At 37.8% G+C, this 72,089-nt stretch overlaps 1 protein-coding gene across 1 annotated transcript; it reads right to left on the bottom strand.

Annotated features, from left to right (window-relative positions):
* Positions 1–40,078: 40,078 nt before the first annotated feature.
* SLC6A15 (solute carrier family 6 member 15) lies at positions 40,079–71,483 on the bottom strand. Its single transcript, XM_032221557.1, has 11 exons — positions 71,195–71,483; positions 68,623–68,780; positions 64,877–65,003; positions 60,709–60,890; positions 54,473–54,583; positions 50,644–50,885; positions 50,347–50,536; positions 49,005–49,197; positions 44,534–44,693; positions 42,471–42,633; positions 40,079–41,264 (listed from the first exon to the last, which is right to left on the bottom strand). Exons 1-11 carry the CDS (start codon positions 71,481–71,483, stop codon positions 40,893–40,895), a joined length of 2,187 nt encoding a protein of 728 aa, XP_032077448.1. The 3' UTR covers positions 40,079–40,892.
* Positions 71,484–72,089: the final 606 nt, after the last annotated feature.

Below are 72,089 nucleotides of genomic sequence, written 5' to 3'. Positions count from 1 at the left end.
ATAGTAATTTCGAAAAATCCTTTCTTAGTGAGCACATAGAAGCCAAGAGGAACAATATGTGGCAAATTTGAAAGTTTGTAGGCTTTGCGGTGCTGGAGATTTCATGATGATGCATGAATGGTATTTTGCTTTATATATATAGATAATTGTTGCTGAGTTTATTCAATTTTCAAACTGAAAATGTATTCAATTTACCTAAAAATAGGTGAGAATGTTCTAACAACTTATCTTTTCCCACAAATATTTATATCTGTATATATGTCTAATCATCTATATTTATCTAATTAAATGTATATACTTTAACAGTTGTTGGATCATTTTAAATGCTTTCTCTCTATTTTTACTAATATTAATGCCAGAAAATTCAAGCAGAGAATGATTTATGCAAGACCCCCTGATATATACATAATAAATACATCAGGAATCTTGGTGCTCTCTGAGTTTGCTTGTTTTCTTGCAGATGTTTATTACCTTAGGTAACATCATCAGTGCTTCAACCCTAAGCTACAAATATTTTCTTTTATTGATAATGAATATATAGTTGGATAAGCATAGCATATATTTGTGTATTATGTTTCATTAATATAAATATTTATGGTTATATGGAAATTTGTTAACTTTTGTTTGTTTATTAAATTTGTTTGCCACCCATCTCACCATAATTTCTCTACTGCCCAATCTCATGATTCTGGGCACTAAACAAGAATCTCAAAAGAAATCTTACAATATGGAATGGCATCTTTCTCACAATCATAAAAGGAACAATTAAAAAGGACCTTCCTCGTTCCTATATTAGTAAAAATGAAGATGTTAGGATATATGCAGGCAATCTCAAAATTTAATCTTTCTTTTGATGTTAGAAATATGTATTATTAGGTTAATTAAAGTAAACTTTCAATAAATAAACCCAGAAGTATTTTTCAAAATAGGAAATAAAGTATTTTCTACTCCTTTCTAAATAGTGTAGTCCATTCCACTTTAAATAAGTGTATAGTATATAAGAAGGGACACGGTGGGTCAGTCAATCAGAAAGATCAGCAGTTTGGCAGTTCGAATCCCTAGTACCGCCTAACGGAGTGAGTTCCCATTACTTGTCCCAGCTTCTGCCAACCTAGCAGTTCGAAAGCACGTAAAAATGCAAGTATAAAAATAGGGAAGGTGGGAAGGTAACGATGTTCCGTGTTCTTTTGGCATTTAGTCATGCTGACCACATGACCACGGAGACATCTTTGGACAATGCTAGCTCTTCAGCTTTGAAATGGAAATGAGCACCACCCTCTAGAGTCAGGAACATCTAGCACATATCTGCGAGGGAACCTTTACCGTTATAGTATATAAGTGTATAATTGAAGTAAATATATTTCTCCTTTTAAACAATCATTAGGATTTCCTCTGCAGCTCCAAGAAATAAGATCTAAATTCTTCAAAATTAGAATTTTCCAACTACGAGGGGGCAGATAGATCTGAACACTATTTTCTTGTTTAATATTGTTATACTTTTAAGTCAAAAATCAAATCAATTTCTTCAAATTTGCATTAAGGACTCTTTATTTGCAACCACATGCAAACAATGTATCTGTACCTTTCTATTAGTTCCTGATGAATGACTTCAAAACTATGGCAGTCTTCTAGGATAAATAACACCTGTAAATTCCTAGTACAGGAAACTTAATATTAAATTATTTGGTAGTATTTTATTAGGAATAAAATGTGCATAGGAAAAGGAAAGGCTCCTGTAGGTAATTTGCTTTAGAATTGAAAAGTCCATACAGTGGAGTTATAATAAAACATCTGTAATGTTGCATTTAAACAGGGTTAAGCAGTTTATGATCGCAGCCCATTTGCAAATCTCCAAATCCTTTAAAAAAAATGAAACATAGCATGGCTTCTTACCAATTGTTTCTTGGCTTACTGATGCAGGGGTAGCAGCTGCTTACTTGAAAGGGCCTGTAAATACAAACTAGCCAAAAAGAAGCCCTCTTAGTGCAAATCATAAGATTTCCAACAGATTTTCAGATGGGCAAATTCTATGAGCATTTGCAAGGATTAGGATTGCATGGGGTAGTTCCTACAAGAGCTTCTTACAGTAGATAATTTAACCCATCCTTTCCTCTACTATTGAATATAGATGTAAATTCATCTGAATATTGGAAAGAAATAAATGTGTCCAAATGGAGTGTAATTGATTTGATCTAGACTTCAAAAATATCTGAATAATCTCTTGCAAACAGGAAAAAAAAATAAGGATTTTCCCCCTGTATGTTTATGCTGCCATCTAGTGGAATTTGTATTTTTTACAGCCTTTATCTGCTGGTACAGATAATTTCTTGTGTATTTTTATTATTATTATTATTTGTATTGAAAATATTAAAATCTACAAAAGTAAATTTTGAAAAAAAATTACAAAATGTGTGAATACAATTAAAATAATTTAAGCCCTAAATAGCATAATCTATTAATATATAAGTATGGGAAAATTTAGGGGGAAGTGGCAAAAAGTGGGGAAGATAGTGAAATTTTCATAGTGGTCTAGTTATCTGCAGTACAAAAATAGTACTCCTATATTTATACAGATTGCTATAAAACAAATTGTAAATAGCATATTGAACTTAGAATTAACAGAATTATTTTCTTTAACCTGTTCTTTCCATTGATAACAAGTCAAAAAATAAGTTTACAGATTTCATTAAGACAATCTTTGAAGTATGGTTCACACATGTCCTTCCAGAAATGAGTAATGAGTGCAGGCACAATATTTCCAAAGATCTTTTTAAATAGGAAGGTTCCAAATTTCTAGGATGCAATTTAACATCATGGTGACACCTTTACACTACATTTCTTCTGAAGAGCTACCTTAGTCATAGCATTGATGTCTACCTCCAAACAAACGAAGAACAAAAATAATCAAACCACATGCACAAATACACCAAAATATAGTCAATACACTAATATACTAAAACAAATTTGGAATTAAACTGGTTTTGAGATAATAACAGCATTCTCTTGAAATCTGAGGCCATTGGTTTTGTAATGCAGAGTTATCTTATCATTTTCTGCAAGCCCATTCCTCTGATCTTAACAATTGTGTTATCCTTTCATTTAGTATTGAGTTCTAACAAAATGGGATTAGTTGACACATAACTACTATATTCCATGGGAAGATATTCTGCAAAGATCACTCTTAGCATCTGCATAAGCAAACTCTGCAAAAACAATTGTTTTCTATTATCACCAGCAGTAAAGAACAGCTGCAGCATTATTAAATCAGAAGAGGACAAACATGGGAAATAGGCATAGGGTTTTGTAATTTAAGAGTTCATCTCTGAGTATTCCATGGATGTACTTAGATAAATGCAAATGTCTACTACTATATAGTACATAATTCTTCATCCACATCAAAGTGAGCTCCTCCAATTGTTATTTTTACACAGAAATATTTTTTGAGCAAGCAATGCAGCTCATCAATGAGCTCTCCATAGAACAGTGGAAAATAGAAGATACCATCACTCACAAAACGGTGCCTTGCAACTCTGCTTTCTGATTGTTTAGAAATGCTGGCCAGCTATAAAAACCTGGTATTAGACATCACTTTTTCTAGAAAACTGATATTTTCTGGGGTTTATACTACTAATAGGGAGAGATAGGGTGGCTAATGAATATGAACAAACAAGCAAGGAAGGAAGCAAATAAATAAATAAATAAATAAAGAATGAATGAATGAATGAATGAATGAATGAGTAAATTATCTAATTTATCTCTTGAAAAGGTCACTGTTTTGTTCTCCCCAAAAAAATGCAACTAAAAATGTACGGTATATATTGAGGAAAATGTATATACTGACAGACCTAACAGAGATGGCAAACTTGTCCAATTAGAGAAAGTTGAACAATTACATTTATCACTGACTGGAAACTGCTTATGTACTTGCTGAAAAAAGAGAAAAATGAACTTTTATGGGATTGAAGATTAGAAATCATAGCTTTTGGAATTAAATAAATTATGATGTAACCTTAGAAGGAGAAAGTAAAATATAAACGCACTTAGAACCACTCTCAAAAATATATCTTTTTCTTCTTCTTTTCTATTTTTTCTTTCTACTTTTTTCCCTTATTCACTATTCTATCTTATTTCATTTGTTTCTTTTATATTATTTGTATTGTTTTTATCTTCAATTAAAATTTTTATTATATACATATATGTGTGTGTTTTTAAATTCACAGAATGTTCAAAATATGGAGGGATCTGTACACCTTCTCCAGCCATTATTCTTTCAGCGGGGAGCTTGATTAAGCATAAGCACTACAAAGCCCTAGTTCACAGGGAGAGCTAGACTACAATTTAAATTAATGTATCTGCCACTCAGATTTCCAGACTGAATGTAGGAGAGGCCAGAGTGGAATTCTAGCTCTTTATGCATTCAAACAAATATCTGAAAAGCTTAAGGTGAGTTGATATTAATTGCAGTTGCCCATTGAATAGGCAGCAATACTGACATATTCAATAGGCATTGAAACAGTGTTTCTCAACCTTGGCAACTTGAAGATGTCCGGACTTCAACTCCCAGAATTCCCCAGCCAGCAGATGCTGGTTGGGGAATTCTGGGAGTTGAAGTCCGGACATCTTCAAGTTGCCAAGGTTGAGAAACACTGCATTGAAAGCTGTGTGTTGCTGTTATCGCAGCTGTCAGACACACAGTCATTAAAAAAAAAAAAAAACAGAATCCTTCTTTTAGCTTCCTTCTGCTTTTTTTTCAAATGATCTTTGACTGAAAAGTAAGGGAAAACTTGGCAAAATTATTTACTTCTTGGAAGCTGTAATGATCACATGAAAATACAATATCCTTTGCTTCTTTTCCTTCCTACTAATAAGTAATTTTCTATCATATAAAGAAGAAGGAAGTGTATCTAATACATCTCTGTGAGAAATACATTGGAAGATTTGAGGGCAATATGATGTAATTACCCACTCAGAATCAAAACCTTGAAGGGAATTGTGGAATTGATTTGAAGCATCAAATTGAATCTGGAACTTTCAAATAAATAACCACATTTTTGCAGTTCACTTACCTTGATTCAGACTGAAAAGGATTGATAGGATTGTGTTCTACTTCAAAATTTAAAAAACCAAAACCCTTGGTATGATCAGAAGAATGCATAAAACACCTGTTGGTAGCTTCTGAAACCAAACATGACATTTTCCAGCAACATGCATAGAGCATCTATAATACAAGCTCTGCAATTCATTGAAAAGATGCAGTTCTAGTTGAAAACACTACAAGTATCAATTTGCAAATTATTTGTAAAGGAAACCTCTATTATAATTCAAATCAGAATTCAAAGGAATGAATAATAAAACATTTCATCTTTCACACACTTCAAAGTTTAGTTCTCATTTAAATTGAAATTAATTTTGCTGAAGCAAATTTTGCATTCTTTTGACAATTCTGCGAATTAGAGAGAAAGTGAAGGTAGCACTGATGATGTTACCTAGTTGGGTAATAAAATGACTGCAAGCAAACAATCAGGCTCAAAGAGCACCAAGGACTTCACATGTAAGCAGATACCTTATGAATTCGTTATCTTTCCCCAACATTGTTACCCCATTGACTAGTTATAGAATTGCACACTTGTAGAATGTTGCATTGATCTTATTTGTCATATCTGAAGTAAGGTTCTATAGTTTATCATTTTACGGAGTATTTGTCAGATGTTTGATTCTTATCCTGACCTGACAATTTGTTTAAAGGAAGCGTTGCCCTCTCTGTTTTACTGTCTAATCAAATATGTTGCAATAGTCATTTTCTGTAATCAGCTGGGCTAAGATGCCATTCTTTCTAGTCAGAAGCAGCTGTGCACTTATTGTGATTAAGCAAGTGCCTTTCTTTGAAATGGGAGAATCGGACATTTTCAGGCTGAAAAGGCACAGATTGTAATCTCAGATGAAAAATAATAAATCATCACTAACAAATGCAATCAAAGAAAACACTACATGAAAAAAAACCCTCCACTATTCTTTTCCTGAACCTGCTGTTAGAACTTGAACAGATACAGCCTTGTCAAAATGGATGTATTTGTGAAAGTGACAAACTATTTCTCAAATTTGGGATTAGCTACCTTTTGGTCATATTTTAATGTTTATGTGCAAGTTACATTTAGATAGAGCATTTGTTTTCTCCAAAACAACTGCTGCTGATATGCTTACTCCATCATTAGCCTACAGTTAAAGGAATCAAGTGAATCACCCAGTAGAAATAAAATCTTAAGCAATGAAACCATTGTACAGAAAAAATAATTTGCTTCTATGGTAATGTATAAATTGGGCTGGCTTTGCAAATTTACAATTTGGTCTATCTCTCATTCCATAGTCTTCAACTCTATTACCTCTCAGAAAATAAAGCAGATTTTTACAAAAGGAAGTCATATTTGTTTCCTTTAAAAACCAATATTAATATTTCTATTAAATAAAAACATCTTCTTGGTAAAATAATATTCATCTAGCTCTTCAATTTCCAATGAATTAAAAATGAGCTCTTCCTTTTAATCATTAATAGACAATTCATGATTGCTTTGGTCATTCTTTCAAATCTATTTTTTTACCAGATTCCTCAATCCCTTCAACAATGGTGGAACTTCTAATAGCCTGCTTTCATCGGAAAAGTTGGGATACATTCAGTGATATATCTGCCTTGAAAATAGGCAAAATTGAATCACATAGCACAAACATAAGTAGTGGAAATGTTTTATGACATTTTGTATTATGTCATAAACTATTTCGTGATAATTTTATGCCATAAAATGTTTTATAACATTTACCAAATTTCAGCTCCATGTGTCTCACGGGGTCCCAGATTTGGATGCATTCCATAAGTTAGCCTCTTTGAGGTACTTTGGTTGAAAGAGTTTTGCCGTATGGTGCACTGTTTCACCCAGTTAAAGTTACAAGAATCAAAATGTTAATAGTATATAGATGAACAATCCAATTTGAGCTCCTGGTGAAACCTTTTGAGTTGCCAATATATGTTTTATATATTTAGACGGCTCTTTTTAACCACTCCATAGTTTGCTCACAATGCTAACAAATCCAATGGACAGTCTTATGGCACCTGGAAGACAATTATACTCATGTTAATGAATATATAAAGTACTGTGTATAATGGCATAAACTTTCATAAAAAAATCTTCCATAATGCCCTTTGATATATTTGTTTGATTTGCTGATATATTAATGGCTGAACAAAGTAATATGTATTCAGAATACACAGGGAATAAAGCTCTCAAGTGGTTCCAAAAGTTCTTTACTTAGTATATTGGGAAACCCACAACTGGTCACAATAGAAATGTGTGGACCAGACTATGATCCTGCTCAAAAGAAGGCTGTTAAATATATTCATAAAACAACAGCTATAAATATTTTCAGAGAAAATACATGCATTCATGATGCAATTATGGATTTTTATGGACAAGCATGCCTACAGTTTATTTCTTGCATACAATTTGTTTCTTATAATATGCAAAATTTAGCTTTCCAGATAAAATTCCATCTTTTACAATATGAAGAGGGATTTTATATTTGTTTATTTAACTATAAAAATTTAAAGAAAAGAAAAGAAAGAGAGAAAAAGAATAAAAGTCAGAGAGAGAGAGAGAGAGAACAGGACAAGAGAGTGAATAAATAGAAGAAAGAAAATAAAAATAAGAAAAAAGAAAATATATAAAACATCAGGTTTTTACCTTCTTTACAAGCAGTTACAAATAAATGTATTGTTTATTCTTCCTCTTTAAAGTTCTCATAGCTCTTCTTCCCATATTTTCCCTTTATAATAAATCAAATCCATAAATCATCAGTTCATTTTTGTTCTGTTATCATCAAACAATCCATAACAAAATTTTAGTAACTAATAAATATAATTGTTGTTTTCTCCCTAATCAAACAAATCAAGTTTTATACTTTCACAGCAAACATTTCTCCAAGATTTCAGAATGTTCCCACAAGAGAGGCTATTAGTTTTAATAGAATATTTAATTTAGCTTAATTTACGTTATTCCTGGTGTAACAACCAAAATTATTTTCTAGTTTTGCTATTACAGTGTATGGTTGAGCAAAACAGGAAATATATTTTTACTTCAAATAAATATTCTTGGGAAGTCATTTTATTACCCAATGCCCAACAGCTGCTTATAAAGTTACAACAAATACTTGATGGACCCTAATGTGTCACAAATAAAAACTTATAGCAGGAGACATATTGGGGACAACTTTCATGTTTTAAGAGCTAGATATATGCTTATAAAGCTTATTATTCATCAGTCTACACTCTTCCCTTACAATGGATTTTGAATTACAGTTCTTATTGCTGAAATATTAGACCTAATTTTGAGACACCCTTCTGTCTTTTTAACACCTGCTTTGTCTAATATATTACCGTACTATGGATTTTGGACTCTTAAAAATTTTTATGACTGTCTATTTTTATATTGCCTGGAATAATGCAATGACAAACATTTACACTATTTCCAAAAAAAACACTTGGATGTGTCTACAAAGTCACTAAGTGTCAAAGTCAACTTAAAACATACTTTCTGCTATTATAATTATTTACTTTGTGTTAGTGAAATGCCTTTCATTTCAGGCAGTTCTTGGAATATGGTGATAATAGGGAGATGTCAGTAAATTCCCTCCACCTTTTTTAAGACCCTGTAATCCCTATTTGGGTCAAAATCTACATAATTATTTCCAATTTTAACCAAATTGTAGGTTCCCTAATCAAACTTCCATTGTGTTATGATTGATGTAAATGATTTGGGGATGAGGTTCTTTGTTTGTTTGCTTGCTTGTTTGTTGGTTGGTTGGTTGGTTGGTTGGTTGGTTGGTTTGTGTTTGTTTGTTTGTTTGCATCCCACATTTATTATTTTTACAAATAACTCAGTGGCAAAGCTATCCAACACATTCTTCTATCTCCTATTTCTCCCCCAACAATTACCTTGTGAGTTGAGTTGGGTTGAGCAAAAATGAGTGGCCCAGGGTCATCCAGCTGGTTTCCATAACTAAGGCAGGATCTCCTGGTCTCCCACTTTCTATCCAAATGCCTCAACCTCTAGACCAAACTAGTTTGACTCATTTGTAATTCAATGTGGCAGATAATGAGTAGCAATGTATTTTTTGGATTATACTCCATAATTGGATTACATCTTAACTTGGACTGTTGTATTAGGAATTAAGGAAATTATCAAAATTATCAAAAAAGATAAGACCTATATCAAACATATAGATGTTGATATGCCAGATGTTGAAATTGACTTTAGAGAAAGCTAGGAATAGGAGACATTACTGCTGATGTACACTGGATAATTGAGGAAATCAAGGAATACAAAAAATAAGTTAATTTGTATTTCATCTATTATATTCAGATATATAATATTTGTACCATTAACAGTAAAAAAAAAACTAGCAACCAAGAAGTCATGAAATATGTCACAGACCAGCACTTGGAACAACATATGGTAGACTAAAGTGACTGAGAAAAGTTGTTGGTTCTGGGCTACATCATGGATATATTTTTAAAAAAAATTAGGGAAGGTAGATGACTTAGCATTAAACCAAGAGCACATAAGAAAAAAGGAAAATACTAGAAAGTACTTATAAAGTGTCATGTACTTGTCTTAAAGAGATCATAAAATAGGAAAAGCAGATGCTGCAAGATATGTTGAGGTTAACATTAAGAGTTACTGAAGAGGATATTAAGTGAACTGGAGGATCAATCCACCTGCCAAGTCCAAAAATTCCAGCCCTAGAAAAGAAGGAAGATCAGGAGGAAAAACCTGGAGTAGCTTGTGAAAATGTAGAAAGAATTTGATGATTTGGGCATGGAGGTTTAGAAGATGACAGTGGAAGTTTCTGAGTTAAAGGCTTTGTTGGCTGCAAGACAGGGATTATCATACTTTGGGATGTTATGGTAAGACCTAGCTAGCTGGAGAGATCTATAATGCTAGGGGAAAGTGGAATGAAAGAAAAGGAGCAGATGACAATCAGCAGCAAGGTGTATAACTGTAATTACAGCAGTGCTGATTGTACCTTTGTAAGGCTTGAAAGACCAGTTTAAGGACAGATTGCCATGGAGAAAATCTGTCCATGTGGTCGCTAAAAATTCACAGCAACCTGATTGCTCACAATGAATGAAGTGACCAGTTATTGAATTTTATTTTTACGTGTATTTTATTGTAAGATGCCCATTTTACAACAGAGTTGGGTTGGCCAACTCTATAAATTTGATTGAATAATCTACAGAAGTTTGAATGGTAGGCTGAAAAAAATAAGATGGAAAACATGTAGACTGAATAGGCAAGATGTAAAGAAAAGTATAGGATGGGACAGACATAGTTTGATACTACATATGAAAGGTGTCTAACTGCCTTGTTAATCCTAAATTAACCATGAATCAGCAGTGCCATGCAGTTGCTAAAAAAACAGTTTTATTTTTGCATACATTAACAGGAACATAGAATCTAGTCATTCCTCAATGGTGTTCTGTTCTGTCAGATCATATTTGGAGTATTAGGTCCTATTCTGGGCAACATACTTTAAAAAACCCTGCAACCAATTGGAAGAACTTCAGAGAAGGGCTACCAAGACAATGAATTGTCTGGAAATTAAATACCATAATTAATATGAAAAGAATGTCAATATGTTTAACCTACATAAAAGATTGAGCAATCTTCAGATATGAAAGGTTGTCACACAAAAGCGGGAATGGAATTCTTATCATTTGTTCCAGAGGGTAGGATAAGAATGAATGAGTTAATAATATTTTAAAAAAACAGGTTCAAACTACGGTAGATATCAGAAACAATTCCCTGACTACATGAGCTGTCAGTGAGTCTATTTGTTGCTAAGAATCAACCCCAAATTAATGATTAATCATCTTCATTATTTATAAAACAAGAATGTATGTTTGTTTTTATTATCATTGAAATCAGTGGTATCCGAATGTCAATTGTAGTTGAACTGTGTTTTTATATTCTGAGAAATTATAAATACTTTACTGATTTACCATCAGAGGCCAAATGGGAATCATAAGACTCATAAATGATCCCTTTTTAAAAAGGCATTAAAACAGCAAGAATATTAATGCTATGGTGCCTAAAAGCATGCTGATTAATTAATATTTCCTATGATTACGAGAATATATACATGACTAAAATTCCAATAAACTGTGAAAATGGCCATTGATCACAATACCACTCTAGCATTCAGTGCTAGAATTTTCATTAAAAGCTTATAAATAGTTTGCATCTGTTCTTTGCTCTTTTAGAAATGTGTAGTTTTTTGAACAAATAAGATGATATTTACTGTCATTTCAAAGCTGTAATTTGCCTACTGACAGAAGTATACTAATCAGAGGGCATCAAACTCAAGGCCCACAGGCTGGATCTAGCCTGTGGGGTGCTGAAATTCTGGCCCACAGGGTGAGCCTGGAAATATCAAAGGACCGGCCCATGATGCCTCTGCTGGCCAAAATAGGCTGTGCAGCACATTTTCAGCCTCCAAAGCTGCAGCACTCTGCCAGTCAAAAATGGGTCATGAGGAAGCCCCGCAAGGCCCCTGTGTGGCCCATTTTCAGCCTCCCTGGCCTCCGGCAGCACTCTCCTGGCCAAAAATGGGCTGCACGGGGGCCTCACAAGGACCTCATGAGGCTTCCGTGCAACCTGTTTTTGGCTGGCAGACTGCTGCAAGAGGCCATGAAGGCTCAAAATGAGGTACGGGAGGGGCACCTGTCCCCCCCATTCTCCATTTTGGCCAGGAAAGTATTGCAGGAGGCATCCATCCCGTCTCCCCCCGTCTTATTAAATTTTAGGAGTTTCAAACCATTTCAACTATCTGAATTTTGCTGCTCCTAGGAATGCCGATATTTCAAACATGATTAGGGGTAAATGCTTTGATCCTTAACTTCTCTTATTAAACTTCTCCGAACTTCTCTTATTAAAACAGTCTATAATTATTCAGGCTTCAGTGTGAGTCTGGGAAATAAATGTAATCACTTTAAGAAATGAATTAACTTTAAATTGTTAAGCATCTTTTCTAGACACTGAAGACCAGATATCTCCAAAGATAAAGGCAAATGATATCGTGGGCTTGTTCCAATTATCTCACAACAAAAATACTTTTGAGCAGATGAGGAAGCTGAAGTCATTTGAGGCTTAAGTCCATATTATTTCTATCTTTAAATAAATGATGTAAGAACTACATTAAAACATGGACAAATCATCATTGAAGCCTGAGTGAGTCTGAAAATCCCACTAGACAAATTTGAATTAATTGTTAAAAATGTCAGCTTTGATCAATGATAGCACTGGCCCATCTTTTCTTCAAGTCCATAGAGATTATGTAAGCAAGTGATTTTTTTTCCAGGAATGTTCACAGCATAAATATTTAACAAAATGCTGAATTAACTATAACTCAGATTATTCTGATCACTAGAATCGTAGTCTCTCTTGTGTGTCTCATGAATAGCTATAATTGAAAGACTTCAGCACAGCATTTTAGTAGGCTGAATATTTGGGTGTCTCGAGTGGGCTAAAAAGAACAAAACAAAGCTATCTTTTAATATGAAACTCATTAAATCTTCAGCATGTTGATTAATCTTGCTGGGTACTTAAGATATTGGTAGCTATTAAACAGGTTATTGAGGCAGAGTAAGACTCAGCTTTAGGGACGGATTAATCTGTGCCATACTTTTCTTTTTTTCCTTTTTCTTTTTTGCAATGTTAAATATTAAAGGAATTCACAATAGCATGGCTATAAGAGCCCAACGGTACTACATCGTGAAAATTACTGACAAAGATATGCAGAAATACCGTCTATACATTTCTTTAACGAAATTGTTTATTATAAATTATTGTCAATTAGGGACATTCCTTGAAAACTAAGGGGAAGGTTAACCATGGAAAATAAACAATTGAAAATCAATTTGTAAATTTGGAAGAACAAATTAATGTACAATAATGTATATGCATATAATGTGACTGAATTTTATATTAGTTACCTGAATTATGTTCCAAATCTTTTTGAATCAGTAGAAACAACAATAGAAGACAACAAAAACAGTTCTGTAGAACAGCGAATAAAGTATTTAAAATAATGGATTCACATAGCAAAAATAAATTTATTTTGAAAAATTATTGAGGATATACTATTTTCTGTTATCAGAAAACATATTCTATGTATTACATTAATATATAAAAATATTATTTTTATACTGTTTTCTAAATATTCTTCCTCATGACTGCTTTCTCCCAATACTCCTCTATAAACTAAAAAAAAACACACCACTTTCCTGTTCCAGGATTTAACCTAAATCTATGACATAAAAATAAACATGTTCAATCATAATTTGTTCTGTCTTGTAATATTTCTTTAAAAAAATAAAATATATATAAATAGAATTTATGTATGTACATGTATGTACATATGTATGTATCAGGGGTGGGTTCCTGCCAGTTCTAACCTCTTCTATAGAACAGGTTTCACAAATCTACCGTGCCATTTAGAACCGGTTCCAGCTCGCTCCCCCTGCCCGTCCGCACCACGCTTGCACCGCCCGCCACTCACTGATTGGCTGGCTCACCAATTGCCCCACCTGCCTCTAAGAGTCCTATCTAAACCTTAAAGTCTTAAAGCTGTCAAGTTTGAACACCGCTGGGTTTTTTTCTAAAGGGTTAGGAGTGCAAGGGTCTTGTAACTTGATAGCTTTAAAACTTGCGTGCTTCAAATGCCAGAGTTTCTGAGCAAACATTTTGGTTGCTAAGCAAGAGCATTGTTAAGTGAGTTTCACCACATTTTACAAGTTGCCCATGCCCACCCAGTTACATGACTGCCAAGCCACTTCCACTCAGTCACATGGCTGGCAAGCCACTCCTACCTGGTCACATGGCCAGCAAGCCACTCCCACAAAGCAGGCCACACCTACAGAAGAGGTTCTAAAAAATTTTTGAAACCCACCACTGATATGTATGCACGTATGTACGTACACTATATTGCCAAAAGTATTCACTCACCTGCCTTTACTCGCATATGAACTTACTGTGACATCCCATTCCTAATCCATAGGGTTCAATATGACAGCTTTGCAGCTATAATAGCTTCAACTCTTCTGGGAAGGCTGTCCACAAGGTTTAGGAGTGTGTTTATGGGAATTTTTGACCATTCTTCCAGAAGCACATTTGTGAGGTCACACACTGATGTTGGACGAGTTTACGTGGCCTACCGCTTCGTGGCTGAGTTGCTGTCGTTCCTAAACACTTCCATATTTTTATAATACAACTGATAGTTGACTGTGGAATATTTAGGAGCGAGGAAATTTCATGACTGGATTTGTTACACAGGTGGCATCCTATCACAGTTCCAAGCTGGAATTCACTAAGCTTCTGAGAGCGATCAATTCTTTCACAAATGTTTGTAACAACAATCCTAGGTACTTTATTTTATACACCTGTGGCCATGTAAGTGATTGGAACACCTGATTCTGATTATTTGGATGGGTGAGCTAATACTTTTGGCAATATAGTGTATGTATTGATTAATTGATTTACAGAAGAAACAGAATCATGAGCATAAATTCTTCAGGGCATTATCCAGCTATTACACATATATTTCTCTGTTTACTATAGATGCTTTCCCCATGAAAATAACTGCACCTTTGATCATATCAAAATGGCATATACTGTAATGGGCATAGTAAGCAATATAGACAGAAATATGTTTGTCTTTATATTTCTGTGTATAAAGGCAGAAAGAGTTGGATTGAAAAATATTTTTCCAAAGTAAAGAAGAATTGTACACAAATCTGCATGGTGTATTTGGCCAATAAATTCAACATAGGTCATCCATACATCCAGCAATGGTTTTTGGCTAATTCTTTTATAAAAAAAAAAACCTCCCATCATTTGTTTTATTTTCCAAATGAAACATGATTATTTTTAATAAATTGTTGTTTTGAAGACAAGTTTAAGTATTTAGAAACAGAAAATAGCATTTGTACAAATGGGCTGACCAGATGTTTCTCAAACTTGGCCACTTTAAGATGAGTAGACTACAACTCCCAGCGAGGTTGGATGGGGAATTCTGGACATTGAAGTCCACCTACTTAAAAGCTGCAATGTTGAGAAACTCTGGGTTAAACTGAAGCAATTACAGTACAGTTTATCCCCCCCCCCCGAATGCATTCATATACAATTGTATCCAGTTCTCTCTGCTGAGAGTGGTTTAAATGGCTCATGGATAAACAATTAAACAAATTCTTTATTTATCTTCAACAATGCAATCCCTCTTAAAAATAGGAATACATTAAATCTTCAATGAATACTATCAGTTTTTGCCAGATGATAGGAATGAAGACACATTTGCAGTGTGATCTTCTACCACAAAGACTTGCTCTGCGTTCATAATTTCTTATTAAATACTGGCAATATAATTCTGTGTGTAAATTATTTCTGAATTCCAATGTATGTTTTGTGGAACCTTTTTTAGAAGTTTAATCTGAAACTAACCATTTTAAATAAATGAAGCTAATGGATCAATATTTGATATTGCATAAAATATCAACATGTCTTATGTCTTCTTTTTTAATATGACATTTTTATTGTTTTATACATTTTTTGCTGTACACTGCCCAGTCACTTTTTTTATCATATATGCATATGTATCTATGTATGTGTGTGTATGTATGTATGTATGTATGTGTGTGTGTGTGTGTGTGTATGTATGTATATATGTATATACACACACATACACATGCCTATCGCATGAAAAAATGATTCTAGGTTATGTAGCATCTTGTGAGCCATATAGCAATAGCAATAGCAGTTAGACTTATATACCGCTTCATAGGGCTTTCAGCCCTCTCTAAGCGGTTTACAGAGTCAGCATATCGCCCCCACAGTCTGGGTCCTCATTTCACCCACCTCGGAAGGATGGAAGGCTGAGTCAACCCTGAGCCGGTGAGATTTGAACCGCTGAACTGCAGATAACAGTCAGCTGCAGTACTGCACCCTAACCACTGCGCCACCTCGGCTCTTATAAATTGGATCAGTAAATAAATATTCTACAGGTAGTCCTCAATTTTTTCATTTAGTGACCATTCAAAACAGTGGCAGTATGCAGGCAGTATGCAGGCAGTATGCCCCAGTATGGGTGTACCAGTGCCTGCCGATAGCACTGGGTACCATTCTAGTACGATGCTCGGGGGGGGGGCTCCTTACCTGTATTTGAGCTCTTCGGTGCTTCCGCACATGCACACAGAGCATATGGCACCTGTGCAATGCTCTGCTGAACAGCTAGAGTGTCGTGGAGGTGTTGTGGAGGTAAGGATGCATCCGTGTGTTACGCATGTGTGAACGTGTGCTGCGCATGTGCATGTGGGGGATGCCGAGCCTCATTGAACCATACCGGTTGCAACGGGATTCGGAACCCACCACTGGTTCAAAGTTACAAAAGCCCTGAAAAAAGTGACTTGTGACCATTTTTCACACTTACAATTATTGCAACATTTCCATGGTCACATGATCAAAATTCTGATGTTTGGCAACTGACTCATATTTCTGCGGTTGCAGTGTCCCAGGGTCATCAGATTTCTGACCTAATGACAAGCAAAATCATTGGGGAAGCCAGATTCATCTAACAACCATGTTACTAACTTAACAACTGCAGTGATTCACTTAACAACTGTGGCAAGAAAGGTCATAAAATGGGACAAAATTCACTTAACAAATATTTCACTTAGCAACAGAAATTTTGGGCTCAATTGTGGTTGTAAGTCAAGCACTACCTATACTCTAAAACATAAACAAAATGAAATAGTTTCTACAATACAAACTATGTTTTTAGACTCTAATAAAGTACATTAATGATACATATAAGAAAACATCCTGCCTAGGTTTTATTTCTTTAAATTTATTTTCATTTTTGCATTTATACTAAAATGAATTTGTTTTAATTTATAAGATATAAATATAAGTTCTTCTAAACTGGAAAATAGAGGACAATTTTAAATTTCCTTTTCTAAAAAAATAAACCTGCCTTTACTTCATTCAGTGGACAGGATGTATAACTTATCTATCAAAAAAGAAACCTTTGACATTGCATCATAAAATTTCAAGTGCTGGGAAAAAGTTCTGAAACTTTGAAAAATTTGTAAAGAAAAATTATCTAAATTATGTTTTCTGTTTGGCAGGTAGAGGAAAAGAAAAGGTTAGGAACAAAACAGAATTCAAATACCTTGCTTCTATGTTCTAAACTTTTTATATGTATTTTTGGTTGGGGAAAATACATGATAATGCTCTCATTTTATTTCTCATTCTACTGAAACTACTTTACCTACCATAACAAGATCCTTCCCGTTGCATATAATTGATCCAAATTTAACTTGGTGTAGTATTAAAGTTGTTTCAATCCCTTGACTGAATCAAGGATGTAATCACGCAAATTTTGCTTCATTCATTACCCCAAATGATGTAAAAAGAAAATCCATTATTGATAGAAAAATTCCATGTTTACAGCAAAAATCCATCTCTTAGAAATTATTGGAAATGTATGACTTAGCTGAACTCAGTGACTGAGTTTGTATGCAAATCTTGAGCATACATTTTTGGTACTATTTTAACAGAGAACCTAAATAGGGTTTGATAAAGTGGAAACCTTTCAGCAAGGTCCCCTGTCTTCTTATATCATTCTGCACAAATGCATTTTTTTTCCATTTCATTTTCCCTTTATTTGTATGCCGCCCTTTTCCCTGGGGGGACTCAGGGCGGCACACAGTTCAAAAAAGTGGGGGGGAAGGACAAACAATTTCCAACATACAGACAATACAACATATTAAAAAACACAACAGCCACACAATTCGAGTGGGGTTAGAGTCTTAACCCCAGGCCAGCCGGGACAGCCAGATCTTTAGGGCGGCGCGGAAGGACTGGAGGGTGGTGAGGGTCCGAATCTCCACGGGGAGTTCGTTCCAGAGGGTCGGAGCAGCCACCGAGAAGGCTCTCCTCCGGGTAGTTGCCAGTCTACACTGGCTAGATGATGGAATTCGGAGGAGGCCTGATCTATGCGATCGTATCGGTCTAGTGGAGGTAATTGGCAGTAGGCGGTCTCTCAAGTACCCAGGTCCAATACCATGAAGGGCTTTGTAGGTGATAAGTAGCACCTTGAATCGCACCCGGAGATCAACAGGCAGCCAGTGCAGCTCGCGGAGGATAGGTGTTACGTGGGTGAACCGAGGTGCACCCATGATTGCTCGCGCGGCCGCGTTCTGGACTAGCTGGAGTCGCCGAATGCTCTTCAAGGGCAGCCCCATGTAGAGCACATTGCAGTATTCCAGCCTAGAGGTCACAAGGGCATGAGTGACTGTTGTGAGAGCCTCCCGGTTCAGGTAGGGACGCAACTGGTGCACCAGGCGAACCTGGGCAAATGCCCCCCTGGTCACAGCTGACAAATGATGTTCGAAAGTCAGCTGTGGGTCCAGGAGGACTCCCAAGTTGCGAACCCTGTCTGAGGGGCATACAATTTGACCCCCCAGCCTGAGAGATGGAACACTTGGCCAATTCGCGGGAGGGAAACACAGCAGCCACTCGGTCTTTTCTGGATTGAGCACAAGTTTGTTGACCCCCATCCAGGGGGTGGCTCATCACATCCATCGCTTCGTTGAGTTGGCACGGGGCGGACAGATACAACTGTGTATCATCCGCATACTGGTGGTATTTTATCCCGTGCCGTTGAATGATCTCACCCAGCGGTTTCATGTAGATGTTGAAAAGAAGGGGGGACAGGACCGAACCCTGCGGCACCCCATATGTTAGGGGCCTAGGGGTCGATCTCTGCCCCCCGACTAACACTGACTGTGACCTGTCCGAGAGGTAAGAGGAGAACCACTGTAAAACAGCGCCTCCCACCCCCACCTCCCGCAGTCGTCACAGAAGGATACCATGGTCGATGGTATCAAAAGCCGCCGAGAGGTCAAGGAGCACCAGGATGGAGGCATGGCCTCCATCCCTGGCTCTCCAGAGATCATCGGTCAACGCGACCAAAGCGGTTTCTGTGCTGCAGCCAGGTCTGAAGCCTGACTGGAATGGATCGAGATAACTGGCTTCCTCCAAGGACCACTGGAGCTGAAAGGCCACCACCTTCTCAACAACCTTCCCCACAAAGGGGAGGTTGGAAACCGGACGATAGTTATTTAAAACGGCTGGATCCAAGGATGGTTCCTTCAGGAGGGGTCTCACCACCGCCGCCTTTAAAGCGGGGGGAAAGACCCCCTCCCGCAGAGAGGCGGTAACAACCGCCTGGATCCAGCCTCGTGTCACCTCTCTGCTGTTGAAAACCAGCCAGGAGGGGCACGGGTCCAGCACACATGTGGAGGCACCTACAGCTCTCATCGCCTTGTCCACATCCTCAGGGGTAACAGCTTGAAACTCAATCCAGCGATGGCTTACCAGGTTATCCCTTAGTGCCTCGGCTGGTTCTGCAGAATTGGAGTCCAGGTCCGCCCGGAACCAAGCAACCTTGTCTGCGAGAAATTGGACGTAATCCTCAGCCCTGCCCTGCAGCGGATCACCCGTATCCCTCCTATTTAGGAGGGAATGGGTTATCCTAAACAGGGCGGCTGGGCGCAACTCGGCAGATGCAACCAGAGAGGCAATGTGTGTTCTCTTAGCCGTCCTAATTGCTCGAATGTATTCTCTGGTGCAGGTTGTTAAAAGTGCTCGGCTCGATTCAGATTTACTGGACCTCCATAAGTGCTCTAGGCATCTCCTTTGGCGCTTCCTCTCCCGGAGTTCCTCAGTAAACCAAGGAGCCCTCTGGGATCTACTGCCTCGGAGCGGCCGTAGAGGCGCAATCCAGTTAAGAGACTTCATCGCTGCCAAGTTCCAGGCAGCAACCAGCGTCTCCGCCGGACTGCGGGCGAGAGTATCAGGAATAACCCCAAGCTCCGTCTGAAAACCCGACGGGTCCATAAGTCGCCTGGGGTGGAACCACCTGGTCGGTTCCTCCTCCCTACAGTGGGGGTTTGGTCTCCGAAAGTCAAGCCTCAATAGGTAGTGGTCTGACCATGACAGGGGCAAGATCTCGCTACCCCCTCAGACCAAGATCACAATTCCACTGCTCCGAGAGGAATACGATGTCAAGTGTGTGACCCGCTGAGTGGGTTAGTCCTCGGATTACTTGGGTCAAGCCCATGGTTGTCATGGAAGCCATGAACTCCTGCGCTCCATCAGAGTGTTCACCGAGCGAAGGCAAATTGAAATCCCCCAGAACCATAAGTCTGGAGAACTCAACTGCCAGCTCGTCTATCGACTCGAGGAGCGAGGGGAGGGCTGCTGCAACGCAGTTAGGAGGCAGGTACGTTAGCAGCAGACCCACTTGACCCTTGAGGTCCAACTTCACCAGCAGGGACTCACACCCGACAAGCTCCGGAGCAGGGATCCTACGAGGTGCTAGAGACTCTCGGATAACAATGGCCACACCCCCACCCCTTCTCTGAGCTCTCGGCTGATGGGGCACCTGAAAACCCTCTGGGCACATCTCTACGAGGGGGACTCCTCCCTCCAGGCCCAGCCAGGTCTCAGTAATACATGCCAGGTCTGCCCTCTCGTCTAAAATTAAGTCCCGAACGAGAGGAGCTTTATGAACTACAGACCTGGCATTTAGCGCCAGCAGCCTGAGGCCAGGGTCCTGATTACTCACACCACCTGGCCTTGGAGTGGGACTCATAGGGCCGGAAGGAGGGATCTCTGTGACGTAGCGAGCCCTCCTTCCCTGGTAATGGCCTGCCCTAAAGTCCCCGCCATATCTGCCCCTCCCTGTTAAGACCGTAATGCTCTGGCCCACTCCCGTGTCCATGGTCCCCCTACCCATCCCCATAACCCCCGCGGGCTCCGGCAGGCCCTTCGGAACAAGCATTCTGCGGCTGGGATTGACCCAGGCCCCCCTAATACTTCTGCAGAGCACTCAGTATAGAGGGTGCCTGGCTAAGGCCCCAGCCTACTCAGACATACACAATCATAACACCATTCACTCCCCACTAACAATTTAAAAAACACAAAGAGAATACAACAATGATAGGGGTTAAAAGTGGGCACATGCAACAACAGTCACATCATTCACACTTCACTCATAAAATACTCATTAAAAAATTACGGAGCTTTGCGATAGTGCGCTATCCAACAATGGTGTAAAAAATGAAGAGAGAGCTGCTCCGCTCTTCTCCCTCTTCTATGTCCCAGAGAAAAGTCCACGGCTGGAAGACCAGAAGTCAATGGTGTACAAAGCAGTCGCACGTGGAAAGGGGCAAGGCAAAAATGCCTGATGTTTATAGATAGAAACCGTTCAGTCTTACTCCCCTTAAAGTCCCAGAGGAGATCAGCGGACCACGTGGAAGGGAGTCTCTTTCCTGGAATTATATAAGGTCTATAATCCAGTGGGCCAAGGTCTGAAACTGGCCCCAGTTGCTCAAGAAGGAGGGGGGGAGGACCGATTTTCTTGATACCAAGTCCTCGTCCCTACAGCTGCCATCATCTATTGTTCCTAATAGACGGTTAAGGAGATGGTAAAAAAAGGCTCCCCAATAGCTGGGGGGAGCAGCAAAGGAGCAATGTTTGAGGCGGCTATGATGATAAGGAGGCCAGAAGATGGAAAAAGGAAGGAGCATCCAGGCCTCTTTTCTCCTCAGATCGGGAGCGCAGAGTGATGATAAAGCTGCTCAGGGCTCCGTCCTCCTCTCCATTCGATCACCAGCCAGACAGACAAACGGCCAGATCTTTTTCCCCGGAGGACCACAGGACAAACAAGGCAGCTGGCAGCAGGGCGAGCAGAGTAGAACGGGGAGGGGGGCGTCCAGGGGGGGCTACGGCGGCGGCAAAAAACAGCCGGCCGCCCAATCCACCACTCCCGACGAACTCCAGCAAGTTTCCGATGACCCCCACCTTCTAGATGACAGGAAACTGAGCCCCCAAGCTCACCGCACCACTCGGACTCATCACAGCAAGCAGGGAGAGATGGACCACCGAAGACTTACACAACGCTGTGATCAGCAGCGCGGTGCCGCCATCTTCTCCTTCACGCCGCAACTCGCCGTTCCAAGCCGCCGCAGTTCCGCTGCTCAGGGAGACGACCACGGGCAGCTACCAGTTACGTACCGGCCCTTACAAGATTCCTGGGACCGAGCCCTGCCAGGGGGCTTTGTTGTTTGTTGTAAATGGACTCCAGAGGCTCTAGAGATCTTCTGTATTTATCACTGGCTTCTGTGGAACGAGAAGCCAGGCAGCCATCCGAGTCCCGCACAATGCAGCATGATTCTAAAGTTTTAATTAAGGCCAGCTAATGACCAGTTAGGGTTGTTAGGTTAGCATGGAGAGAGAGTTTTAGTCCCATCATTGGGACCATCCATAACCCATCCAACTGTTATACTTCTACCTGCAAGGAAAATAATTTCAGTATGCCAGAGGTGGGTTCCTGCCAGGTCTAACCTCTTCTATAGAAGAGGTTCCACAAATCTACAGTGCCATTTAGAACTGGTTCCAGCTCCCTCCCCCCACCCATCCGCACATCATCAAGATGCAGAGCGAGAAAAGGAATTCTGGGAGTTGAAGTCCACAAGTCTTAAAGCTGTCAAGTTTGAACACCCCTGGTTTTTTTTTTCTAAAGGTTGCTAAGCAAGAGCATTGTTAAATGAGTTTCACCACATTTTACAAGTTGGCCATGCCCACCCAGTCACATGGCTGGCAAGCCACTCCCACAAAGCAGGCCACACCTACAGAAGAGGTTCTAAAAAAAATTGAAACCCACCACTGCAGTATGCCTATACCTACTAGAATTCAAAGATAAGCTTGGAATCATTGTACCTCAGGCAGAAAGGAACTGTTCTCAACAACTTGGAAGAACTTGAAAAAATTGCTGACCTGGTGATCTAAAATTGAATCAGTTGGAATCATTTGAAAGGTTCATGTCTGAAAGAAGAAGAAGAAAAACCTTAGTCATATAAGAATTCAACCATCAAGTCTGAACTATTGTTGGCCTTTTATATAATAATATATTTTGTTTATTTAATTCTAAAGGGGATTTAGAATGAGAGAAACTAGATATCCACACGTACTTTTGGTTTTGGCTCTGCTATCTATGGGCATCAGTCCTATTCATCATGCAATTCAGAACAATATTGCTCTAAAATAATAAGGGTCTAAATGGTAACATTTAGAGTTAGCAGGCATACCTGTTGGTAGATCTTACCTATAGTCTTATCTATAAATCCTACCTTGTTCAAAATTGCTGTCAATGGGACTACTGGCATTATAAAGAGTAAAGGTGAGAATGAGTCACCTTGAAAAATTTCACATTTCAGCTTCTCTTAATTTTCCCCCAGTAACCATCAGTTTTGTTCATCAAAACTTTGTTTTTTATTATTATTATTATTTGAGGTAGAAAGATATTTGGCTATGAGTAGAATATAGATGAAGCCAAATCCCAAACTAGCAGATGATCTCACCTAGAAATTTCATGGATACCTTAAACAGGAGGGGAGAGTGTTCAACCCTGCAGCACTCCACAATGAATAATCCTAGGTAATGTTATCTCCTTTCCTCTCAATATTTTGGGAACTGGGTACAACAGGAGGAGAAATATGATTAAACAGTACCCCCAGTTCCCAATTCCTGCAACTGTTCTGGAAAGATAATTTGTTCAACAGTATTGAAAGCTGCTGAGAGAAAAGATACTGTAGATGCATCATACTTATGCTGCCAAAGCATAACCAATTCTGCCTCCATACTGAAATGTGTCTAGCTCAGATTTCTCCAAAGTAATCATTATTGACCTCCAGGGGTCAATGAGACCATCCATTGTTGTTATTCTTGTTGTTTGTAGTACTATTAAAATAGTATTGATTACATTTGCATATAATTAATGGGGCGGGGTGTCTGTCACCAAACTGAAATGTCATGAAGGGGTCAATTGGTCCTTATTGGTCCTTAACACCAATAAGACCAGGGAGCTTATAGTGGACTATAGAAGGAATATATCAGACAGCCTGCCCTTGCTTATCAATAGAGACTGAGTGGAGCAAGTGGCCAGTTTTAAGTTTATGGGTGTTATCATAAAGGAGGACCCGACCTGGGGCACTCACATTGCAGCACTGGTCAAAAGGGCCCAACAGAGATTATACTACCTGAGGCTTCTCAGGAAACAACAACTGAATGAAAAATTGCTGGTGACTTTCTACCACTGCACCATAGAGAGTGTTTTAACTTATTGCACCTGTGTATGATTTGCCAATTGCAAAGTGGCAGATAGGACAGCACTCCAGAGGGTTAATGTCAGAGGATCATTGGTTGCCCTCTCCCCTCTTTGGAAGAGTTTTATAGCTCCCACTGCCTTAAGAAAGTTCAAAACATTCTTAAAGATCCATCTCATCTGGGCACGCTTCATTGAACTATTACCATCTGGCAGATGGTACAGGATAATAAAAACAAGGACAAATAGGCTGAAAAACAGCTTCTATCCTAGGGCAGTAATCATATTCTGCTGTATAGTGCAATATTAATGCAATATTAGGATTTCAGTTCAATTCTATATTGAATATCAGGTTTTCAGTTCAATTGTATGTTGTTGTATATTCATTTGACTATACAACAGTTTTACAACAGTTTTATTTTTATAGTTATAATGTACACTGAAGATGCAATGGCAATAAAGTAAACTAAACTAAATGAGCTGCAGAGTTTGGGGACTCTTCATCTGAATAATCCACTTCCTCCAGGGATCTGTGAATCTGCAGTCTGTCCACCTTCTCATCAACCTTCCCTAAAAAAAAGTGTTACTGTCAAAACTCCAGATTTTTTTTTAAAAAAGTCTTTGCTATGTTTTAATCCAATTAGAAGAGAGTATTAGACAACCATGGATATCTACTTTAACACCTGCCTACCTTATTTGCTATTTGGGACTTTTTAAGGATAAACAAAGTCTGTTTTGAACCAAGCTTCTCCTGGTTATTTTACCTCCATTATATTTTCTCAGCCACAAAATAGAAGTGGCTAATGTTTATATCAGTGGTGGGTTCCTACCGGTTCAGACTAGTTCAGCTGAACCAGTAGTGGTTTGACAGCCTGGGTCACTGGAACCGGCAGGGACCCAGGCCTGCCATGTCCCTGAACAGCAGCAGCAGCAGCATCTTGTTTTTTGGCTGTGTGCATGCGCAGAACAATTTTAATTGCATTGTGCATATGCGTGCAGCATGGACATGCCCATAGTGCACACACTAGTGAACCAGTAGTAATGCTTGCCAGAACCCACTCCTGGTTTATATCCAGTCTAACGTACACATTTGGGGATCCTTGTGGTTTCTCATCCAAATGCTAAACAGGTTTAACCAAACTTAGCTTTTCTGAGATAATACAAGGTTGTATACAAATGCTGGAATCTGTGGTGACTTGTATGAATGGCAATTTCATCTAGCAAAGAAGGCTGGTTATTGAACTCATGGCAACAACCACACATTTCTACTATCATAATATGACATTTTCCCAGAAAAAGCAATCAGAGGAACAAATGCTTCTGTCACTTAGCTTTAGAGGTAATAATATTTGCTGTGGAAAATGTTCACTTGATACAGGGTAGACATACAGAAGGAACTTGATCATTGCAAATTCCATTTTAAAAAATCTGTGCTTCTTAGGTAAATGACCATTTCAGAATTTAGCTATTGACAAGATCTGGTTCTTTTCTAAAAAGTCTGTTCCAGTTCTGTCAATAGGCTAAAGATATTAATTATGTACTTTGAAGAAACTGAAGTTAATTAAAATCCATATTAAAATAGTTATCTTAAGAAGATTTAAAATACTAAGAAGGTTGCATTTCAGTTTAATCATTAAGGAATTTGTGAGGGAGGTGTGGGAAAAACATTTCATTAATTCTAAGAATATGTTGGATTACAATAACATAATAATGATCAACTAGTGTTTATATGCTAAGAACAAAACAAAAAAACTACAGAGGAATATGTTATCAATAGTTCCAGCTTTCTCTGCTTCATCCCAGTTCTGCTGGAGTGTTGGGGATTTCATTGTGTAGGAAGCATTAAAAACTGTTCCTTCTCCAGTCTGATTTGGATGCTAGCATGAAAGTATGTGTTCTTTGTCTGTCAATATTGTTATTTTTTATGATGGATGGATGACCTCCAGGCACTTAGCTCAGTTTTATTTGCACATGAGATCTATTTGAATCTCAAACCTGTAGCAATGACTAAGTTGAAAACATTTCTATTTCCTTTCCCTCTGAGGTTATTTTCGCTGTTGCTGTTCTTTTCTTCGTATTTCTGTCGCATTAAATATCCCCATTTTTTAAAAAACAGTTTCACCTCAACAAAAGACATGGTACAAATGGGAATTATACCAGCAATGTTAGTACAATGTATGATAGAGTGTCTTGTTGAATCTTAATTCCCCATAGTTTCAAAAGTGGGATTGATAGGACACCCCACCCCCACACCCAGTGTCAATGGACTGGAAAGCTAAGAATTAAAGAAGGAAGCTATAATGGTGCCTTACAAATTTTGGGGGTGGCTAAGTGAAATCAGTTATTCGTCTCTTTGACATATTTCTTATAATTACAGGTGATGTATTTATTATTTAATAAATTTATATGTTGCCCATCAAGCAACTCTGTGTAGCTTTCAATCCCATAAATAATAGCATAAAACAACTAAAATGCTAAAAACAGTAAAATATTGGGCATTAACAGTTAAAACATTAAAATTAACAACAAAGCGGTTTAAAAGAACCCATGTGTAGACAAGGTGGAGGTGGAATCTTCTCCTAATCTACTAGTCACCTCCAAAATTGGAAGTTCCTATTGGGGGCCTCCAGCCAACTGGCATAGCCAAGTTTACAAGCTCTTTTTGAAGTCCAAGAGGGTGTCAGTGGATCTCACTTCATGGGACATATTGTTTCAAAGAGCAGGAACCATGGCAGAAAAGGCTCTTCTCAGGAAGCCCACCAGCAGCAATTCCTTGGCCAATGGGTTAATGAAGCCTGTCCCTTCTCCTATATGATATGTATTTGTATAATAGCAGCTAATGTTTTAATGAGGTATAACACCTTTCCTTATATTAAAAGAGGGACCTCATTGATGGGACAAAATGAGGCATGTAAGAAACATAATCTTTATTTGATCTGATTATTAGTCTTACCCCTACATAGTGCTTTTTCTCAGCCCACTTTGTTATCTTATGCCATTGTTTGGAACAGCTAAGTATTCTTTAAAGCTTGGTTGTCAAATATCTTGCAACTATATCTGAACATTTAAATCTTGGTTTAGAATACTGTATTAATCAAGCCCATTTGGCTAACTTATGGTTCAATCTATTATGTGAAGCCACACACAACAGGTTAATTCAGTAATCAACCTTACTTTGCTGGATGATTATAGTCAATCAAATCAAATGTTGTAAAGCTAAAACTTTTTTTAAAGAAGATTTCTCAAAGATAGTGATGAACTAAGGCATAAAAATTCAGAGGCAAAAGCATTACTTGAAATATGAAAAAGTCAATGAATGCAGGATGCTGGTTTATACCAACCCAGCCAATATCTTCATATAATTCAGTCATGTTTCATTACCTGCAATGTTTTCCTAGATTTTAGACCAGATTTCTTTCCCAAAACTATCTGCAGATGCTTAGACTTCATCTTAGGGTCTTCTGCATACAAAGTGAGCCACAAGCTTTCCTCTGTACAGATAGAATAAAACCTGAAAGTTATTTTTCTCCTCAAAATTCAGCATTTTCTTCTTCTAAGATGGTTCATACATGTTTTCAAACTTGATTTTTTCATGCATGCATGGTCTTATTTTTAACTGATTCATTGGAAGCCTTTTCAGAAGAGAGCAAACATGGTTAAGAATACATTCCCCTATTCCCCAAGAAATTTTGGGATCCAGGAAGTGTGCTTCTTTGCTCATTGTGCCTGCTCTTTGGAATGAGGAATACAAAAAAGTGTTGGGCAGTTTGTGTGGTTTGTTAAGCTAAGCAATATAGCCTCGAAGAACTGCATGATTCTGAATTTGTCAGTAATCACAGAAGAATAGCATTCTAGTGATGATGGTTAAAACATGGTTGATCAAAGGAATGTGACTCCAGAGGAAACAATTAACAAGAAAATATTCATATTCATTCATTGATCAACATGGTTGATCAAAGGAATGTGACTCCAGAGGAAACAATTAACAAGAAAATATTAATTTCATGCCTGTTTTACTGTTTGTATACTGCTCATAGATAGCAAATAAATCATACAGATTTCTGAGGCACCTTACCTACTTACAGTCTAACAAGCATTTCCATGTAGAAAATATCAGCTGCCTTCAATTACACTTTATTCTCTTTATTTATAACATAGCGCTCTAAACCATGAGTAACCAACATTCTGGCTTGCCACATTGAGTAAAGAGGGACTGTCTTGTGCACATTTATTAAGTATATAATGAATGGATGAGGCAGACTCAGGCATAGCAGCAAATAACAACTCTTTATTGGTTTCAACTATGTACAATCCAGCAGCCGCTCGGTTTGCCAGCAGCCCTTTTATAGGGAACTGTCAAGCAGCTTGGCCAATTGCCTTTGAGTATTTTCCAGCTGTATCAGAGGACCTTGGTGGAAACTACTATACTGTCTGTCAGTATGTAACAGTAATGTATATACATAATAAAATTATTTTATTTTTTTATATTTTTATTACAACATTAAAACAAAAGACATTAATAACCATTATGCCAAAGCTGCATAAAGTCTCTGAGCCATGGGTTGGACACCCCTGCTCTAGACAGAATGGTTTATTGTTAACCACTTTCCTGCTTTATTTTTCATGTTTGCTCCTCTGTTTAGCTGCATTTACAGTTATTTGGAAGGAGAAAGGTAAGATACGCAGTTTGATCTGACATCCTGAAACCCAGATGCATTGAGATGCAAAGGGAGGAAAATCTTCCATTATAGAAGGAAACAGACAAAAGCTTTAACCTTCCACTGTCAGGAGGCAGAATAAAAGTGTCACAATACAAATAGAGGGGAATTGTGCTGCTGGAAATGTAACTGTGCATGTGGAAGGAACACTTATAGAGATGTGCAAGCAAATCTGCCTATGGTATATAAAAGGAGGTGGGAAGAGCATATTCCTTTATAGCACAAGACTAAGTCAGTGTCAACAAGTAATTTAAGACTCTACACTGGCAAGTTTAGTTCTGATTATGAAAAATGACTGTTTTCCATATACCCAGATATCTAAACAGTGCTATCAAGCAGCCATTAACTCCATCCTGATATTGGTTTCACAACCATGAATGAATAGGGAGAAAGATTGAAGTAAGTGCAATGTGACAAGTAAATCTCTCTCTCTCTCTCTCTCTCTCTCTCTCTCTCTCTCTCTCTCTCTCTCTCTCTCTCTCTCCCCCTCCCTCCCTCCCTCCCTCCCTCCCTATATAGTATTACACACACACAAACATACACACAGAGAGGACAAGTACAATCTGTTGAACAGGCTTCAAATTGCTTCTAGTTAAGAGCTGTCATTATCTGCAACATAGCTTCAACAAGCCAGCCTATGTGTAAAATAAGACAAAAAACAGCAATAGATTCAGGCTAGAGGACAGTAATGAATGCTGTAGAGTTATACACCTCTTATCAACTCCCAAATTGCCACTTCTGATATCCTAGCGAGTAATTTTGCAATGACAGATATTTCATTTGTCCAGACAGCATCAGAACAGTTAAGCAGATGATAGCATGAGGACTCTTAGGTGAAACAGAGAAAGAGAAAGAATTGAATTGGCACAATAGATGGGGTTGAATACCCAGATGGACCTAGAGAGGAGAAGAAGGAAAATGACTACAAAAAGGACTAATGAAACAAAGGACGTATCATATTATTTTAGTGAATTCTAATAAATTGTGCACCCAAATTTAAAACTGTTCTGTCTACATTCTGTCTACATGGCTTGCTACTGCCACCAGCTGTGGAATAAAATATTGTTCACTATGTTGCAAAGCAGTGAAAATGAGTTAATAGCTACATTGCAATTCAAGACAATATTTTCTCTTATATAAACAGATTGACTTGATTTAAAAGTCAATGACAAACAACTCGGTAGGAAAAGAAAACCACTTCCTTTGGAACAATTTGCCAATTCATCTACCATCACAAATATAAACAAGAATTGAACACAGAGTGTTCTCTACAATAATTCATATCTCCTTTGAATTCTAGCTATAGCACAAAACTGTTTTATCATTCCCATTACTTTCAAAGCAGATTGTTTGCCCTCACAGAGTAACATGACTATCCTGCTAGAAAATCAATTGCTTCTAGTAGTCCTTTTACAACAATTGATACTTCCCATCAAAACAAAACAATTTTCAACAAATCTATACACTTAGGATCGCCACTGCAATAATACCATGAGTTGAAATTTTAAATGCTGAAAGTAATAGAAAGTACATTTAGTTTTGAAAGAGTTTCTCCTGTTACAGTTTTCACTGTAACAAACATCTGATGCATTCTGAATTCAAAGCATCTATACCAGTGATGGCTAACCTTTTTGTCCTCATGTGCTGAAATCGGGGGGGGGGGGATTTTCATCCTTCCCAGGCTCTGGAGCTTTTTCTCGAGCCTCTGGGAGGGCAAAAACTGCCTCCCCCAGGCTCTGGAGGTTCCCCCTGAAGCCTCCTCCACACACCACACTCTCCCTCCACCCCATGCACATGCAACTCCCATGCATGTGTGTGCAACCCCCCACGCATGCGTGTCTACCCTGTGCATGCATGCATGTCTCTTGCATGTGCAGCAGAGACCCAAAACTCAGCTGGCTGGCAGGAGACGCACATGCATGCATGGTGGAGCTAAGCTGAACAGCAGCTCGTGTGCCCGCAGAGAGGGCTCCGTGTGCCACCTGTCGCACATGTGCCAGAGGTTCGCCATCATGGATCTATACAATTATAAAGCTACCTATGCAGTGGTTAAACAGCATGTTTCTGTACACTTACTTTGAATTCAGACTCCTTGAATTTAAATGGGTAGACACCATTCAGGTGCTCAGATAATCCTCCAGCTCTGTCTTATCAACCTACTTGTGTGATGTAATAGCTATCTGCATCTATCACATATTCAATAAAATGGTCTACAGTAGAAATCCTATACCAACAGCAGTCATGGCTGATGTGGAAAGCTCGCAAATAAAGCAAGTATTCTCTTTTTTTGCAGCCAACCATGCTGAATATGCAGGGAGTCAACATCACAAGAACGACATTGGTACAGCAAGATATGAAGCTTTCACTTGTTAAGCATGCTGAATGTAATAGTCAGGGTAAAGTATTTACAACAATCGAAATTCAAGGTGCTCCAAATGGCTATATTTTATTATTTTTGAACTAGGATGGTCATAGGCATCAGATCAAAGAAATGAGTTTAAATTAAAGACAAATGAAACAAGAGAAGAGATGCCTAAAGCATTGCTAGTGCTTGGCAAGGAACACAGTTGACCACATACATGTTAGACCCATTATTAAGGCCTACCTTGTAGCAGAAAGGGCAGCAAAGAGCAATATTCTCTACCCTTATTGCATCTGCAGATAGTTATCCTGTAGGCTTGTTTGAGGTGGCATGGGTACAGATGACTTGAAGATCCTCCTACAGAATCTGCATGGCATCTGTCAGACAAAATCAGACAAATTTGTTTTCAATTGGATGCTGGCTTTTTTGGGAGATGCCCAGGGCGGCCTGTTATCTAAGAAAGCAGCCTTGGTTGCCAGTTGATTCTGAGGACCCTTCAAGGTCCTGATTTTGACTTTAAAGCCTTTCATAACATGGGGCCAGGTTATTTGAAAAATAGCTTCCACTGGGGTGGGTTCTGGCAGGCACTACTGCCGGTTTGCTCATGTGTGTGCTGCCTGTGCATGCACAGTTCAATTAAAATAGTTCTGCGCATGCGCAGAACTGAAAAACAAAATGGTGCTGCCTATGGCGCTGCCTGGAGAATCAGGGGTATGGCAGGCCTGGTTGACTGCCAGTTCCAGCGACCCAGGTGCCAAACCACTATTGGTTCGGCCAAACCAGCCTGAACCGGTAGGAACCCACGGTTCACCGACAAAAGGGCGACCGACAAAAGCACAGCCGACTAACCGCGGTGAGAAAACAGCGAGTTCTGAACCACACCGATGAATGAGCACTGAATTGTGCCAACAACAGCGCGCTGACAGAAGGGGCTTTAAACCTAACCCTAACCCTAAACCTAAACCTAAATCTAACCCTAAACCTAACCCTAAACCTAACCCTATCCCTAAACCTCACCCTAAACCTAACCCTAAACCTAACCCTAAACCTAACCCTAAACCTAACCCTTACCTTAACTTAAATCGCCCTTCTGTCGACGTGCTGTTGTAAATCACCCTTCTGTCAACACGCTGTTGTTGATGCGCTGTTGTCGGTGCATTGATGACGTCGTGGTTTTAGCGACGCAGTTTTGTCGGCGTGCTTTTGTCGTACACGCTTTTGTCGTGTCACGGGAACCCACCACTGCTTCCACCTGATTACATTTACTCAGCCCATCACAAGAAGTATGCTGGAGTCGCCATCTATGAAAGAATTTCATCTGTGGGCTTTTTCTGTCATGCCACCATCCTTCTGAAAATCCCTTAAAACATGGGTATGTCAGCAGAGTTTCTTCCAGATTTATGTAGCCCAGATATGAAATCCTAGTTTTAGTTTAGTATAGCTTTTATTATCATTGTACATTTTACAGCCTTTTTGAGTAAACTTTTGCAAAATTCACCCAATCTTTTTCACTATGGATAGATTATAGGGGAATCTATGGCAGTATGCAATTCTATCATCATTCTTCTTTAGCAAAAATTTACTTAATCCTATTGTGGTCATGCACTTGTGGTTTTTTTTTTTTTTTTCATTTTCATGGAGGTATCAATAGCCTCAAGGCAAAGTGTATCTTGCCTTTCCTGTTGATTGATAGTTTGATTCAGTTTATGTCCCATTTTTCTACATAAAACACATAGGGAGGGAAAGTAGACTTAACAGGAATAATAAAAATAAAATGCAGCAAAGCAATTCATGCATCTACAACAAAATGATATAGAGAGCAGATTAAAACAAAAGAAATAAAACATTCAACCATAAAAATACCAAATGAAAGCCATTAAAACATCTTATGGTAAACCATGAAAGAATAAAATTAATGTATTGAAAGTAGAACTGCATTACACTAAAAGGCTGACCAACCTCTTACTGTACATTTTAAAAAGTAGATCTAAATGAATCTCTAGAGAATATTAAAATTTTCTGATCTTTACCATTTCAACTACTTTCCCTAAGAATGTTTGGATAAGATTTTATATTTAAAAAGCAATGCACAAAATTTTAATCAATATGTTATCCTAGTTTGAACATCTAGAGTGAGCTATCCAATGTCTGTTGAAATATTTCCACAGATGAAAAGTCCAGCACATGTCAAGGTATTTTGTTCTATGTTGAATACTTCTTGCCACTAGGAAAATTTTCCTAATGTCTGCAATCTGGTACTTTGTCATTCAATCTACTTCTTGTCTTTCTGATATTTTGGAACAACAATGAAAAATTATTCTAATTAATAGCCTTTCAAATATTTGAAGAGTGTTATTATGTCTATCTGTAATCTTCTCCTCTCCAAGGCAAACATACCCAACAACTCCAACTGATTAAATTTCTCCTTATAGGTCTTTTATCATGTGAACTGTTTCTTCTGAACATGGTCCAGTTTTTCACAGTAATTCTTAAAATATGTTGCTCACAACTAGATGAAATATGTTAAGTGTAGTGTGACCAGTATATAGCCAAGACAAATAATGACTTCCTTTGATCTTAATGCTTTGCTTCTGTTGACACAGCCAAGGACTGTGTTCATTCTTTATAGCAGCATCATTTCTTTTGCTCAAGATCACAAAAATACCCAGATCTTGTTGTCCAATATTGTTGTTCCCATCCCACACTTTTGCTTTCAGTCAGTAATAAATACACTGAATCTTGCAATGAATTCATGAAATATACTTGGCATCTCCTTCCACTTAATAATGAACTAAAGATGTAGATTCATAGATAAAAATGGTCAAATTATTTTTATCCTTTAGTGTAGTCCCGTATTTGCTATCTTCTTTATTAGTATCTCATAGAAGACTTTATCAAATCTTCTGCAGAAATAGAAACATAATATGCCCACTGCATTTCAGTCCCACTAAACTGTACACTCTCTCAAAAAAGGAGACCAGGTTATTTGCAATGAATTTTTTCTGGATAAACTCATGGTGGCTTCTATCAAGTCATGAATTCTATTCTAAAAGCCACTTGTTTCATTATGTGTTCCACAGTTTTGTTCAGGAATGACATTAGATTGATTAATCTGTAGTTATTTGGGTTCAATCCTTGGCAGTACAATCCATGATTTCCCAATTACCACAGAAAGAGGCTGATAACATTAGATAAAATTAGATGAGTAGTTGATAGCAGCAAACTGCTAGAATATTGCATTTATGTTTTCTGCCACCTAGTAATTATTTTGACTTCTGCAGCCCAGATTAAACAGCCTCAATACAAGAATATAAGATATTCACTCAGTCTACTCAGCCACCTTCTTATTTCTAATTAAACACATAAGTTACCATTCAATCCTAAAGTGATTAAACAAAATTCTTTTCTGCTCAGAAATATATAATCAAATGAATGAGAACTAATGGGAAATAATAGAAAATAAATTTCTTAAACATTAAGAAATTCTGAAAATTTTCTTTTAAAGATAAAATAATAATATCATGACTACCAGAACTCCATGAGAAACTAAAATTGCCAAAATAAAGAATTAATTAAAATACTTATTTTAATACTTAACAATAACATCTGATAAATAATAATATTTTTCTCAAATCAATCTTGCATTTTCCTGGAAGTTTTCTTCCCCTGTGAAAAAAGACTATGAGATATTTTTCTTTCTCTTTTTTGAAGATATTGTCAGCTCCGGCCAGCCCAGAGCTGCCATTCAGGGGAGAAGACTGGACCAGCTGCAAAGATTCACCTTCCCTCCTCCACAAACTGAAAAAACTACAAACTAACAATCCATGATTAATTGCCGGGTGGTTTTTGCTCTGGGTCACAAGGTGATGGGTGTGCACATGCGTGTGGTGCAGTTTATCTTAATTACCAATGTAACCAATATAAAAGGTGGTGGGAAGCACAGGATGGCAGCTCTGACAATTTACTCATTGCCTTAGTGCTTTGTTGGTCAGTTCATGCTGGAGGAAGAATACAAACTGCATTTGCAAACTGTTTCTGTGTTTGACTGTTTTCATTAACCCTTCGGAATCTGACAGATATTTCATAAATTCCTTAGAATTTGAAGCATTTTTTAAATTATTTAAACATTGTGAGCTAGTGATGGATAAGAAAAGGCTCGGTTCCTTACATTCATTATATGTTAGAGTCTATTACTTACACTGAAATAATTATAAGTAAAAGTAGCTTGAGGTATGTGTTGATTGATTTCTCAAAGGCAAATGTTCCAGAATCAGCTGCCTGTCTTCAATAAAAATTTAATAAAACACATGAATTTCATTTCACCTGCTGATTTATTTAAAGTTAGCTTGTAACTTCTTTCAAGTAGATTCTTGGTGTTATTCATATCTTTATTCTCTTGGGCCTGTTTCAACTACTGTTCTCTTGTACTCCTCCTACTCTCCCCTGCCCCAATTTTAGCTGCAAGAAAATTGTTATTTTTATTACTATCCAGGCTTTAAAGTCAAGCAAAATTTCAATGTCAGTCTTCCAGTCCAAATAAGGATATACACAGCTTGTTCTTTGGCATTTCAATCACACCCATTTGTACATTCAGCATGAACTACTACAAGGATATGATGGTGAGTGTTAAAAGGAATATTTGTACATGAAGACACCTTCATATAGCCTGTGAGTTTCAGATGTTATGCAAGCTTCCAAATGTATGTTAAAGTACCTCGTCCATGAAGTATGATACAAATAGAATGTCCCTCTGTAACATTTTGCCATTCCCAGGATCAACAAAGTCACTAATACATGCTTGGCATAAATACAGTTTCCGTATATAGATTCTACATGAAGGTATAACCCAGGGGTGGGTTTCAGCCGGTACAGACCGGTATGAGCATATTGGTTGGTGAAATTTAGCGTGCCTTCCCATACTTGTTCTTCCGGAGGCCCCGTACTGGAATGTTCTATCCCCTGGGCTGCCACCCCCTGCTCACTCCCCCTGCCCACCCAGTCACCACTCTCTTCCCCCACCCACCCAGTTGCCACTCACATCCCCCGCCTGTCAGCACCAGGCTTTCCCTGCCCACCCACTTCCTTTGCTGGAGCAGAGGATTGGGAGAAGTCCATGTGGCGCATGCTCCCTTCTCTTTGACAGCCACCTCATTTCCAGTGAAGGGGGTGGAGAATACAATCAGAGGGAGGAAATCGCATGGATTCCCCACCCCCTTCATTGGAAACCAGGCAGCTGTCAAAGAGAGCAGCATGCACCACATGGGCTTGCCAACAACCGAATCCTTGCCTCCTGTTCCTTCTTTGGATGTTGAACAAGCCCATGTGGCGTGTGCTGCTCCCTTCTTTTTGACAGCCACCTCTTTTCATTTACCATGGCCCACCGGCTGCAGCCCTGCTTGGCTGGGTGGCTGACCGGGAAAGCGGTGAGGGGGGAGCGTTGGCCATCATCCCTGGCTTTTTTGCGAGCTGCGGTAGCGGAGAAAGAGAAGCTTCTTTTTCGTCTGGATCTTCTCAGCTAATCCAGTCCCCATTACACAAGTGCCTTGCATTGCGGCAAGCACAGTGTGTCTCTGTGTGTGTGTGTGTGTGCGTGACCTGCATGCCTTCCATGGTGTGCCCAACACTTCATACACCCACCAGGTCACCTGCCGAGCGGCAGAGAAATTGGGCTTTGGCAAAAGGAAAAGAAAGAAAGAAAGGAAGGAAGGAAGGAAGGAAGGAAGGAAGGAAGGAAGGAAGGAAGAAAAAGAAAGAGAACTTATGACCACAATTAAGTCCAAAATTTTGGTTGCTAAGCAAGAGCGCTGCTAAGTGAGTTTCACCACATTTTCCAAGTTGGCCATGCCCACCCAGTGACATGACTGCCGAGCCAGTCCCACAAAACAGGCCACACCTACAGAATAGGTTCTAAAAAATTTTTGAAACCCACCACTGGGATAACCTATGCTCAATAGTTTGAGTATGGCATTACACAGCCCCTCACTTGAATTTCAGTACCTGTTAAGGTCTTGGCTGGTCTGAGAAATAACTACATTGGAATCTATCTTGATCAATCATTCTAGCTTATTTTAGTATTTTGTCTCTGACAGCAATCATTTAATTATCACACATCTTGCACATACATTTTGTTGGCATTTGTCTCTCAAAGGAGTAAACAAAGGATAGAAAGAAGGTTTCTACTTAGTTTTCTTTAAAAAAAAATAGAACTTGCAGCAGCATTCAACTGAACGGCTCCTAAGATCCCCAATTATAAGAGCTTCTACAACTAGTGTGTTTTCCTCCTTAGTAGATTTTCATTCATGTAAGAAAAAAGATGAAAATTATAAATGGAGGTTATTATCTAGACTCCTCCAAATCATGACAAATAAGACCTATGCTGCTAGGAGAAGCCCTATCTGGACGCAGCCACTGAATCATGCTAAATAATACAAATTCAGTAAAAACAAATTGAAGAACTCTTCAGAGAGAATGATCAGACTTATAGAAGGAATGCCAACAACAAACTGTGATGATGACCATAATAGACACACGGTCAAAGTAAATAAAACTATCAATAAACAGAATTGACAAAGGGTATATATTATCTCCATAAAGAGAATATATTGTCAAAAGATAATATATCAGTCATTTTTGTTTTTCATCAGCCATGGTGGCGCAGTGGTTAGAATGCAGTATTGCAGGCTAATTCTGCTGACTGCATATTGCCAGTAGTTTGGCAGTTCGAGTTAATCCAACCTTCCATCCTTCCAAGGTCAGTAAAATGAGGACCCAGCTTGTTGGGGGCAATATGTTGCCTCTGTAAGCTTCTTAGAGAGGGTTGTGAAGCACTGTGAAGCAGTATAAAAGTCTAAGTACTATTGCTATTACTGAATGCTAGCTTTCCAGGTTTACAATGCCTGTGGAACTCTTTGATATCAAATGGCTAAATAAAGAGTTTTAAGATAGACATGAGCCCAGCAAGAAGTCTTTATCAGACTATCCAAATATCTAGGCAACAGTAATTAGGAAAATAACCTTGTTAAGAATTCAAGTCATAGGTTCCATGGAATAAGACCTTCTGGGCAGAACCTTGAAGAATATTGTGGAAAACATCTTGAAGTTGCTTGTCATGGCTATCTCTGCATATAGACTTTGCAAAGAGCAGCCAATGCCTAGTAAAATGTGCACAAATTTATGCAGGCAAAGCAGCACATATAATCTCAAAATATGTGCTCCCAGCTGTATTCAGAAGTGGGCAAGACTATACATACAGTACATAGGTGAATGGCAGAGGTGGGTTGCTACAGGTTTCTACCAGTTTGAACCGGTAGTGGAAATGGTGACTGAGTTGCCGAACTGCTAGCAATGGCAGGCTCGCCATGCCCCCGAACCTGTTCCCCGGTCACAGTGGCAAGTTTTTTTTACTTTTTTTAATGTTCTGCACATGCACAGACCTATTTAAAGGCAACAAGCAGTAACACCAGCAGAAACCCACCCCTGGTGTATGGGAATGTATTGCCAATATCTTTGAATGCTAATGCTGGCCATCTTTTGTCCTTGTGATTTGTTTTGATAGATAAAATTTAGATTACAAATACATGGCAATGACAAATAAAAGTTATGGCGTTTTTTGCAGCCATTTAATGGTTATATTTAATGGTTATGAGAGTTCTTCCATTTCTGCAGCCCAGTATGAAAGTCTGAGGCATTTCCATGGTCAATTGGATTTTGGATTATTAGGAATGTCTTGGCGTGGAATTGTTGTAAAAGAACCATGAGTAGCTCTCCTGGATTACTTCATTTCATAGCTGTTAGAATGAGCTGTCCCCTGAGACTTCTGCAGAGCTTTAGGGTGATCATTCTAAAAGGAATGAATTATTATATCATCCTTACTTACACAGAAATATTCACATTTTGAATGTATGGCATGTATATAAACTATGCAACAGGAGAAATAAAGGTTTCAATATGTCGTTCATCCATCCTATCAGCTGCTTCCCAACTTCTGTGATCTCTAGCACAGAAGTTACAATGGGCTATTGTAAAAACATATTTTATGTTATCCTATATTAAGCCCCCCTGTTCTTTTCTCTCTGAGAAAAATATTACTTAAATGAAATGACAATAAGTAAATAATAATTTCAAGTGTTCTATGCATGTTTACATGTTCTTAAGAGATATGCCCAGAATTCTTTCTTAGGAGAGAAGCAGAATCAATGAGCTGGTAATATTAAATCAGTAAGAAGAATGTAATTCCTATTATTCTACCAAAACTGGTTATATCAACTTTACCCAACCTGGCAACTTCAAGATCTGATAGATTACAATTACACATTATCTCCAGTTAGTGATGCTACCTGAAGAATCTAGGAGGGATTGTCTTTCTTATTGGGACAATGTGAGAATGAATGGCTTTGAAACACAGGGCCAAGTTTCTTCAAGGTATTTAACTACTTCTCTGATTTTTTTTTTTTGAGACACACACGTAGCCACATTACAGAAAATACAAAGGAATCATTTTCCACTCTTTTATTCTTAGTTTAAATACAGTTGTTGATGATTATTGACGGGGTTGAGGAGATTTCCTCTGCATGAAAACAGAAGCAAAACATATTTTTTTAAAAGCCATCTTGCTTCAAGGTTGAAGCAGTTACATACATTATTATTATACATATGTACATTACAAGTATATTGTATATAAATATAATGTATGTAATCTTGTAACCACAATAAATATTAGGAAGAGGGGTTTTTTGTTGTTTATTTTAGGCACACAGCTTAGAAAAATGCAGAATCTGCACAGTTTTGTAAGAGTCTCAGAGCGACTCATGCTTATATCATTTTCACACTGAAAAACCAAATACAGTATGTAAAATACAGCCACATCATATGCAGTTCCCCAGAGGCTGAGGAATTCTGAGTTTCCAGCATAATCATACTTGGTAGTCTAATACTACTACTCTATACAGCTATTACGTGTAAGAAAATAATCTGCAGGGTAAATGTTGTTTCCTTTTCTTAAAACTCAGCAAGTAGCCTAAGCAACTGTGATAGCTTAAAAAAAGTATAGAGTATCTACAAAACATATGTACAAATAAGTGCAGTAAATACAGGCTTGGTGAATTCTTTGGAACTAATTTTTCCAGTACACAGAAGGGGATTTAAATTGTGGGAACAAAGGAGGACTTTCCAATTACAGCAGTAGAGAAATATGAATTCACTTAAAAAATTGCTACAAACTGAGGTAACACCTGTACTTTAAAGATAGAAAAATTTCAAATTAAATGCAAAAATAATTTTGTCTTAAAAATTGGCATTTTTGACAAAGCTAGGCCATCACTAATTTATAGTTATGTGCATTCCCTTCAGTACAAATGGAAACCAGAAAATCAAGCCAAAGGGAATTTTTTTCAAGCTTTCTGTACCACATGTCACGATATTTTGAAGGATGCAGTCATGGGGCACCTGAGATTGCACTCTGGTAAGGGAAGCAGATCACTTCTCTTAAGAGAACAAATGTTCAGTAGCTTAATAGAAGCAGAGACATCAATACTGCTTAGCAGCTACAAGTCAGACTCTGGCATATCTGACATGTTTGCCATTATGTAGCCAATACCATAACGACCATTGGGGGCGGTGTCCACTGCTGGAGAGCCAGACTGTTTTCGGTAAATGTTTTTGCCAAAGGTTGGAAAAGGCCCTTCACTTGGACTCTTTCCATGGATCAGGCTGGTATCATCTCCCTCGAGATTCACTGGTTCCTTGATAATGTGCCCTCTTTTATAGGAAACGGCTGCCAAACTACCTGAAGTGTCATCAATAAGGTTGCAGCGGCGAATCAAGTAGACAACAGGGACAGGGAGCATTGCCAGAGCAATTAGAGAGAAGCAAACAATCAGGCCCCATGTTGGGTAGTTCTGCAATTCCTTGCTTGCCTGCATGGTCCAAGAGAAGTATCATTAGCCCTTGTTTCCATGATAAGCCAACACTTAACACTGTCCTCTTTCTTCAACTATCATTTTATAGAGGGCTTAATCCCAATCCTAGGAAGCAACATGACACCCATTGACTTTTTAGGATGGAAAAGGTGAGGCCCAAATTATGACTGTTATCTGGGAAGGGCATATGGGCCAAGGCTTTGAAAGTGGGGAGGATTTTAACTAGATGCATTTACAGGTGAGTAAAAATGCCTCATAGGTTAACCTGGTGCTACTGGCTAGAGTTTTCTCATCATGGCTTAAACATGGGGTCAGCCAGAATCACATACCTTAAGAAGTAGAATCCAATCATAATGTGACTCCCTTTCAACAAAGCTGATAGTGATTCTAAATTCCAGTTTAAATACCTTTTATGTTTGTTTGTTTTTTGTTCAAGGCTACCTTATGATCCATTTTCTAAGAATTTTAAACAGAGTTCAGAGAACTCCTGAAATATATGCATGCAGTAATTAAGTATCCTAAGACTAAATACGAGTCAATGTGTGTTGACTGGCTATTGTTTTAGTCATATATGGTGCGTTCAATAACAAATTCATCCAAAGAAGGAAGTAATTTTATGATTAATCCTAAAAATGGTTCCTACTTTTTGGGACATTATGAACATTAAAAAGCTTTCTCTTGCGACCTTGCAGAAAGCAAAATGACGATTAGGAACTGCCACACTTGCCTGTAAGCATGATAGAGTGGAAGTTCTGTCTATCAACACTATAGCAGCAGTCTCCAATCCTTTTGGCACAAGGGACTACTTTTGTGGAAAACAATTTTTCCAAAGACTCGGTGAATAGAAGAGCACCACCTAGACCCCTCGCATGCACAATTTACAGTAGGCTTCACTGTGCGGCCTGGTTCCTAACAGGCAATGGACTTGGAACCCCTGCACTACAGCATCTCTGTCCTATCCCCTCCTACCCGCAAGACAATCTTAAGGACTTTTAGGTTACAGTGCTAACGCTCAGTGAGGAAACATGCTCTCTCATAGTCTGTTGGGTGTTAATATGTATGAGACATACATTACAACTTTAAATTGCTTCTTATCTATATGCTTATTATAACATATCCTCCCTCCCTTCCCCCTACCTCCCTCTCCCTCTCCCTCCCTCCCTCCCTCCCTCCCTCTCTCTCTCTCTCTCTCTCATCACTCACCTTGTCCTCAATCCATGCACTGTAACTAGGGGGGCTTAATACCATCTGGATAATACTTGCTACCAGCAAAGATAATAAAACGATGGGGGAAATATATTTCCATGTATAATAATAGAACTGATTTGGTGAAAAGCCAAGCATATCTTTTAAATCTTCCATAAATCTGGAAAACAGGAGAAATGTTATTAATTGAAAAATTATTGTATTTTTTCCCAAAATTCTAGCTTCCAATGAATAGCCATGGAAATTCTGAGAGTTGTCACCCCAACATATATGAAGGACTAAACATATGAATTAAAGCAAAACCTTCTAGTTAATTTAAACATTAAAAAATATTAACAATGATACACATTTTCCCATGAAATATACAGTATATGTATTAATTATATATATTATAGACAATAATTTCAAAAATACAGTGTTACCTTCGCAAATATACTTCTTATCTAAGTGTTCATTATGATGCATAGCATAAGACATAGGAAAGTATGTCACTGTATCTAATAATTATATTTATCAACTTCAGCACAAATGTTTGTCAGCTATTATGGCACTTCTCTGAAGGAAGCTTTAAATATCCAGAAACCAAGCACTAACCATCTTTGAATGCAATGTAACCTCCATTGAATGTAAATGCTGGCTACAAGACAAACGTTCATTCTTGGCTTTGAGATTCCTAGCTGCAATGGGCAGCAAAGCTAGGTTAGTCCCCCTACGCCGATCTGGCAGACAACAGAGGAAAAGGGGGTGGAGAGAAACAGTCCCATTGCCAAGGTATGCACGGGTTGAAGGGGGGAAGAAATTCCAACTTCAGCCTCCTGGTGCAGCACATGGTTTTCGGAGAAGGCTGGAAGGAAGCACTACTGGCTCACTTATGCAGCTCATTCCAATTCCATGTATGGAAATGTAACTTCCATTTCCATTTTTATTTATTATTCAATAAATAACCCTTTCTGAAAATTGTGATGGATAACAAGGCCATATCTCTGTATCTGTATCTGTATCTGTATCTGTATCTGTATCTGTATCTGTATCTGTACCTGTATCTATCTATCTATCTATCTATCTATCTATCTATCTATCTATCTATCTATCTATCTATCTATCTATCTATCTATCTATCTATCTACCTATCTCAGTGTTGCATTTGTGCTGATAAATAAATAAAAGGAGACTAGTATAGATTTATTTCAAGCTATTTAGCTCTCATCAGCTAGCCATACCCTTAGTGGAATTCAAACCTGGGCTGTTTTACATGTTAGGCAGTTGTATTAGCCTCTAAGCCGCAAGCTCTCCTCCCTTATCAGCTGATATATTGATGTATGTACTGTATGTATGTATATATCTAGTACAGTCTCTATAACATTATCTTAAAGAATAATGTACCAAAGACCAGGAGAAGATAAAAGTGAACTTCTATTATCAAGAACTACCCACGACCAGCTCAACCTTTCTCCAAATTGTATTCTGGATTGTAGTCCAGAAAAGATTAATGAAAGCCAGTTGGTCAGAGTCTAATACTTTTAGCTTTCAAAATAAGAAACATAAAAGAGCTCTGTGTGAAGTAGGCAAGGGTGTGGGTGTGGTAAGACTGTCTCCATTCTATAGGTTGACATTTTATTTTCTGCTTTTTTCATGCTATTTTCTACATTACAAAATCTTTCTGGACTAAACAGCTACAAGACAATTTTTGGTAAGTATTATTAATTTAATTGGCCTGTCTGTATTATACTTGAGAAACTCCTGTCAATTAGTGATGTGTATCTCCAATATAGGTTGTGCTAGAACTAAGTAATATATTAGAGGGACAACTGTATATGATTTTTGTTTCAATAAATCTATGTAATTTTGATAGTGCAAACAGTTGACTCGTGTGGTATTTGTGCCTACCAGAGACAATGATCCTTAGAGGGAAGAAAATGTGTTCTTTATTCTCTCATTTTCCCTGCCACCTTCCACTCACTCCTATAAGCAGGACAACCTTGCCCTTTAGAACAATAAAATTGCAACCTTCAGAATTATTAGTAGAGTTGCATATTAAAGAATGCAGCATGTGCACTTACTTGTCTATTCCATAAACGTAACTCATTGCAATATTCTCCAAAGTGACCACAATAAGTAGAGGCAGTGTAGCAGAGTAGTCATCAAACATTGTTACAAAATAATTACCGGACCGCTGCACAAATATGAGACCAATGCAGAATGCTAGAAGACAGCAAGTGACTAAAAGAAAACAGAAAGATAGAAAAAAGAGTAGAGGATGTATATCCATTAATCCCTTTGGTATTATTACCATTGTTTCTTTCTGAGATGAAACTACACCTTGGCTATTTTTCTTTTCCCCCTCCCCCATTTATCCTCTACTCTTCATCTAGAAATATGTGATAAAACTAGGAATGACTCTTTTCCTACCTAGTTGGTTACAAATTCCCAGTGTTATAAATTAAAAAGGACTGAGAAGATTGTATTATTATATAGAATATTTGGAGCTTCATACTTTCCAGGTTCTAAGATTTAATCCTTGGCATGTGCAGGTAGGGCCAGAAAAAAATCCTTGGCGTGTGCAGGGGGTTGGACTAGGTGACCTCCAAGGTCCCTTCCAACTCTGTTATTGTTAAAAATTGCTGCAAGGTAGAATTGAAAATACAGGGCTAGGCAGACCAGTGATTTGATTTAGTATAAGATAGTTTCAATGACGTGCGCTGAGCTTTATGGCTGGTGAGACAAGCGGGCAAAAGCCACCATATGTCTACCGCCCTATGTCTGCCAGCACCGGGTCTTCAGCGGGGCTTTCGGAAAGCCCCGCCAAAGCCCTGGCGCGGCTTTCCAAAAGCCCCACTGAAGGCCCGTCACTGTGTCTGCCATACAGGCAGGATGCGTCCCGCTCTATGGTGGACACAGTGCTGGGGCTTCGGTGGGGCTTTCCGAAAGGGCAGCACTCTGAACGCGGCATAAACCACGGCCAGGGCAGAGGGGAAAGCAGCGGCAGCGGAGGAAGCAGCAGTGGTGGCCGATGAAGTTCCCATGATGCAAAGTGCCCCGCCGGGAACTTTGCATCGCGGGAGCCGCCAAGCGCCCGGGTCTGCAGCAAAGGCGCTTGGAGGCTCCCGCGATGCAAAGTGCTCCGCCGGACAATTATTGGAATACATTCTAACATCTTATCATTTTCCATAGCCATAGCTGTATGAATACTTTGAAAATCATTCTCTGCAAATATTAATTTAAACTAAAATAGATATTGATATATAAAAAAACTTGTAAAACAAATATTTCAGTACAAATTTAAATGTATATTAAATGTTAGCTAGTTAAAGATATTGCAGGTTAATGGGGAAATAAGAGACCTCTAAGTCTTCTGATGGTTCTGCTCTTGGCGGCTCCCGCGATGCAAAGTGGAGAGTTGAACTTGCTCACACAGGAACGTTTTACAAGCAAGGCTCCTGCTGCTAGATTGCACAGTCACTCAAGTGCAAGGCATGGATCAGGAGGCAGGAGAATCATGTGCCTTCTTTGCATACGAAATTTTTCGCTTTTTAACCCTTGCTTAACTCTTAAAAGGCGAAAAATTCCTTATGCACAGGAGGCCCCTAGTTCTCTCGCCTCCTCCTATAGTTAACACTAAGCAGACTCCAAGTCACTGTGACTTGGAATCTGGCAGCAACGACCTTGGATTTAATTATTTTTAAAAAATTATTTAAAATTCTTTCCTTTTCCTCATGACTGGTGAGGCCACGCCTCCCCTGCCTCTAGGGACTGCATGTCCCTGGATAGTTTCTTACATTCCTGTGAATATGATATATTGGAACGAAGATAAATATGTTTTGTTTAAACCAAATTTCAACCAATGTAATTGTATTAGTTTAAATTGAAATATGAATCAATAGACTTAATCATATTTCTCCAAATGCTGTGATGTAATTCTCCAATGCCTACATTAATAGCAATTGTTTTCATTACCGTATTGTGTTAGGGAAGCAGCTTGTCGTAGAACATGTATTGGCAAAAAGACCTCCCAATAATTTACAGAAGTATACACCAAATATGAAACAATTTTAATCTGAATATAAAATAAATATGCAAAGGGATACAGAAAGATGAAAAAATTAAATCTGGCAAACACGAGAAGCTGAATGGCACAGATAAGACTGTCTCTCTTTATGATATCTTTCCTGAACCTAGTTTACACTTTTGTTCCATTCCAATTCAAAAAGCCCTACAATTTTCCAACATTCAGGAGATGGTCTTTTGCAAATGTTCCCCAGCTATGCAAAATAACCCATTAGAAATTGTGATTGGCCTCCACTCTGATATTTAGAAAGTCTGTAAAGATGCAGGTGGGGGACGCAGTGGCTCATTGGCTAGGATGCTGAGCTTGTTGATCAGAAAGGTCGGCAGTTCAGTGGTTCAAATCCCTAGCATCACGTAACAGAGTGAATTCCGGTTACTTATCCCAGCTTCTGCTAACCTAGCAGTTCTAAAACACGTAAAAAATGCAAGTAGAAAAATAGGAACCATCTTTGGTGGGAAGGTAACAGCATTCCATGCGCCTTCGGGGTTTAGTCATGCCGGCCACATGACCATGGAGATGTCTTCAGCTCAGAAACGGAGATAGAGCACCACCCCCTAGAGTTGGGAATGACTAACACATATCTGTGTGGGGAACCTTTACCTTTACCTAAAGATGCACCTCTTTTTTCAGATTTTAACTATCAAGTGATTTTTGGAATCATTTCCTTGTTAATTGGTTAATCCAGGGGTAGTCAACCTTTTTACACCTACCACTTTTGTATTTCTGTTAGTAGTAAAATTTTCTAACTGCCCACTTGTTCCACAGTAATGGTGATTTATATAGTAGGGAAGTAACTTTATAAAATTTATAAAGCAGAGTCACAGCAAACCCCTACCACCCACCATGAAACCTGGAAAGCCCAATAGTGGGTGGTAGGGACCAGGTTGACTACCACTGGGAGCTTATAATATAGGCAGTTCTCAACTTACAGCAGTTCATTTAGTGATCGAAGTTACGACACTGAAAGAAATGATTTATGACCATTTGTCCCACACAACTCTTGCAAGAATCACCATGTTCAGATCATCAAAATTCAGACATTTAGCAACTGACTCATATTTATGATGGTTGCACTGTCCCAGGGTCATGTAAATTATGACCTTCTGATAAGCAAAACCAATGGAGATGCTAGATGCACTTAACAATCGTGTTAGAGCTTAACAACTGCAATGATTCATTTAACAACAGGTGATAAAGAGGACAAAAATCAATAACTGTCTCCTTTAGCAGCAGAAATCTTGGACTCAATTGTTGTCATAAGACGAGGACTACCTGTATTTATTTTAAAACTTTGTTATCAGTGTTTGTCTCAGTGGAAACACAGAGAAGAAACCAATAAAACAACAGTAATATAATTTAGACACTATTATGCCTAAAAACACCTTCTAATCGGATAGTATCTAGAATTATCTTCATTGAAAGTAATACTTATGACCTCTATATGTATTCTTAGAATATATAACTATAGGAGCTATGTTTACTTGCTGAGAAAAAAAGAGGATTTTTTTCCCTTTTGCTACCTGTGATGACAGTTATATTTTAATTAAGAAATTTCCCATAGCACCAATTTTTAAAGAGCATTTATAACAAGCATTCAACATCACAAATGAATACCTACATTTGTCCTAAATACTTGGAAAAACTGGTTCTAACATTTAAAATTTCAACGAAAGAGTACTAATGTTAGAAAAAAAAGAAATTTGCATAAGATGTGTAAAGTAAAAAAAAAGACAAAATTCTGTTTTAAAAGAAAGATCATAGGATCGTGTGACAAGTTATCTTCAAAAATTGGGTTCATGTTATCCTGTAGGAAACTTCTTTATCCCAAAAAGGGACTGTGACACTTTAAAAGTTCCCTTACTCAAAGGTGTGCTTATATGCACACACAAAGAAACATTGATTCTTTGCACTAATTCCATAGCCAGCCCTGGTAACAATCAAGTAGGTCTAAATATTTAGAACAAGGATGAATAGAACCTAAAAAGTATGTTAAATAATTCCCATTTGAATAATTTGGCTCTCTAAAATTCCCCTTTTGTCTCCAAACAGCTGTTCCATATTTGAGGTGGACTATTCCATCCTCATAGGAAGTGTTCTGTTACGGTCCTGACCTTGCTAGTAAGGTCAGAAAAGTGTGCGAGCACTTCCTTTGAAACCAGAACAGCCTATTGAAAATGTTGAACTTGAAATGCTTTGCACACCTCTAATAAAATCCATGTGGTCTTCTGTTGACAGAATCACGTCCAGAATCAAAGGGAGGCAATTCTATCTCTGCCCTGCAGTAACTGGCACAGGCTCCTAATCTGCTCTGAACATCCCATGATAGGAGGGGTATCGAAGAAGAATAAACGCACCTTTTTTTCCTACTGGTAAAAACCATTTCATTAGGTTAGGAGGCTACTTTGTAGAGGCCATTTTCTTGTAGATAACATCAAATATCAAGGAAGAAATGTATGCCAACTCACCAGTCAGAATTTCCTTTCTCACTTTGAAGGTATCAACTATAGGTGTAGTGATCCCTTCAATTGTTCCGAACATGCTGCCAAGCCCTAGATTTACCAGCATCAGGAAAAACATCACTGACCAGAAAGGAGAAGCAGGGAAGTGAGTCATGGCTTCCGTGAAGGCAATGAACGCTAAACCAGTTCCCTGAACAGCCTGTCGAGGAGAAATCTCAGTGATTAAAATTGGTTTAAGAGGAAGTTTGAAAAGAAAGTAGAGACACTGAAACACACTGAATGAAGAGAACCAAGGGATGGATGCTACTGCTTAGAGCAGTTATCAGAGCTGAGTCAGATGAATGTCTGATCGTTGTTTTATTCCAAGAGTTTTCTTTGTTAATTATTGCCATAAGGCTGATATAACAGTTTGTCCCATTCGCACCGGCAGAGGGAGCATGCTGTGGGTCCTGTCGACCCTATTATTCTGGCTGGCAGGGTCCGGGAGGACGGCCTTCCCTGCTGTTGCACTTGCCTTCTGGAACCAATGTGATCCCAACTCTCCTGTCATAAGGACCTAAAGACGTGACTCAGCCAATTGGCTTGGAGCTCCAATGGGAAGCAGCACAGTGGAGGTGGTTGATCGAGTAACCACAGATCCCACCCCACCCACTCCACCCCCACCCTCCGCACATTCATTAGAGTTTAATGTTTGATTCTATTTATTTTTTGATGTATATGTATAGATATATATTTATGACTGTAAGCTGCCCAGAATTACCCTATGACCGGGGTATCAAACTCACGTCATCCAGGTGGCATCATGTGACGTATTGGGACTTTCCCCTCCTTTGCTAAACCAGGCGTGTCTAGCACATGATGCATCCAGCCTGCTGGCCGGGAGTTTGACAGCCCTGCCCTATGGTAAGATGTGTGCCAATAAATTTTAGTAACAAACAAACAAACATAAGCCACTAGTGGCCTTCTGCATTGCAAAATTAATGTAGATCTTGGGCATTCCTTCACATCAGCAACAGAGATAATATTCAACTGGTTCTCTCCAGTTCGGACGAATCGATAGCGGCGGCTGCAGGAGGCTCCGCCCACCTGCTCTGGCATAATGCGCGAGCACTGCGAACCAGCAGGGAAGGTAAGTGAATCCCAGCTCTGATCAGCAGTAAACTGTTCCAATTATGAAACAGTTAGGGATGGGAATGGATAAAACATAGACAAGGAAACTTGAGGCAAAGTTTTGATTTAGTACATTCCTTGGAAGTGAAAAGCAAAGCTATTCTCAAAGGGCCAGAGGTTTATTAAAACAACTGGTCATTTGTAAACTTTGTATCATGAACTGAATGATCACTCTAACCTTATTAAGTTCATCTTCAATTTGACATGGTTTCAAACCCAGAGGAAATTCTTCTTCTTTAACTTTTTGAATGATATCATAAACCAGATTATAATCCTCTGCTGTAATACTTGATAAATTAATATGATGAGGTATGATAGCCTTGCTGAGATTTCCACTATTCAGAAGGCTGATAATTTGTTGAGAATTTCTACAAAACAAACACAAAAATGCAAAGGCATACAATCACCCAAAAGAATAAGGATGGAAATTCCCAAGTGAATTATTCTATAAAAAATAATAAATAAATATTCATACTGGACAATGCATTTCTCATTTATGATGTTTGCTTTGAAGCCCAGAACAGCAAACACCACTAAAGTTGCCAGCACAGAAGTGAAAAAATTGATGAAGGACACCAGAACAGCATCGAAATGGCAGTTGTTGTCTCTCTTGTTGTAGCTTGAAAAGGCAATGACTCCACCAAATCCAAGTCCTAAGGCAAAGAACACCTGAGTAGCAGCTTCTCTCCACACCTTAGGCTCCAGCATTATTTCAAGCTGTTTGAAATCAGATACAATATAAGTCAACTACAAAATGCAGCATTTCTATTAAGCAGAGAGGCAACAAATAATCAGGAAACATTCTAAATATCACTTTCCAGGGGTAACACACAGCTCAGCCCAATTTGATAATGGTCACTAGATCAGTATTTGTCAATCTCAGCAGTTTTGAGAAAAGTGAACTTCACCTCCCAGAATTCCTCAGCCAGCAAGGGGTATTCTGGGAGTTGAAGTCCACACATCTTAAAGTTGCTAAGTTTGACAAATAAACACTGCACTAAATAATCAAGAGTATATTCTGTCCTCTATTTGTCTTGAAAAATAGCTAAAACATATTTCAAACATTACATAAAATTAACATTAAAATTTTGGCTAATGTTTTCCATTTACATACATAAAAATTCCAAGAATACTGTCAATATGGTTCTTAAGGATAACTGGAATTTGCCCAGAAAAAAAATTGGCATGTCAGAAATAACAAAGAACAACCATCCAGCAGAACTAAATGGATAAGACTGGTTTTAATTCTATATTATTAATTGCTGCTTAATCTCCAAATCAAAAGCACAGTAAAATTATTATTCCTATATAAAGAAGAAAATCTTTTTCAGGATTTTAAGAAAAATGTGCTTTTAATATTTGAAAGATTTATTCAATAATATGTATAACCTTTATTGAAAAACCAAGATTTGGACATTTTTAAAAAATTATTTTTCACTTTTATATCAATTACAAAAAGTACAGAGCTTGAACAGACCTTGAATGTAAATGGAAATTTTACTTTGTGAAAACAGAACAACTCATTAGCTAAAGCTAAAGTAAGACTTATGGCCTCACATCTGTGCCTATCTAATCTGATGAACATGTTGTTAGTTCAATGGTATTTATTCCACTGAAAGCAGATCTAAGATCACAGTTTATGGAATTTGATGTACCGGTATGCCAAATGTCAGTAGTATTATCTAGCAAACAGAAATTTTAAAGTAGCCCATTATTTCAATATTATTTTTGAACATAATGCACTCTTATAATGAAAGCAAATCCAAATATTTTTCCAAGATGATAGAGTGATTGTTTTCTAAAAAATGTACATTTCGATAATAGGAAATGCTTTCTATCTACATAAATACTTCTATTGAGATTATTACATATGAACAAATCTTCCCAAATTGACATACCATAGTTGGATCACTAGATGGCACTATACACACAGTTTTTATTCTCACTTTCCAATTTTTTTTATGCTGTTTTCAATCATGTAATCTTACTCTAGGAAAGTTTCCCCCTAATCACATTTCTCTGAGATTTTATGGTTCAAATAGTGCTCCATCTACTCATTATTTGATGAAAAATGAATTTATGGACTTAAGGATGCAACTATATGTTCACTTCCTTAGAAGTTAAAAACATTGCAAACTATGATAATTACTTCTAATAGGATGAAGGATTAACAGGTGCATCAGTGAAATAGCATTAATTTTGCCACAGAATTGTAGATAGAATTATGCTGGTCTTTGACCAGAATAAAGATTTGATTTAACTCGAGTAGGTAGAATTGGCAAAGACCTGAAATCCAAGGGACTGGCTGCTTGTCAATATAGATAATATTGAGCTAAGAATGGCTCAGAATTTACTTTTATAGAAGCATTTTATATACTGAAAATACTGGGATGGTGGCTCAGTTCATTGCAACCATTATAAATTATCAGACATGACAATGAATTGCAAGTTTGTAACAGAACAGTTTTCTTAAACTTGATACAGCTCTGTTGAAATGAAGCATCTGATTTAAGCTGAACTTATAAATACATGGAGATAGCCATAATGATTCAAAATATTCAATTTATTGTAATTCAAACAAAATATTGTCAAACTGGCCGCTCCTATATTACAAATGTCACCTATTCCAGCACTCCAGAAAACGAGCAGTGATGGCTTTATTGTACACCTCTGATTTAGTTAAACGAATTGTGTTCTGTCCTAAAAGTGTTTTTCAAGAGGCAACTGGACTTTCTGGTTTTTCTTTTGAAGACGTTTCACTTCTTGTCCAAGAAGCTTCTTCAGAGCTGAAGAAGCTTCTTGGATGAGAAGCGAAACATTTTCAAAGAAAAAGCAGAAAGTCCAGTTGCCTCTTGAAAAAGCACCTTTGGGACAACCATGACCTGGATGACTGAGAATCTCCCTAGACAAATGGTGTTCTGCAGTGCAAGAAACCCGCTTTTCAAATAATAGGCAGTTGAGAAAAATGCAGTCAGAGGTCCAGATCTTCCAAGTTTGAGGAGATACTCAATTCCTACCTCTCTGTGTATCTGGCAATGCAAAGAGTTAAGGTGAAATGCTGGGCATTAAAGGAGGGGAGTAAATAACTGTTGGTGGCAGAAGATGAAGAATATTGTTGCAAAAATATTTAATACAAGGGATATTTGTATCTGACTGTTCTCCAAAGGATTATTACACATCCAAACAAGTTGCTCATCTAAAATGGACAGCATGTAGAATTAATTTCCAGTGCAGAGGGTGTACAATAAATCAGGGTCACATATAAAGGGATTACATAAATCTTAGTTCTTTCCAACTGCTGTTTCAGACTTCCTAGGTGACTTTTCCTAAAGCTTTGCATCATTTTCTGGTTTATCATCATTAAATTTTGAATAATGCTTCCAGGATTCTGATACGTGTTAATGTTCAAGATAGATTTGGAATTGCCTTGTATAAATCTGATGTATACTTTGCAACATGTTAATCACTTTTCAACTGTGCACTAAGATAATTTAGATTACATAATAGCTGCAGCTGTGAAGGTCTTCAAAGGGGCATTTTGCTTTGATCAAACTTTGATTGAAGTGCCCATTTGAAGTGGCACAACAGAATGAAAAAAGCATTTTCTTTTAAATGTTGGGTTATTGTGGTTATGCTGTTTGGAGCTTTACAATAAAAGATCATTCCTGGTTTGGGCAGAGCTAGTTAATTGTTCAAGTTGAGGCATCACTTTGCATCAGATTGCTGTAGCCTTGAAGCAATTCCCCAACATGGAGTTGAGCCACTCCTCATAGCTTTATTAAATATTTCTTTTTAAGTTTTCCCTCCTTAATCCTATGAAGGAGACCAGAGGCATACTGGTGAGGACTATCCCCTTCCCCACATTTGGATCAATCCATACATTAGAACACAACTGAAAAGGGAATCAGAGGAGGGTCCAAGTATGTCAAGGATTCCTTTATCTAATTTTGAAACTTACAATTATAAGAGTAACATAAATTTGTTATCCTACTGTTGCAGACTAAGTTATCTTCTTTTATTTCATCAAGCCACACCAATACAATGTGTTGGATCTCTTTCTTACTGCTGTAAACTCAAACCACTGAAAGTGAGTATGAATCAAGAATCAAGGACAATACCAATTAGATGAAAATTCCTAATCCTCTGAGAGTGATGGTATAGTTTAAAAATACAAGAATAATGACCTTATATATTTGAGCTAAAACTATCTGGATCTCAAATCAGTAGACTTCTAACTGATTTGGTGTTTATTGAATCTATTGAAAGGCAAATAGTAAGTGGGATCAGAAGTGATCAAGCATTACCTTTGGAGTAAACATATGACGAATCCCATCCAGTGAACCATTTAAAAGCAGCCCTCTGATTAGAAAGCACAGAAGTACGACATAAGGGAAAAGAGAGCTAAAGTACATTACCTGAAAGATATTAAAAACAAATCATTTTTTTTTAAATTTCTCAATCATCCTGCCCTGTCTGACAATAGCAGTGGGACTAGTCAGAAATGTAGGTTTTTAGTGTACCTTCTCAACAGTCAATTCTGTGTTGTCTTAAGATAATGAATTCTCCAAACAGGCACACTCCAAATGTGTTGGACTTCAACTGCCCTAGTCACCAACCAGTTAGAGCCTTTATGGGGGATGTTGTGTATTGAAGAAAGTCCTCGCTGTTACGAATGACAGCTCGGAAGCAGCCAGGCGCGTCTTAGCCAATCAGACGCGCCTGTCAGTTGCCGAGCTGTCATCCGCGCGAGCTGTAACACGAGCCAGCTGCCTGCAGTATAAAAGGCAAGCCGTTTTAACAGTTAACTGTCTTGTTAGAGCAACCACCTTGCTGATTGCTACATTGTTTCAGCTGCTTCTGCTGCCGCCTAGCCGGCTTCAATTATTACATTGTTGCGAGTTTTGTTACACTCCTTCAGCTACTGAATAAAGGGTTACAGTGTTTTAAAGAACCTGCCTGGTTTTTTCAGTTATAATAGGGGATAGCGGGCAGTAAAAGTCAAACTCTATTAGAAGGCACCAGGTTGGAAAAGGCCTGCTTAAAAAGTCTGTAATAAAGGTTATGGCTCCTTTACTGAAATACATGTATCATTGAAATCAGAAATTATTTTATTGCGAAATAAATGAGAACAGAGCAGAGAAACATGCATCATCACCAAGAGAGACCATAATGATCTGATCATGTCTCTTAAACAGAGTTGTCAAACTCCCAGCCCGCAGGTCAGATGTGTCACACACTGGCCATGCCTACGCCCAGTTTAGCGAAGGGGGGGGAGTTCTGATATGTCATATGACACAGCCGTAATGATGTGAGTTTGATACCCCTGCTCTATAGAGAAGACTAGTGGATATATCAGGATTCATTGTTATGTTTGGTACTTTCTGAAGCCCAAGCCTTCTTGCTCCCCTGACTCACTGAGCAAAAAAAGAAAGAAAGGTCCCCCATTCCACATTCATTTAGGACATCAGTGTACCTGTAAACCATAATTTTAAAATAGCAAATTGTTGGGGATGGGCAGGTCTTGACATCGCAATGACACGACTTGCAATCTTGGGTCTCCAGGATTGCTGTCGATATTTCTGGATGGTCCTTTTGGACCTAAACTGTTCTGAAGGAACAGTGATAGAGAAGAGCATGTCCTGCTGAAATCAGGGGCATTGCAAAAGCCCCTGATTGATCCAAGAGACAGCTCTTTTTGCCAGCTACAAGAGAAGCAACCAAAATGGCTGCCAAGGTTGGGACAAGCCTCTGAAACAGAAGCTTATAATAATAAAAAATTATTATTAGAGAAGGGAAAACCCAAAAGAATTGGAATTTAAAATAAAATTGAAGATAGAAGAAAACAAGTGGCGAATCAACTCTGGTTTAAGACAATCGTGTTATCTTTTCTACCTTAACTTTATTTGTTTTCTATGGATGGACTCTCTACAAATGCCTCTTACTTTTAAACTGGACCGGTCTCTTTTTCTTCTTCTTCTATACTTTTTCCATTTTTTGTATTCATGGATTAAAAGCTTCTTCTCTCGTAAGGCTGGGACCCAGCATAATTTTTACAGGTTTTTTCCCCCCTCTCGGACAGAGAGGCAGAAACAGATGGAAAAGAGGTAAGACTGCCATCTAGTGGCTAGAGGCTTGGCAATATCTGATAAAGCTATAAGCTTTGTTTACTGAAAGGTTTATGGTTGGTTTATGGTTTATTAAACTTGTATGCCGCCCTATTCCCCGGGGGGACTCAGGGTGGCTAACAAACTCATAGGGGAGGGGGTAATACAAAAAACAAACAAGATAAAACAATTACAGAAAAACAGATTAAAACTCCTCAACAGCCACAACAATTCGAGTGGGGCTGGGAACTCATCAGCCCCAGGCCTGCCGGAACAGCCAGGTCTTAACGGCTTTGCGGAAAGCCTGAAGGGTGGTGAGGGTCCGAATCTCCATGGGGAGATCGTTCCAGAGGGCCGGAGCAGCCACAGAGAAGGCCCTCCCCCGGGGGGGTCGACAGTCGACACTGGCTAGCTGATGGAATCCGGAGGAGGCCTAATCTGTGGGATCTAATTGGTCGCAGGGAGGTAATTGGCAGGAGGCGGTCTCTCAAGTACCCAGGTCCGATACCTGGCACAGTGGAAAATGTTTTGTTGATACAGGTGTTCCTTTGAAGGAAAGAGAAAGCTTTGATTTGAAAAACTCCACTGAATGTATTTGACTAAAAAGTCTTGGAAGTTTTAGCAGTGTTTATAACCTGGAAAATGGCACAACATGAAGAAGAGGCACTAACTTTGTAAAGAATTTTCTTAGAAATTCAAAAAGTTTTAATAATTACAGAGAAAATTGAAAAGAGATTTGAAATTATAGATCAAAATACAAAAATTATGGGGACAGCGATGAAGTTTGAGGACAGAGCTGAAAAAATAACAGAGACATATGAAAGTTATAAGAAAATTGTTGACACTGACAGCAAACTGAGAGTGGAGAGAAATGACAGGTGTGAAATACGGAAAGGAGAAATTGATGAACCAAATCTTCATTTAGGATGTCAGAAAATAGATGAAGAAAGGAGAGAAAATTTGGCAGAAATAATGAGAGTAATCTCGGCAAAAGCACTAATGATAACAAAAGTGAAGCTGATAAACAGAACAGATAAAGGGTTTCGAATTCTTATAATGAACAAGTTATTAAGAGAAGTCCACATAAGACTTATCAAGAAAACACTTGGAATACAGACTTTGCAAATGGGATGAGATATTGGACTACACTATCTATGGAAGGATACAGGATGATGAAATGAAATGTCACAATAAATTTTAGTTAAATGTAGTTAATTTTGAGTGGTATGTACAACGTAATAATAGCTATAGTTAAATAAATGATTAAGAAGATAACAAAGCATTTATATATACTGGATTGATAATATTACATTTTGTACAATACTATAAGTGAGGATATGGAGATGATGTTGAAAAGCCTGTTTATAAAAGTTAAACAATTTTATATAGAATAGAATATAAAGATGTAATATCATTGGATGATCTCAGGGGTGATGTAACAAAATGTCATAATATAAATTTACATTAAATTTAATATGATTTAAGTTGAAAGGATGTAATAATAGCTAGGCTTAATGGATGTTTAATAATTATATCAATTTGTATATAAGTATATTAGATTGATGATACTAATAATGGGGAAAACATGGAATTGAAAATTATTAGACAATGTTATCAATGTTAAAATAATAGAATGATGTCACAATAAATTTAGTTAAATATAGTTAAACTTTGAGTGTATGTACAACGTAATAACTGCTATAGTCAAATAAACGATTAATAATGATAACAAAGCATTTATATATACTAGATTGATCATATGAAATCTTATACAATACTGTAAGTGAGGATATGGAGATGATGTTGAAAAGCCTTTTTATAAAAGATAAACAATTCTATATAGAATAGATTAGAAACATGTAATATCATTGGATGATTACAGGATAATGAAATAAAATGTTATAATATAAATTAAATTCAAATTTAATATGCCTTATGTTGAAAGGATGTAATAATAGATGGGCTTAATAGATGTTTAATAAGTATAACAATTTGTATACATGTATATTAGATTGATGATACTAATAATGGGGAAAAAACATGGAATTGGAAACTATTAGAGAATGTTATCAATGCTAAAATGATTGAATGATTTAGAATAGGATGAAGCATAATAGCAATGTATACAAAGATACCTTGATTGTCAATATGTGAATTTTGATAAAATTCAAGTGAGGACCACAGGAAGGACACAGAAAGATTTTGTAACCAATCAACACACTGTGTGTAATTGAAGAGGCTTTTATGTTATATGTGTCATGTGTTTGTTCTTTGTCTGAAAATAAAAATTTTATTTAAACAAAAATAGCAAATTGTTATCAGGAGTATGTTCCTTGCCCATCTCTCTGCTGAATCAGTGCCAACATGGGCTAATATGAACTATTATCTTGCTCAGTGACAAAGACTGGAAAGGTAAGCCAAAATTATTTTTGATTTTATTTTTATCTTTAAAGGTAATTAAAACCATTTTCTTCCAAGAAAACCATCTCTCTCTCCCTCCCTCCCTTCCCCCTCCCTCTCAATCTTTCTTTTCTTCCCTCTCTCCCCCTTCCCTTTTTCTGGTTTAACAACCGTTATGATTTTAATGGTACCACTCCATTTCAAGTGATGAACAATATAGTTTTAATTTGATGGCCAAGTTATTATGTTTCAGGGAAATATTCTATGAATTTTTAAACATAGGTCTGAGAACAGCAACTATGCCCTGAACAGTGGATAATAAATTATTAATATAAAAGCTAAAGCTCACTTCTTGGTGATTTTATGACCACATTCATCTAAATTTCATGGAATAATATGGAGGTGGTTGGCCATTGGCTTTTTTTGAAATTTTTTCTTAACCTCTCAGTCTAGTGTACAATCTGACCACTTCAAATACAAATCCATTTAAGTTTTTGATGTCAGCCAAAGTTTTTTGACAGCTACTACTGTTATAGCAGAGGGGGAAAAAAGTGAAAGCCATTATGAATAAGCTATTTAGGAGTGATTGCATTGAATGACAACCCACCTTTGAAACAAAGTAGGGGTGGGGAGCTATAACTTGTGGACTTCAACTCCCAGAATTCCTGAGTCAGCCATGCTGGCTCAGGAATTCTGGGAGTTGAAATCCATAGGCCATAAAAGGGCAATAGTTTCCCACCTCTGATCTAAAATATAACTTTCTTAGTAAGTGGTATTGCCAGACCACATTTCACTACAATCAAGTTTTTTTGCCCACTGGAAAGACATTCATAAGAATTCCCATATGCATACAATTGCAGAAAAATAAGATATGAAATATATATATATGAAAATGGATGTCAAATAAAAGGTTTAATTCACTACCTCCATATACTACAAATAATATTTTCTTCCTCACTGCAGTAGAAATAAAAAATATGTAATATGAATTTTAAACATTATTGAATGGCCAAATCAGTCGTGAATGACTCAAAAGAAAAGAATAGAGCCCTGCTGGATTAGAAGCTGGTCTAGTCTAGCATTATAGGCCAAAAGTAGACACTTAATGGATCTGAGAGGTTTACAAAGAGGGATGCAAGAGTGATTAAGCACTTAGTGTCAGGAGGATCACTTAGTATGAAACTTATCTTCAAATGACATTTATCAGTTTTAGCTTAATTATTCATAAATTTTGGCTGCATAAAATCGGGTAAAACTTTGAAGTCAACCAATTATATTTTCTGGATGTGCTACTGCAATGTCCATCCAGGAGAAGGTCTATATGATGACTAGGAGTCAACACCAACTTGACGGTACCATCATCTTGATTATTTGCTTCCCCAACATGGTTAATTAGGTGATCAATTTTAATAATCCTATTTAGCTCTTTCCCACTCTATCTTCTTCAAATAAAGCCATGTTATCTTCTGTACTAGCTGGGCTCCTATTCTGAGGCAAAACTGCTCGGTGGTCTCGTTTTACATCAGCTCCAATCTTCTTTCAGTGATGCAGAACTGTTCAGCTCTGTCTCAGCACTCACAATTTCCTTAAAAGATTGCACATCTGTTTGAGTGATCTTTTTCTTGCTGTTGGAGTCTTCCATATGATTATATCACAAATGTTTGATACTTGAACTGACTGTTCCCCTATTTCTCTGATTCTCCAAATCAAATTAATAAAGCTCAAAAATAGAGCTAGTAATCCCACTCCGTTGGGTTTTCTTTTCTTTTTTAATTAAGTGCTGAGATGTAATTATAAGTATTATTCATAGCAAATGAAAACAGATCAAGATTCTCATGCCACAATAATCCTTTCTTTTATTCAAAGATGGTTTTTGTTTTTAGCAGACTATAATTTAAAAATTATTATACCAACATTTTTCTACTTGAAAGCATAAAGAAACATACACAAGAACACAGTGAGTCATGTCTTCCAGCAAACTTTGGCAAAATAGGCAAAAGGGTGTGGTGAATAAGAATGTAGGTGGCAATACTCACTTTGCCTGAAGATTGGATGCCTTTAATCATTGCCAGGCACACCATAACCCATGCAGCCAACAAACAGATGGTCATTTTCCAATTCAGACCTCCACTCTCAGATATAGAATTAGAAATATTGAGTGCTTCTCTGTACCAGTAATATGTTGTAGCTGAGCTTTTTTCACATTCGGGTTCCACAACTGAGGAGAGGAGAGGAGAGGATCACAATGGGATTAGAAAATAATACTTTTTTTTTTTTTTTGCAGTAGTCCAAAAGCCTTAAGGCAATTGTTGCAATCTGCTGTTCAGCCTTTTGGACCGTATTTAGATATTTACATTTGAGAACTCAGAAAAATGAGCCAAATTGTAAATATTTTGTTGGCATGTTGTTCTATCCTCTACAATGCCAATAATTACAGTTAGTCCCATGTTATCTTGAAAAGCAGTTGAAAACTTTTTAAATGAACACGTCAAACTCTTTCTTCCAATTTATCAGATGGCTTCATCCCCTATACAAAAGGTGTTTATTTTCCTCCACTAGTCTCATATTTTTTATTTTGTTTCTAATTTCTGTTGGTGATATTTTCAACTTTTAACTCTCTGACTGTCTCTGCTTCCTCATCTAGGAAGAAGAAAGGCCCTTTTTGGTGTCTTCCCTTGGATTTATTGAGAGTTTGGAGACAGAGGTGATATTCAGCAGGTTCTGCCCAGTTCTGGAGAACCAGTAGTGGAAATTTTGAGTAGTTCGGAGAACCAGTAAATACCACCTCTGGCTGGCCCTGCTCCCATCTATACTCTACCTCCCAAGTCCCAGCTGATCAGGAGGAAATGGGGATTTTGCAGTGATCTCCCTCTAGAGTGGGGTGGAAATTGAAATTTTACAGTATCCTTCCCCTGCTATGCCCACTAAGCCCCGCCAACAGAACTGGTAGTAAAAAAATTTGAATCCCACCACTGATTGGAAGCCAAGGAAATTACAAACCAGTAGAGGGATTAGTGTACAATGGAAGGAGAAGTAGCCATGCTTCTAGCAAGAACCCTTCATCTTATAACTACAAGAGCCCTGCAGCTCATTCAGAACAACTGTTTTCCCTTCAGTTAAATGAGAACAATGAAAGGGATTTTGAAGTGCAGTGCTGTTTTAAATTGCAGCTGTGGAATAATCCAGATTCAAAGGGCAAAATAAGATTCAAAGTGTATTAAGTGCAAATGTAATACATGTTGGAAATACCTTAAACCAAACACTGCGGTGGTGGCTTGGTGTTTCCTAAACTTCATGGCAGCTACAAAGCCCAAGTGTTTAAAAATATTGTTTTAAAGTATTCTAATACCTTAAAGGCTATCCATTGTATTGCCAACCATGCAGTACTTTGGCTTTTGAAGGTGAATCTAAACACAGTCCTATTTGTGAATGAGTTTGAGATGGGCTTTGTGTGCTATAATTTCATGTCTGTGTGTGGAACCTCAAGCAGTTGAGGGGACTTAACTTTTTGTTCCTCAGCTAGAATAGGAACAATGAAATCAGGATAGTTAGAACAGATTAATAAGGTGATTTGGCCAAATACATAACAAACTAGAAGGTTGGAATAAGCTGTATTAAACTAAATTGTCTCTCTTGTTTTTCCTTCAGAAATATCCAGCTTCAAAGGAATGAGAATGGACAGGGAAAGTATACTATTTTATAGTAAGCCAACTTATGTCACACTCTTCATGAATTGTTTACTGTACATTCTTAGTGGTAAATAAAAGTCTTTACATTCTATGGGATCTAGCTATCTTTTTCTGCATTTTCTTTTTCTCCCTTTTTTAAAAAAAATAATTCTGGCAGGAAATTCCCTTCAATTAAACTTTTAGAAAAAGACTGAATATATGCCAAATAGTTGAATCTTTTTCCCCTAAACCATATATTTTATCTCAAATATAGATTTTTAGAAAAGTCATTCCTTCTAGAATAATATTTATGTATATGTGTGATTCAAATATCAAGAAGCGATTTTAAAACGTTACTTCAGAAGGTAGACTGCTGTAATATTTCAAAATTATATATATGCTTAAGATTTCTTTCTACTTGATCAACATGATAAATAAAATTAAAAGATAGAATGCATTTTACTGGATATGCTAAAAAGGTTATGGCCATCAATGATTACGGTACTTAAATCCTGCTGATTTATCAAGCACAGAGTATAGTATGATTGTTTACAGGCATTTCCTTTATTCTCTTGGGTGCGTCTCCGAACGCACTTCAAGGTGCTAGTCATTACTTTTAAAGCCCTACATGCTTAGGACCTGGATATCTGAGAGACTGCCTCCTGCCACATACCTCCCAAAGACCAATAAGATCTCACAGGTTGGGCCTTCTCCGGGTGCCGTCAACCGGACAATGCCGGCTGGTGGCCCCCCGGGGGAGAGCCTTCTCTGTAGCTGCTCTGGCCCTGTGGAACGATCTACCCGTAGAGATCCGGACCCTTCCCACTCTCTCGGCCTTCCGAAAAGCCACGAAAACGTGGCTGTTCCGGCAGGCCTGGGGCTGTTGATCAAGGTCCAGCCCCACTTAAACGGAATGTTTGGTGTGTTTTTTTAAAATTGTATCTCTTCTTTATTTTAACTTTTACTTTTATTTTTGTTTCTGTAAGCCACCCAGAATCCTACGGGATTGGGCGGCATATAAATTTATTAAATTGCCAATTTTTACTGTTTAAACTTTGTGGAAATAGAATAAATGTAAAGAGAGAGTCCTTAGTGTGAAACTCAGCCTGAAAGTTATTTACAAACTATAAGCAATAGAAAATATTTGAAATGCAACAAAAAAAGGTTTCAGAACATGCATTTTCCATTGTCAAGGGAAGTGACATCAACATGTGAACATGTTTGTTAAAGCCAATTAATTCTAACTCTCTTCCATTAAATGAACTTGAGAATACTTTACATTTAAATTTTAAATTTTATATTTAAAAGTTACTTACTTGTTTCCAGTCAGAATATTTGGGGTTTGCAATGATTTCGATCTCAACTTTAAAACTGATCACACATTTTGGTGGAGCTCTTTAGAAGATTCCCTTCTCTCTCTTTTTTTTTTTTTGCACTACGTGCATAATAAAAAATTGGAATGTATGATAAATTTTGAGGTAATAGATTAATCTTCACCAACTAGATTTCCTCCAGTGTATTGCATTCACTGATAGGGATTGTAGGACAATATATCTCAAGGGCAACAGGTTGGGAAATACTATTGTAAAAAGAATGGGAAGAAAATCTTGTTTTCAGAGTAATTCATTCTAAATGTCAAATCCATAATATCACTCCATTGATTAATATTCAAAATGGAAACCGATGATTTCCCCATTAACATTGTCCATTTTGGTGAATAGTGGCCACTCAGTATGCCATGACTTATTACTATGCTAACCAGGAAAGGGCAGCACAATGGCTCATCTCGTTAAGATGCTGAGCTTGTAGACTGGAGACCTGAGTGCAACATGAGAGGGTGAGTTCCCATTCTCACCCCAGCTACTGCCAACCTAGCAGTTCGAAAACATGCAAACGTGAGTAGATAAATAGGTATCATTTTGATGGGAAGGTAACAGCATTCTGTGAGATCATGCCGGTCATATGACTGTTGAAATGTCTTCAGACAGGCTCCTGGCTCGATGGCCTGGAAATGGAGATGAACACTGGCCCTTTTAGTGGGCAACAAACTACCAGAGTAAAATCTGTAGAGACTTCTTCTTTCACCAGGAAAGAGTGGTCCAAAGTCACCAAATGGGAGTTGACTTCAAATTGGGTCTCTCTGATCCTATTTCAGCCCATTAATTCAACATGCTGTATTTCAATATGTGATGGATGATGAAGCTATTGAAGTTCTACAACATGCTGCAGTGCCTTCTCTAATCTGCCAGCTCATTACAGAGACATGGCTCATCTAACTGGTCTCTCCAGCTCTTAGTCATTCTTCCAATATTTAATGATGGGATAGTTTTATAATAAAACTAATAATGGTGATGGGAGAAATCAAATTTATTTAACAATGCTGTCCGATCAAAATATTGTGGACCAAATTACCTAGTCTATTTATTTTTCATTTTGTTCTCTATTTAAAAAAACATAACACTTAGGAGGCTTCAGTAAAAAGTGCATTATTTAAAAGAAAGAGAAAAGACAACACATTACTACATTTAACACTTACAAGTATGTGAAGAATTTTTCACCAAGGGACACTGGTCCCATGGTAATGGATGCTGAAAGGACTGTGAAAAGTAAAACAAACTCCATCCAATGATGACATTGTAATACAGGGCCACAAAAAAGCATACCTGTGAAAGAAGCAAAAATTTAAAACACAGTTTTCATAAATGCGCATTAGTTCTATGTATGTTCAGAACTGCTCTGGTGCACAGCACTTTTCTTAATAGAATAGAATTCTTTATTGGCCAAGTGCAGTTAGACACAAGGAATTTGTTTCGGGTGGGTAAGCTTTCAATGTACATTCAACAATAGTGATAAGCAACAAAGTTATAGTCATAAAAAGATAAGGATAGGTAATAGGGAAGATGAGAATAATGACGGTAACACTGCCTTTTTAGATAGTTTGACAGTGTTGTGTGAATTAGTTGTTTAGCAGACTGATGGCATGAGGGGGCGGGGGAACTACCTTGTGTCTAGTTGTTCTGACATCGATTGCACTATAAAAAGCTAACATATCTGTGCTGTTCCTCCAACTGAAAAGACCCTCTCTGGATCGGCTGGTTTTGGCAATCACTGCGATGTTTCCAAACTCCTCTTATTGAGGATGTGCCACATGTCTTAGAAGAAAATTATGTAGATCTCTTTCAGTCATTGTTTAGGGCTGGGCACAGGAAAAGGACACCCCTGCTTGATTTATCGTTGTTGGGAGTTAGTTGGCACCCCTCCTACTCCTGTTTTATGTTTATCAGCCTTGGATACCAATACATGTGGCATTTTTCTGGACTGCCTGAACTGACTGGGGATTGGAGTCACTGCTTTTCAGTGGTTCCTTAATGAGCAATTTCAGCCAGTTGCAAGGCAGAAGAGATCAATTCAGTGGCCACTCTTTTGTGGGTACCTTGGGGCTTGGTCCAGTCTCCACTGTTTTTTAACATCTTTACAAAGCCACTGAGAGAGCTACATTCAGGGGATGAAGTATCATCAATATGTAGATGAAATTAAACTGTGCATTGCCATCCCAGAGATGTCAGAGATACCATTAAAGGTAGATCCCGTAAGACTCTTGATTTGGAGGGGAAGAAACAGGTTAATGGGAACCTATGTAAGGTAGAACTGATATTTGTTCCCTGTCATCCCTGGGGTTTTCTCTTGACAGAGAAGCAGTATCTGTCAAAGAGAAATTCTATGATTAGGATGTCAGAGGTTCTATCTCATTTCAGGATGCGTATCTTTTCTGAAGGGGGAAAGCCTGTCAGTGTGGAAACCATTTTTTTTCCAGCTTCCTGATTGCCACATATGTTAGCCTGGGAATTTGGGAGGGGAGTTTGCTTGGAGCGGTAGAGTTTAGCCATAACAATATTCTTTCTTCTGGGAACTAAGGACACTTGCCTGTACCTGGATGGGAGTGGTTGCAGATTTTCTCCAGTTGAGTATTGGATTGGACCATGTGAAGAACATGTGGGTGCGGAGCAAGGGTTGTGAACTTTCAACTGGGTGGTGAAAGCCTGGATGCTTTTAGATTTGGGTTGCCCTTCAGGACTGCTATTCCCAAATAGAATAATCTATCCAATATAACCTTCATAGGAAGAACTGCCAGTGATGTCCATTTTTTTCAGGTGGGGAGTGGGGGTTAAGGGCATCACAAAATCTGTTTTCATTATGGATAATTTACTCTAACAGCCTGTCCCTAGAACCTAGATCTGACTCCTCCATGGAAGCCTTTTGGAAATATGTGGAGATTCTCAAACATCCAGGCCCTACTTGTCCCAAAGGTGCTTTTTCAAAAAGCAATTTGAAAACTAATTCTTGGCTGCTATCTAACATTTACAGTACCTGGATTTTTTATTATTATTTTTTTTGCAATCTAACTGTGGCACCCTTAATCCTTCTGTTATTTATAAATTTTTCCAGGTTGTTGTTGTTTTTAGGGAATCTATTTTTAAGTTAATGCAGTGTTTCAATTAGGGGCACAAAAGCCTTGAAAAATGATCGATTGGTTTGAAGAATAGGAATTGCAGTGTTTATGCATGGCCCAAACTCTGAATCACTTTTGAGTTCCCCGAAAGTCTATTATGCTTTTTTATTCCAGTACTGCACATCCTGTTCTGACAGAGCTACAAATACTGAATTGTTCTGTATTGTTCCCAGATCGATTCATCTCTTCAGCTATGTTCTGTGACTCAGAACATAAAATTTCGCCCTGCTTTGTGGCCCAGTCGGATTCAATTATCTCCTGAATTGATGAAGCAACAGGTCCAATACAGATCAAGGGCAAACAAATTTCTTCTACCAAGGGTTGGCAGCCATGCCTCATGTATGTATATTTTTTGATTCCAGAAATTTCTCAGATCACTTCATCAAAACCTTTCAATAAAATGACAATTTTTGGTGAAATTATTTTTTTCTTTGTTTTAAAGCAACTTTTGTCTGTAGTGTGCGTGTTTGTATACGTATATGCTAGCGCATGTATGTTACACACACACACACACACACACACACACACACACACACACACACATATATATATATATATATATATATATGTTGTATTTGTGCTGATAAATAAATAAAGGGAGACACAGAGTATCAGCACAAATACAACACAAATGTAACAAAGGCAACAGTAAAAATATTGGGTTTCTGTCTGGATGGTCTCTTGTGACGAGCCGATGTACAGAAAAAGGAGGCAGTGGACTTCCTCCCGTATTTGGGCATACCAGGGGTTTTAACTCTAAATATATACATACATACATACATCATACACACACACACACACAGACACATATATATATATATACACACACACACGGACACACACACACACACGGACACACGTATATGTATCTCAGAGTCTATCGGACTGTATAATTTTGGTCCTTTGCATTCTGGGAATATCATTTTGTTAACCTATCACTTCTGCAGCTTCTTGAGGTTGCCTAAGAAACGGGCAAATGGGAAACAATGCTGTTTCTTCTCCAGCAAGAAACAGCTAAAATGTGCTACCGGGTGACAAAACTTGTACAGCATCTTTATCACTTGAGACAGTGAGATAGGCAGCATATAAATTTAATAAATAAATAATAAGTTACAGCGCTAGTTCAGGATTAGTTCATCTTGTGATTTTTGAACACAACTGATCATTTGACAGCAGAACAACTGCTGTCAACTTAACAACTTAATTGTAGTTAAAAGTGATTGACTCCCATCCCGTTTATTAGTACAAGAAGGATGGTAGAGTGTTTGTTTGTTGGTTGGTTTGTTTGTTTGTTTAATGTGGACATGCTGCTATACATTCTGGTTCTTTAAGATTGTTCAGCAATATGGAGAAGATAGTACTCTACATAAGGCATCACCATCTCTGCACTGCTAAAGCTTTGGAGAAGATATCAAATTCTCCACGAAGAATAACAATTTTCTCCTACTTGATAGAAAGAAGTTAAGGTTTAAATTTCAATATGCCCTGATTTTTACCTTAACTTTTTTAAAATCATAGAGATGTAAAGGAGCTACTTAGGCTATTCAATCCAACTCCCTGTTCTGTGTAGGAATCCAAGTTAAACTGTTCCATACAGATAGCAAAAATCTAGCTTCAGCTTGGATGTCTCCAAAGAATGGATCTCATCATTTCTTTGAATAATTCAACAAAGTTAGAAGTTATACTACAAGTTGGCATCTTAAGACAGCAAAAAACCTGAACATTCCATTCCATAGTAAGATTTGGGAAGCACGTATTCTAAAGTCACTTACTATGCAACTTGCAAATCCAATTCCACCAAGCTTGGGACTGATGTAATTCCATACTCCAATGCTCCCACGGCGGATTCTTTGACCCACTGAAAGCTCCAGGAAAAAAAGTGGTATTCCTATGATCAGCAGCAAGATTAAATAGGGCACAAGATAGGCACCTGTCAAACAGAGTAAAATTCATATACAGAACAATCTTTAGACAAAGTCCAAGGATATTATGACATTAAACACATTTTATATAATTATTTCCACAAGAAGCCTAATTTTGCTATATTGTGGTTATCTTTAGGATCTTAAACAAAAATAATAATTCTAATCTGCCTAACCACCTGATATTCATTTTTGTAACATTTTTGTTCTTCAAAATTACAGGAAATGAGCAGGAAGGGAAGAGATTTTTCTCCCTCCTTTTGCAGTATTTAGAGTAGGAAAGCTACCTGACGCCATCAGTTGCAAAAACTGTCTCTTAAACAAAACTTCTGTCTGAGACAATGTATGACTTATTTTATTTGGATATACTGCTTTAATTTTCATCTATAACTTGTTGCCTTGAATTTTTTATAGAAAGATAAAAATGTTTTCATGTATATATAAATGAATATGTGGTTTTTGACAGCAATAGGTATAATATATTTAATTCCTATGCCATTCTTTCACCAATGGTTTGTAGCGTATGGAAAAAAATGATGTTGCTCCCAACTTGGCTTAAGGTTGATTGATGCAACCATAAATGAGAATGACCAAAACTTTTCAAGTTCTACTATCCAATAAACATATCATGATATACAGTGTTCTATCAATTAGTACATAATTCTCCCTATATAGTTTGCATGCAGTGATTAAGAGATGATTACATTTCACACCAAGCACTCTATCAGTAAATATCTCTGCTAGCTTCAGTGTCCAACAGATAATAAATTACATGAAATCTAGTAACTGTGAAGAGCATCAGGAAGCTATTGATGGTCTCTTTTTCAACTGTAGGAAAAAATTGTCTCTAATTTGCAATATATCTCAAAATATCTCAAAAATGTTGAAATAAATGCCAACTAAAAAGATTCAGACATTTACTTGGGGGAGGGGAGAATACATAGTATTTTTTAAAAAGCAAATTAAACTGAAATGTTTAACAAACCTTACAACTGTAACTCTTTAAAATCTTACAAATTCAAATTTTCTCTTTTTCTCTTATTCTTGACACTGATATAAGACTGGAGTAACCACAAATAACTGGTTTTTTTAATCCATACTATTGTAAACAATTCATGAAGTTAATTATGAATATATCTATATCAGCAAGCAGTTCTATCAAAAGGATTAATACTACAATTCTAAATAAATACAAGTTAACTTTTGAGAATTATTTTAAAAAAGATGGGTGTTATGTCATGGCCCCATCTATAATGTTTTATATGACTTCTCTCTCCCCCTTAGAACATATTAAGGGACAAGATGGCTATATAATATCTCAACACCCAAAAACACACACACACAATTCTTGTAATGAGCTCTTGTAATTTTCATGTGAGGGAACCTCAACAAATGTAACATGGAATCTTTTATTTTCATGGTATAAACTATGAAAGTCTCTGAATTACAATCAACATTCTTTAGTGATTTAAAAGAACAAAAATGTAATTGTGAAAGATATAAACATTCAGGGATCAAACCAGGTAATGCTTTTCATACAACTATTTAACATGCAAACTTTTAAAAATAAAAATGCAAGCAGCTGACATTGGATGGATTGCTTATTATCAGTAGTTGAACTGGCAAGCACACAAGAGAGTTCAACATTTTCCACTGCTGAGTTTCTGCTGAAAATTGCTCTTTTAAAATTGTTCTTTGCATTGATAAGAAAACTCCTATTGGCACCAGTGGGACATTTTCTCACTATATAGTATCAACTATAGAGGTGAAATTTTTCTTAGATCTTTAGCAGAGGAAGACACTTTGCTTGCTCATCCCAAAGATGCTTTTTTCAGGAGGCAACTGGACTTTCTTGTTTTTTTTTTCTTTGAAGACATTTCGCTTCTCATCCAAGAAACTTCTTCAGTTCTGAGTGGATGGTGGGGAATGGAAGGATTTATATTCCTTGGAGACAACTGGTCATTTGCATTCTTTTAGAGAGTCACTGAGGCCACTGGGAGGTTTGTCTGTGTCCTCAGGGTCACCCTAGTAGTGTAAATGGGTCCAGAACTTGTTGGCTGCAGGATGTTTTCTGTCCTGTGTCCCTCCCCTGTTGAAGACAGGGACAGCCTGTTGGGGATGAATCTGTGTTGTCTGCATCTCAAACTGAAGTGCAAAAGAAAAAACAAGAAAGTCCAGTTGCCTCCTGGAAAAAGCAGATTCCGGATGACCAGGCTGACTGAGAATCTTCACAGATAATTTGCTTGCTCTGTCTTCAAAATTATCAATCTCACTCATCAGCAGCTGCTTTTCGGATGTTTAAAAGGATTGCTTATTAGCAGTTTGAATACCTCAGTGCATAGAGTGAGATGAGAAGCTAACATAGACCAATAATATTGAACTGCACATCAGCTACCTCCATGATTACAACATACAGACTTACCTCCACCATTTTTTTGACACAGGTATGGAAAACGCCACACATTTCCCAAGCCTACAGAAAATCCAACTTGGGCCAGAATATACTGAAGTTTGCTGTTCCAGGCTGGTCGCTCATCTTCTACATCAGATCCCTCTTCTACATCTACATCTTTGTCCTCAGGATCATTAACTGACAATTCACTTTTTTTAAAAGCATCCTCAACAGAATCTTCATTGGATAAGAGGTCCTTGACTGATTCGATGACATCATCATCTATCTCTCTTTTTACTACTTTGCTGTTCTTAGGCATTTGCAATAAAGAAATGGAAATTCCAGAGGGGATTTGGTTTAGACAAGCCGTCCAGCTTCAGTCCAGATAGAATTTTATAAAGTCTAAAGTTCTTGAAGAAAAGGTCCACAGTGAGTCCTTTATGCAACCAGATCAAAATGTTTGTAATTGCTTCCTGTTTGTAATGGCTTGCTGTTAGCATAAATAGCTGCATGTAAGAGAGAGAGAGAGAGAGAGAAAGATTGTTATATATCAGAAAATACTAACTGGCCATGGGGGTGTAGGGCTGGAGACTAAGGGTGGAAACTAAGTGACTACGAACATCTCCTGTTCTTATTTCTATTTTAATGTTGCAAAACAAAAATCACAAATTTGGGGTTCTACAGAATCAGTGCAACCTACAGCCATTTGCTTGGTAAGAGTATAAAATATGACTTTCCCTATCTTCTTATTTTGTACAGCTACATTGAACTGCAAACATGTATTCTAGGGGGGAAAGGGGGGGGCACAGGCTAAAACAGAAGGACCAGAGAAGAATAAATGGCTTTCTATTGATAACTCAATCAGATTGTGCTACTCTTGTATGGTTGTGGAAAAAGACATAGAATGAGGTGGTAGCTGCATTTC

Source organism: Thamnophis elegans, chromosome 7 (assembly GCF_009769535.1).
Source record: "Thamnophis elegans isolate rThaEle1 chromosome 7, rThaEle1.pri, whole genome shotgun sequence".
In the NCBI taxonomy this organism is placed as follows: domain Eukaryota; kingdom Metazoa; phylum Chordata; class Lepidosauria; order Squamata; family Colubridae; genus Thamnophis; species Thamnophis elegans.
Note: the sequence above shows the minus strand (reverse complement) of the source record. Positions and strands in the feature narration are given on the sequence as shown.

Bases quoted from the DNA above. Each gene is read 5' to 3' on its own strand.
- SLC6A15 (XM_032221557.1), bottom strand. From the start codon at position 71,483: ATGCCTAAGAACAGCAAAGTAGTAAAAAGAGAGATAGATGATGATGTC. The intron at 50,537-50,643 runs GTATGAATATTT...TTTGTTTTGTAG, and splicing joins AATGAGAAATGCATTGTCCA to AAATTCTCAACAAATTATCA. The intron at 41,265-42,470 runs GTGAGTGATGAG...TGGACCATGCAG, and splicing joins GTGCATGGATTGAGGACAAG to GCAAGCAAGGAATTGCAGAA.